Here is a 72,089-nt window from a genome sequence, read left to right on the forward strand (position 1 = left end):
CTAAGCATCTCATTCTCTCGATGAAGTGCCTCTCTAATCATCTCGTTCTCTCGATTAACTATTTCTCTTTGTCTCTCAGCCGCCGCATCATGAGCCTCAGTAACTGCTATTATTGCTGCCATAGCAGTAGCTTTTTCCTCATCTCTAGCCTTTTCCCATGCCATGTTCAGTTCACCTTGACGAGTAAGTTCCTCCATATATTTAGTGTAGTCATTTTTGGAAGAACTACCTTTTTTCTTTGATGCCTTTTTACCTTGAGGCCTGAGGGACTGACGAGTTGGTTGGGTCTCTGGCACTTGTTCAGGCGTCCCTTCCGTGTCTTCAAATGTGTTGGCTTCTTGTTCGGCTGTGTGTGCTTCTGGCGAACTGTATAGACCCATACCGTGCATGACAACTTCTGGACCGATTGCCACAATTTTGTATCTAGGGCAATCTTTGACAATTTGCCAACATTCCTATTTGTTGAATGATTTGTTATGGTTCTTTGCATTGTAGAATGCTTGTGCTTGTAGTGTCTTTAAAAATGTGGGATAAGATAGTATTAAAAAATATGGGTGTAACACAAATAAATAAATTAAAATATTGATGGACGTGGAATGCATATAAATTACATAAGAAATTACATAGAAATTACATAAAAGAAATTAAATAAATTAAAATATTGATGTGGGTGTAACACAAATAAATAAATTAAAATATTACATAAAAATTACATAAGAAATTAAATAAATTAAAATATTGATGTGGGTGGAATGCATATAAATAAATAAAAATATTGTTACCTCATCCGCTAAACTTGTCCCACTACGCAGATTACCAGAAGCATGAGAGGGCGTTTTTCCAACAAGTAAAGGATGCGTTGAGTTTTTTCCAACGACCTTGAAGACCTTGACTAGACCTGGCATCTTTTCCATGTACATCGCAAAACGATTTCGTAATTTTACTCCACATTTCTCGCTTATCCATCTCATTACCCGTAATCGGGTCATGAGTAGTGCGAACCCAACATTCACACAACGTAGCATCTTTACTGAGCTTCCACGAAGTCATTTTTTTCTCTCAAAGTGTACAAAATATTCAAATATAGAAAGTGTAGAACGTGTAGAAAATATTGAAATGTGGTGTAAAGGTGGAAGATGAGGGTTAGGTATTTATAGAAAAAAAAATTAATTTTTTAAAATTTTTCTGTATTTTTTAAAATTTTTTTGACAATTTTTAATTAATTTTTAATAAAATTTAATGTTGTAATTAATTTGGACCGTTGGATTTGAAAAATAATCAAATCCAACAGCCAACACGCTGCCAGGTGGCCAACGGTCAAATTTCTGATCGTTGGGCCTTTTTTTTTATTTATTTATTTTTGGTGAAAAAAACGTGGACCGTTGATCTGTGATCGGACGGTCCAATTTAAAAGTCAAATTTAAATTTTTTTTACTGTTGGAAATCCAACGGCCTACAAAAACTAGCCGTTGGAAATCCAACGACTCTGAGGAGGGCCACGTAACCCTCAGCTGGTCGAACGCAAGTTGCCCTGCACGCGGGCCCCACCGCCTGCAATTGTTGTCGGCTACTCGCGTACAGTCGCGCGTGTTGTGCACGCGCCAGCCTTTTGGACCGGCTTCTGGGTCTGTCCGAAATGGGCTGGGTGCCAGCCTGTTTTGCGGGCTGGAGGTGATGGACATGATGCCAGGCTATTTTTTTCACTTGGTGCCGGTCCATTCGGCTTGGGCTGGAACTACTCTTAGATTCAACTCCATGAGATGAATTCAATAATGTAGCTAAGATCCCGAAACCCTAGTGGTACACATGTACTCCCCTAGATTGAGACTGGAAGAGGATGAACATTGTTCATTTTCTTCCTCTAAAAAATCTGGAATTTTTATATTTTATATTTTCGCGAGACCTATTTGTAGAGGTCATAACTTTGTTAATATCCATTCGTTTGATGTGTATCAAATGCCGACATAAAGACCAGATTACCATATACTATTAAGTCTTCTTGGGCGGATCCCAAAAACTTGAAAAAAATATTTTTTTTACACAAATCCAAAGCTAGGGTTTCAACTATCGCTCAAACCACTTTGGTTTTTCTTTACCTTATTTTAAACATAGTCATAGGAATGTAAAGAACATAAACTAGGCATCAAAACCTAGTAAAAAACAAGCATGCCAAAAACAAATTTTTCAAAAGTGAGCAACTATGGTTTTTCAACATTTCTAACGTGGCATGTTCATAAATACATCATGTGATCGTGCGAGGAGTGTGTGAATGGCTATGATATCACTATTGGAAGACTAATAAATTAAGTAGAGGGATGTTTATGTTGGAGTTTTAAACACTGCATGCATAGAATCACATATACACGATGACATGCATACGTAAACACAATGAACAACTTACCTGGAGAAGTGCTCGACATCAGCGCAAGGGATATCAAGAGTCTTCTACACTCAGTAGCTATATCCAGCTAGAATAGGGTTTGCTCAGGAAAAGGGGTCGCGCTGTGAGTGCAGGGACGTCCCAATATATAGCCAACCATCCTAGGTATCAGGCCTATCAACTGATACCCGGATTGCTACATTGATTAGGGTTCAAAACAGTCCTATTCCATTATGAACTCTTGTAAAAACATGATAAGGTTATCTGATTAGTTTGCATGTATGTTAGGACTCTCAATCCCAGCCAATTAAGTCCGAAACCTTCTCAACTTGATAACTTAAAACTAAGGTACAAGTTTGACGAGAACTAGAAGTCATTCTCCTTGACACTCACATCTTACATTCTCCCACTTGAGTGTCCAAGAAGAATGATATTACATGGGCTAAGATTGAGGTGATCACAAGTCCCCGAAAGCTGCAATTACACCTTTAACAACCTGTCACTTATGGCTTCGAGTATAGAATCATAAACGCAATATGTAATTTCTTCTACATGTGCGCGTTATGATTACCAATACCTATACCATAAGCACTGTGTTGTTTGACAGAATTCGAAATTTTCAGGTTGATAACCAAAATTCAACTCCTGAACTGAGCCTCATACAAAAAGTATGGCTCATATCATTATTATAGCATAATATGAGAATCAAAACATTATGGAAGCATTCAGTTTAAACGAAAGGGAAACATACATAACACAATGGGTTTACTACTCCCACTCATTAACAGAATCAAAATCCTCTCGCATTCCCATGTTGTGAACATGTTTCTTGAACACTCCCACTGGTAAGCCTTTAGTCATTGGATCAGCTACCATAAGATCCGTTCCAATATGTACTATGTTGATCAGCCCTTTTCTGACTTCATCCCTTACGCGCAAGTACTTGATATCCATTAACCTGCATGCAATGGACCTCTTGTTGTTTTTAGAGAAGAAAACTGCAGCCTTGTTATCACAGTAAATAGTTATCGGTTTTTCAACTGAGTCTACCACCTTCAGTCCCATAATGAGGTTTTTTCAACCAGATTGCTTGTTTGGTGGCAGTGTAGCAACCAATAAACTCAGCCTCCATAGTTGAAGAAGCAATCACCTTTTGCTTGGAGCTTTTCCACGAAATTGCACCATCAGCAAGAAGAAAAACGTATCCACTCGTAGACTTTCTGTCATCAATACAGCCTGCCAGGTCTGAGTCGGAATAAGCCACCATTTCCAACTTCTCTACCTCCTGGTACACCAGTGCAAGGTTCCTTGTTCTTTTTAAGTACCTTAGTACTTTCTTTGCTGCAGTCCAGTGAGAAGTACCAGGATTAGACTGGAAACGACCTAGAACACTAACTGCAAACCCTAGATCAGGCCTTGTGCATACTTGAGCATACATGATGCTGCCAACAAGTGATGTGTAAGGCTTGTCGTTCATTCCATTTTTCTCGAGATCATTTTTAGGGCATTGATCCAGACTAAGCTTATCACCCTTTGCTATGGGAAGCTCGCCACCTGCGCACTTTTCCATGTTAAACCTCTTCATGATTCTGTCAATATAAGATTTTTGAGACAGCCTCAGCATCCTTTTGGATCTGTCTCTCTCAATTTCAATGCCAAGGACGAAATGCGCCTCACCAAGATCTTTCATTTCAAAGCTCTTGGTTAACATGGTCTTAGTGGTGTGCAGAAGACTCAAATCTGAGCTTGCTAAGAGAATATCATCTACGTACAAGACCAAAAATATGAATTTCGTGCCACTGACCTTGAGATATATGCAGTCATCAATCTTGTTTTCTTCAAAACCAAAAGCAGAAACCACTTGATCGAATTTGATGTACCACTGTCTGGATGATTGCTTTAAACCATAGATTGATTTGTTGAGTTTGCAAACCATAGTCTCTTTCCCTTTCTCCTCAAAACCTGGTGGTTGAGCCATCAGGATTTCTTCATCTAAAACACCATTAAGGAAGGCCGACTTTACATCCATTTGATGTAATTCCAAGTTGAAATGGGCTGTTAATGCCATGATCACCCTCAAGGAGTCTTTGGATGATACTGGTGAGAAGGTTTCATTATAATCGATTCCTTCCCTTTGTGTGAAACCCTTAGCTACGAGTCTAGCTTTATGTCTTTCAACCTTTCCCCTTGCATTTCTTTTGGTTTTGAACACCCATTTACAACCAATGGGCTTAGCATTGCCTGAAAATGGCACCAAGGTCTAAACCTGGTTTTTCTCCATAGCTGCAAGTTCTTCAACCATAGTTGCATGCCATAGATCTGCTTGTGAGCTATTTATAGCTTGATTGAATGTTAAAGGATCATCATCATCTCCTATGTCATATTCAGTCTCTTGTAAATACACAAAATCAGGTCGAATCACCGGTTTTCTTTGCCTGTTTGACTGCCTAAGAGGCAATTGCACTTGTTGCAATGGTGGAGCTCATGCCTCAGGAATTTGGCTTTCGGGGACTTGAGGTTCAGGACCATAAGCATGTTTCAGAAAAGGACATAATGTTAACGGATGAAGAAGTTGGTAAAACAATTGGGAGAGTGATCAAGTTTGCTTGAGTGCCAAGTAACGATGCATCAGATTGTGTAGGGAGCTGACCATCTTCATTTTCAATTTCTTCGAATTCAGAAGTGCTATGATGTACTGCCTCTTCTTCCAAATCTTCAATAAACTTGGCATTGTTTGTCTCCTGAATTCTAGTGTAGGAATCAGGACAGTAGAACTTAAAACCCTTGGACTTGTCTGCATACCCTATAAACCTGCAAGTAACAGTTCTCGGGTCCAACTTCCTTTCGTGAGGATTATAAAAACGTGCTTCAGCTCTACAACCCCATACATGGAAATGATTAAAGCTTGGCTTCCTTCCTGTCCAAGCTTCAAAAGGTATAGTGTTGACAGACTTACTTGGAACCCTATTGAGTGTGTAATTGGCTGTTCTTAGTGCTTCTTCCCACAGGAAAATGGGAAGTGTAGACCTCGAAAACATGGATCGAATCATGTCCTTGAGGGTTCTGTTCTTCCTTTCTGCCACTCCATTTTGATGTGGAGTCCCTGGAGTGGTGTACTGAGCAATGATCCCCGAGCTTTCAAGATAATATGCAAAAGCTCCCTTGTGTTGTCCAGTTTTTGTAAACCTGCCAAAATACTCACCACCCCTATCCGATCTCACTATTTTGATATTTTTCTCTAGTTGATTCTCTACCTTAGTTTTATATGTTTTAAAACAATCAAGAACAAAAGATTTTTCAGATATTAGATAGACATAGCAATATCTGGAGAAGTCGTCAATGAATGTAACAAAATAGGAGTTCCCACAAATTGTTTTATTTGGAAAAGGGCCACACACATCTGTATGAATTATTTCTAAGAGCTGGTTGCTTCTTGTGGATCCTAATTTCCTGGTGTTGGTCATTTTACCCTTAAAATAATCAATGCAGTTTGGCAGACTTAGAAAATCGAGATTTGGAATGAGATTTTGTTTAGTTAAAATCACAAGTCTTTCTTTGGATATATGTCCGAGCCTTTTGTGCCAAAGTATAGGAGAGTTTTCAGTTGAAGATAATCTTTTGGAACCAATGTGACAAACTGTGAAACATTCATGTAAATAGTCACACTGCAGTTGCCACATATCACTGTGAAGTAAAGCATAACCAAGCAAGGTGTCTAATTTATTCGAATGAAAAAGTTTTACACTCTCGTTGTCTCCACTAAAAGTATAACCTGATTTAACTAACTTAGAAGCTGAAATCAAATTCCTTCTCATAGAAGGTACATAGAGTACTGGACTTAGAAACAAAATAAAACCAGAAGAAAGCTTTAAAGAGACACTGCCAACAGACTCGACTGCAACCTTGCTCCCATTCCCAACAAAAACATTGTAAACTTCATTTTTTCTCTCCTTTAGGTTTGTGAGTCCCTGCAAAGTATTTGTAATATGAATTGAGCAACCAGTATCAAACCACCAACTAAAAGGAGGAACATAAATCAAATTTGACTCGAAACAAACATAAACATTGATTTCATTACCTTTCTTAACAAGCCAATTTTTAAAACCAGTGCAATCTTTCCTTAGATAACCAACTTCTTTGCAGAAATAACAAGGCTTTGGTTCTTCAGAATTAGCTTTAAACTTTTGAGATCGATTAAGGGGGTTAGCATTTTTAAAAGAAGAAAAATGTAACATTTTCTTCTGCTTACCAGCAGGCATAGAAAACTGATCAATTGCAACACGTTTGCCCTTTGTAGTAGTGTGAACAAGATTCACAGTCTCCACCTTGTCAGTTGATAATCTCAACTCCTCTTGAGCACACATGGAAATCAGATCATCAATGTCCCAGGTTGCTTTCTGAGTATTATATGACACTTTCAGCTGACCATACTGTGCAGGTAATGAATTCAACGCCATATGCACTAGAAACTGATCTGTAATTGGATGCTCAAGTTCCTTCAGCTTTTGTGCGATGTCTGACATCTTCAGTATGTGTTCTCTTACGTTACCAACACCATCAAACTTCATGGATGTCAGTTTTGTGAGAAAATTCCCCGTTTCAGCTTTCTCGGACTCCTTAAATTTGTTTCCCACTGCATCAAAAAATTGTTTTGCACTATCACTCTTTGGTATGCCACCTTTCACACTGCTTGTCATGGCCCTCCTCATAATCATAAGAGCCATTCTGTTTGCCTTCTCCCATTGAGCAAACTTTAGTTTTTCATCTGTTGTACTTGTAGCTGTTATTACTGCAGGTTTGTCCTCCCTTAAGGCCAAATCGAAATTCATCATACCAAGGGCTATCTCCATGTCATCCTTCCATCTTTTGTAGTTGGATCCAGTTAGCGTTTCAATATTGGAGAAGTTAAGAGAAGTCATAGCTGGAGAAGTAACATAAGCTTTAGTATTTGTTCTCATAAGTTCTTCATTAAGAGTTCACGATATGAACAATTAATGGCATTAAAACATATAATACCAGTTGCATCTTTGGATCGCAAAACTGATTATATTAGATTTTGCATAACCAAAATACAAAATTCTCTTTAGCGATACAATTTTAACACTTTTGAGCAAATAAAATTGCATCAATTTTAATTTTGTATCTCACTTATACACCAATTAAACATGACTGAATATTAGAATTCTTTGGAATTATCTTAAAACATATTCATCATCTGTTTAATCGTTCTGTTCAATTTTGAACTGATAATTTGAATCATGATACAAACACTTTTGAGTTGAAATTGGTCATGATCCAAAATTCAACTGTCATATCATGTATTGACAGTAGTTTGATTCTTCGAAATCTGATGACATAGCTTGTGCTCCTGGAGAAGAATTTGCAAAACATGTACACATATATACATATGTAATTCTAAACGTGATGTCTGTCATTGAATAGTTGATCACTGTATTAGCTTTATGTGCGGAAGTCTTATGTCAGGATTGTGCAATTAATCAATGTTTACTCGTGCTTGAAAGGATTCTAAACACGACAGTGTGTGCTCTGATACCACATGTTAGAGTTTTAAACACTGCATGCATAGAATCACATATACACGATGACATGCATACGTAAACACAAGGAACAACTTACCTGGAGAAGTGCTCGACATCAGCGCAAGGGATATCGGGAGTCTTCTACACTCAGCAGCTATATCCAGCTAGAATAGGGTTTGCTCAGGAAAAGGGGTCGCGCTGTGAGTGCAGGGACGTCCCAATATATAGCCAACCATCCTAGGTATCAGGCCTATCAACTGATACCCGGATTGCTACATTGATTACGGTTCAAAACAGTCCTATTCCATTATGAACTCTTGTCAAAACATGATAAGGTTATCTGATTAGTTTGCATGTATGTTAGGACTCTCAATCCCAGCCAATTAAGTCCGAAACCTTCTCAACTTGATAACTTAAAACTAAGGTACAAGTTTGACGAGAACTAGAAGTCATTCTCCTTGACACTCACATCTTACAGTTTATACCTCTTGTGCGGAAGCTTGGATCTCGACACGCTCCTACGAACACGAGTGAAAGTTTTGAACCACGTTGCACGCCTAGAACCTTAAAGGTCGTCGGGTTGGCTATGATATGTCGAGTTGCCCCTTTGGATTTCTCCTCCCAAGATCTAGGGTTGTGGTGGTCACCCTAAAGACCTAATTAGAATATTATGAACTATGAAAATGCTTGCATTTTTTTGTGTGTTTCTCTCTTTCCCAAAACCTCCTTATAGTCGTTGGGAGGAGAGGACAATGATCAAAATGCCCATAATAGTCCCAAGCACATTCCAATATGAATATCTCGACTTTCCTCTAATTATCACATATATAATTAGGAGATATTATATCAATCCATCACCCTAATTTGAGTGGATTAATATTTGATTTAAATTTTCGAAAAATTATATGTTAATTACAAAAATGAAGCTCATTGGTTCTTAAATTATACAGCTTTCTAAGTAAAGTGAGGAAAGCTAGCCGTTTCTTTTTAGGGGTGTGTTATCCACACATCCCATTTTACTTCTCACACATCCCTTGATAATTTATGTCCGTTGATCTTCTTTAATTCATCTGATCTGACAGCCAAAAATTAAAAAGATGTGTGAGAAGTAAAATGGGGTGTGTGGATATCACACCCCTCTTTTTATTCCATTTAAAGAAGAGGAAGAAGATGCAGGGAGTTTGTAGTTTATTTAGCCATAAACCTTTACTCATGTTCCTGAAATTTTAAGTTCGATTCATTTTTCTCTTATATAAAAAAAGAATAAGAGGTAGACAATGATCGAATTTTTGTTGTGGACCGATATTGGGATTAACTTTCTACCATTGAAAGCTATAAAGCACCCACACAAACACTGGCCTTTGTAAACATGTCGAAATGAACTTTTTACATTTTCCGCAACTGAAATTTCTATCTGCAGGACTGGCAATCTTATTGCCTGCATCCCTTGGAAATAATCAATACTTTTTCAGATTTTCTTTTACAAAATGCTCACAGGTCATGCTAGAATTCTGCCGTTCCTTATAGTACGGTGAAGAGATTCGGGAATACTAATATGCAACCTCCCTGCAAAAAATTAGCAGGTTAGCAAGGGTGACTGGCTTTTGGTGGTAATTGGTCAACCAGCTAGATCATATGTAAATTTAATCAATAATTCCAGAATATGATAACTCATCAATTTTGTTTCTTCTTTTGTAATTGGTCATTTAACACTTAAAGTTCTTGCAAGGGTTTTTAAGCATTTACCATATACTTGAGGTATATATTGTGTTTGATTCCCCCTCCCCATATCAATTGAAGGTAAAGTGAAAAAGAAGCTGTAACTAAAATGATTAAGAATATTTACTTTTGTGTCCGTAATCATTGGAAACCTCATCGCCCAGTATTGCCTTCATGAAAAAAGAAAAAGCAAATTTGCAATGATGCTAATCAGATCTACAATGACATTGATATGACCCTTTTTCCTTGGTCTCCCTTACTAGAAATACCCTTTTTTTTTTTGCTGTGGAGCCACCTTTCTCTTCTTACTTTCACCAACATAACAAAAACTATAACATATGCACATGCATATATAGAAATAATTTCCAAAACATATGAAAGATTTCAAAGATGATAACCCAGACCTTCAAACCAAGATTTTAAACAAAAGTGGGGCACCTAAATGTAGGATGTCCTTCAACCCCATCAAAACTAATTTCATTGTATAGTTTAATAAAATTAAAAATATTGCAAAGAACAGTAACTTATGAATTGTGGTTTATGATCCAAAAGAAACAAACAACCACCAATCAAATCCTTGTTTCTCAAGTACCAAACAATGAACAATTTCCTCCATTGGAGGTCACCAGACTTCCAGTTGGGAAACAACTCATTGAAGCACTAACAAAGGCCCCTACAGCTACTCGTGTCCCTCTGTGCATGTAGCAACATTTCTTTGTTCCCCTATCATATCAAGTTTTTATTTATCATATCACATAAAAATGTATCTAACCAACACAGCATGTGGCCTGCCCATACCATCATAATCATCATCCTAATTAGGCATATTTTCCACACATTGGATTCAATATTTTGTTGTTTATGATGTTAGGTTTTCTTTGCTTGATTGATTTAGTGTGACTAAATGGCTTTTGTAGGCCACCCAACCCATACGATTCTTTTATTTCAACCACACAAACTCATCATTGAGTTGAAGTTTCTAGTGGGAATGTGTATGTTTGGACATGTACTCTGACTCAAATTGGAATTTCTGAGGCAGGTGGAGAAAAAGTCGGTCTTTCTGTCATGTTAATGTGACTAAAGAATGCTATTTCTGTTTGATCTAGAAGAAGATAATGCCCTACAATCGGGAGAATATCCTATTGTATCTCATAGTGAATATTGTAAATACGATTGATATACCTCCAATAGCACATCAGATTTTCCCATCTAAAGTCATAAAAATTGGAATGCTTATAGTGTCCTTTCCAAATATGTTTCCGTAAATAGTAATGTTCTCTTGCCAAACTATTTTATGTGTGTGTTTTGGTGAATATAGAAACAAATTAGGTAAGATTAGCTAATCTTCATCAATAATTATGTGTGAGACACCTATCCTAAACCCTAAACCCTTATCATACTATCTTATTCTTACCTGTCCTGTGTTCAAGTTCAACTCCGTAAGTAGATATATCATAAAATTTTGCTTTCTTAGTTAAAATTGAAAGTACCGAACATCTGTAGATAGGAATTTCAGTTCCATTAACAGATGTAGAATGTAGTACGAAAAGTACCCAAAAAATAAAAAAATAAAAAAGAAGATATGTGGTACCAGACATAATTCCAATATTTGTTACTCAGCAGCAGCAGCAGTAGAGTCTTTTTTAATTTTTTTTTGCCTGCTAACAACCAAAAGAACAGTATTCCAGATAGGAATCTATGACACATTATTGAAAAAATATATATATTTTTACTATTTGGATTTTATTGCATTATTATTCTTTTGCATAGAACGTCATGAAAATTTTCTTGAAAAATTCAAATTATGGGAGACATCAGTACAATTACAAACAGATCGCAAATAATTGACCCAAAAGAATTTTGACTCATTATAAATGCATAATAAACAGAGTAATTTTAACTCATTATAAATGCATACAATATCTCTTAATTTCCGCCGTAAGATTCATTTTCAAGCGCAAAAGAATTTTGTGAGCTCTATCAAAATATCTCTCATTTGTTGCACCAGACTTACTATAAATCTGACAGCAAGTAGCTTGATGCAGAATTCACTGCAATCTTAGGCCTTAAGTAAGGACTTACTTACCGACTAAGTTTTCCATGGTAAGGTGGCAGGTGATACGTGGGGTGGGTGATTGGAAATTCCACCTATCAAAATCATAAACACGCAAATACTGGGTACTTTAATTTTGTAAATGAGTATATACGTCAATAAATCCCATACACATCGTCGAGCATTATTTGGACAGTAAATTTACAAATATTTAGAGTGGGAGAATCTTCAATTTCACCTAAAAGGCAAGTTGAGAAAACTCAGCAATGTTGATGCATTGTGCTTGATGGCCCATAATGTGTCTCAAGAAGGAGAAAAATTTGTGTGGGTCTTGGTTTGTCACTGGATTTCGTTGAGTGACACTACAATCCACTCAAAACTCGCCACGTGGCAAGTCTTAAATATATTCTTTTATTATTCTTTTATATAAAATATCATTCTTTTATATTTAAAATTTTTATAATTATTTTTTTAACTAATTAATATATTATATATATTAATGTTATGTTTCCTTTTTTATTTCTTTCCCCCCTATATTTTTTCTTCCCAAATCCACCCCACACCCCCCCGGGCAACTTTGTTTTGCCGTAGATCTTAGGTTTCAGTACTCTCACCCCTTTCTTTCTTTCCCAGTTTCATTTCTTTCTTTCTTTAAAAAAAAAAAAAAAAAAAAAAAAAAAAGTTCTACACCCAGTCCAATTTTATCATGGAAAGCAACTAAGAATCTGTAAGTTTTTTTTTCTTTCTTTATACAATAGTTGCTTTGATCATGTGACATGAATAACCCACGTATATAGATGTAGTAGGGTTATTTTCTTTTCTTTTAATTGGGGTTTTTTGGGTTCGGGTGAGGTTTTTTGGATTTTTTATATTTATAATATGAATTAGGGTATCTTCTATGTTTGCTACCTTCTTTATTATGAGTCTTTAATTAATATATTAGTCTAATCTTTGATTTATTTTTTTTTCAATTGATAGGTTGCTGCTGAGGCAATGGAGTTTGAAGAAGATCTGAAAATCGGAATGATGGTGCATTCAGACGCTGTAGCTTACAGATACTTGGTTGCTTTCCATGATAAACTTGGAGTGGGTGCATAACTTTATTTTATTTTATTTTATTTTATTTAAAGAAATAAATAAATGAAACTGGGAAAGAAAGAAAGGGGAGGGAGTCCTATGACTTACGGCAAAACAAAGTGTGGTGGGGGGGGGGGATTTGGGAAGAAAAAAAAATAAGGGGAAAGAAATAAAAAAAGGAAACATAACATTAATATATATAATATATTAATTAGTTAAAAAAATAATTATAAAAATTTTAAATATAAAAGAATGATAAAAAAATATATTTAAGACTTGCCATGTGGAGGGGATTTGGGAAGAAAAAAAAATAGGGGGAAAGAAATAAAAAAGGAAACATAACATTAATATATATAATATATTAATTAGTTAAAAAAATAATTATAAAAATTTTAAATATAAAAGAATGATAAAAGACTTCAACATTATTGGATGCCCCGTATCAACCTCGACTAGCGTCAAAGGATGTGGCGCTTGAAAATCCTAAACACGAAGAAGAAATCCCATTAAAGAGGAGAAAAGTCATCTTGCTACTACGATTTCTAAGACATTTGCCCCATTGCTTTCTATAAGTGAGGCCTCGGTCCCTTCCTTTTTTACTTCTAGAACCAGCATCACAGTAACTACCCAAGCCCAAGCTCGAGCCTTCGTCTTTACAATAATAAACAATTACACCACCATAACCAAGCCAAGTTCCAATCTTTGAACCTTCCTACTCTTTAATACCGATTTTTCCACCTCCAAGAAGTTTTCCTAAATCTATTGAGGCATCCTCCAAGGTCAACACCCTTCTCCTGACAGCTTCAACTAGATTTGAAGGTAGGTTGTAGCCTCCATTCGTAATCAGACCTTCAATAAACCATATTGCTCTTTCGGTAGACACTAGTGGTCTCCAGAATGCAAACTTTGCTCGGGCTTTTTTTGGCACCTTTATTTCCCCCAACAGACTAAAAAAAGGTTTGCACATCTTTTGAGACACCCTGATACGGTGTCATACAAGTTGATATGAGGTATTTCTTCATCCTCATATTTCAAAATGATTACAATGATTTTTGCCTTCTTCTTTTTCTTACTTATGTTGGTCAGGCTAATGTTTAGATAGACGCGGCCCCCTTTTGCCAAGTAGAGCAGATTCGTGATCTTAAGTAGGCTTCTTTATATGAATTGGAAGCTAAGTTCCAACTAGAGCAACGACTGCAGTCTTAGTTGGTGGAACTCAAGACGGTGTAGGTAGAGCAATTAGCCATGAAGGAAACTCACAAGAAAGAGATAGAAAGGTATATTTCTTTTTCTTTTTTGTCGAAAGAAATAGAGGTATATTGACAAGCTAATTTTGAGGAGATTAAAGCGAAAAAATACTAGGCGGATCTTGCAAAGGCATATGAAGATTTTAGGCTAGAGCTAGTGCTAGGCTAAAGTTAAGACAGTTAAAGCCTTGGCATGTCACAAACCTGAATCGAAGCGGGTGATATCTTCATAGTGAAATGCTTGGGAGGTGGAACAGACTGTCTTTTAATCGGAGGTAAAAAAGCTTCAACAAGAGATCGAGCATGAAGATAGCAGCTCACGTAACAGACCTTTAGCAGCTTACGGACGTGATTAAGTCAGAATGGACCTTACGGATCACACCGCGTAAAGGTAATGACTGAAGGATATAAAGATGAGTAAGAACAATGAAGTAGTTTAATAGTATATGGCAAGGATTAATTAAAAGTTCATTAATCAAAGACGAAAGGTTAGTTTTGGGCCTTAAGTTAGTTTCGAGTTTCGGGAACCAAAAGGGTTTTGGTCCATAAGGCACATAAGGTTTAAATTGCGTAACAACTAAAACAAAATGAGCAATTACCCTAACCAAATCAAGCATGGCCCGCCATAGAGAGAAGGTTAGTGATGGTTCACTTATGACAAGTTTGCCACTCATTTAGAAAGATGTATAAAGGCAACTTTATAGCCTTAACCTCATTAGGGTTTCTTTGAGAAAAGATGAGAGAACAAAAGCTCTCTCCTTCTAGAGAGGCTGGCCATATGAGAGAAGGAACCTAGCATTATACTATATACTTCACCCTAATCTTAGTATTAATTTATTGGTATTTTGTGAGAATTTTGATACTTCGAAGTATGTTTCCAATGTAGGACATTCTAATTCCTCTTGAGAAAAAAATATCCAAACAAATGAATTTTGGGTTGATTACAATTAGAGGATGTTTGCTAGCCTCTCAACTTGTTCATATCAAAGTTTCAAGTTTTTCTACCAAGCTATTTATTTGTGGCGATGAAATAAAGTTCCAGTGCGCAGTGCTGTCAAAGTGACATTTTGGGCTTATTTTTTTTGGGCATCCAAGATGATGTCTTTTGGGTTCGCGGCCCTCTACAATTATGTTCGGGACATCTCAAGCTTTAAATCGAGTCATTTTGGGCCTATTTTGGAGCCCTGAAGATCCAGAAACGTGGCTGCTTTGTGGCTAGGTAGATTTCCCAAAGTTAGACCATCTTCAACCCTTGGGTTAAAACCTAAAATTTTTAACCTAGAAAATTTAGGTTTTAATCCAGGAATAGTTTTTCTCCTCCAATCATTTTGGGTTAAATTTTTAGCCCAAGATTATTAAAGAATGAATTTAGGATAATCTTTTTCTTAAAGTAACTTTAAAAAACAAATAATAATGTAGACTATTCTAATTTAATTTTATGAACATTTTAACCTAAAAATATTTAGATTCTGGTAAATATTAAAAAATCACTAAACTAATACCATGAAACTCGTGGAACACTATGAAAGAATATGACACACAGATAAGATTTTTTTTTTTTTAAATTACTTTAGCCATTGGGTTTAAATTTGGACCTAGATTTTTTTTTTCTTTTACTTTTGGATTTGATCATATTAGATTTTAGCCGTTAGATTCAATGAATTTATAAATATAAAACTAAAAAGAATACACATATATGGTGGATCAGCCCCACTAATCTAGGGGAAATCCTGGCCTAAATTTCCCCCAAAAATGAGTATTGGGTTAAAACTCATATTTGCCCTAAGGGTTGGAGCAAGTTGGGGTGAGTTTAAAACCTAAAATTTGAGTTTTACTCCAAGGGTTGTAGTAGTATAAATAAGGCTATTTAGCCATTAGGGTGAGGAACGCATCAATTTGGAGAACTTGGCTAGGCTTTGATGATTTGTGTTTCTAGGTGTTTTCTATCCTTTTTATATTTCAATAAAATTCTTTTTGTTTTATGATTGTTCGTAAACTAATTTTCGTTTGCTAGGGTGAGACCACAAGCCTTAGCATGAATGTGTAGTCTTTTATTTAATTGTTTATGATGTTATGCATGCATACTTTGAATTATTAATCAATGTGTTTAAACTGTCTCTATGTCTTAATGCTTAGCTACCATTAGGATGTTTAGATAAGTAATCGGATGCAATTCGGTTGGAATATCACCAGAGGAATGAGTATTGCTTCGTGTGGTTGATAATTGAAAATTCACTTAAGGAGAATCTCACACTCTTAGGGGTTGCATGGTTTTTCAAAAGGTTTTCACAAAACTTAATGAGTCTTGCATGTTTACATTTGATCTGAATATCATAGATAGATTGCATGTTAGATATACGTTCTTACTTGAATATCACGAGAAGAATTTGCATTAGGAATATCACGAGAAGAATTTGCATTAGGAAAACCTAACCTTCAAAGTTGCATGTTTAATTCATAAGTAATTGGCAAAATTACATAGGATTGTTAAGTTGACGGTATAACTCTAGTGCTTTCACAGCTTTAATTTTTAAAACTTTTTTCTTTTGTTTTCTTTATTTTGCTAATTTCTTTAATTGTTTTAATTTAAATTTTGTTTTTAATTTTAGGTCATAAAATCAAAATTTTCTAAACTTTGTTTTAAATAATTAATTAAGAGTTGGTTTTGAATACAAATTATTCATTCAATCCCTGTGGAAAACGACCTTACTTAAGCTACTATACTACGATAACCTTGTACTCTTGCAAGTATTTTTAGGTGATTTTAACCCTATTTGCACAGGTACTAAAAATCCTATCAAGAAATTGGTGTTGCTACCGGAGATTGTTTTAAATAATTTGTGTTTATCTTATTATTAGTTAGTTATTTTTTTACATAACTTTTCATTTACTTGATTTTATTTTATTTTTTAGGTTATAATTTGTTGATTTTGAGAGCAGTTCAACGATGGAATTTGCACCTCCTCCTAGATTCAATATACAACCAGGAAGACCGCCTTTATGGGTCACATCTGCAGAATGAGGTTTTTATGGATTTAAACCTACAATTTGTGCACTTTGCTGTTTGCAGACCCATGATATTTTGTAATGCCCTGAAAGGGAATATTTTCCTGAGTTTGTCTAGAAACATATCAATATGAGAATTGACTCAAAAAGGCATTGGAACAATCCCTTCGGAGCTCTACACTCCAAGTTTGAAAAGGCATCTTGAGCAATATTTTGAGCAACCTAACGTGCCACAAGAGCTTTTGGCGGAGGACAAACTTTCTAAATTGTTAGAACCAATCGAGTTGTACATTAAAATAACCAATCAAGGATTTCATATTCAAGCATTAAACTGTAGGAAAAGCTATAATGATAAAGATGATATTGGTGCAGAAACTAAGAAGCAATTTGCAAGCTATTCACGCCTAAGGGAGGAAACAGCACATGTTGATCCTAAAATCCTCCCACAACCTTTGGCCACCCAAGTTTATTCGCAATCACAACCCATTCCAGAAAGGCTGCAAGAATGTAAGGAAATTGACATGTTGGAAGGAGTTGTTCATGCAAAGTTAAAGTTTGATACACCACATGATCAACTTTTTACCAATCTGACAGATTTGGATACAGGACAGACAACTATCAATGAAAAAGTTCTGGTTGCTGAATTGGACATGGCAACGGCACAGCCTATCAAACTTGAGAAAATTCATAAGGAGTCCTACAAGAAGGCTAAAATCTATAAGGAAAGGCATTTGGCCTTGGAATCGCCGGAAATGCAACAGTAGGTGTGGGGGTTCCACGACAGCGATCCGTGAATTCCTAAGGTAATTGCCTCGATTACCACCACCAAAATACTTCCCTCCACCTCAGCAACAAAGCCCAAGAAGTGGTTGAGAAGTCGGAGTTCGTTTTAAGAACAAATCGAAGCACACCCAATTCTAGGGTTCAGGCAGTTCGTGGGCAAGTTCAGGTGTTTCCCGGCTGAATTGGACTTCGGCCCAAGTATAAAAGTTGTACCCCTCATTGAACTCTGCTTTCTTGTAAAATTTGGTAATTTTTAGAGTTAGTCGAAAAATTAGGTTTCCGTTCGTCAGAAACCGCCACCTGCAGCGAAGGGTGGCCAGTGATTCGATTATGAAAGTTAATGTTAAATGTTTCCATTTCTAGAATATTTTTGAAAATGGATAAATGAATGAATGGTGAACTACGAAAGGCTTGATCCCGCATCAAGGGTACGTAGGCAGTCTAATAAGGGTTAGATACAGCCTTAAATAATTGAGATTAATCTTTTGTTGAAAATTTGTCTAAACAAAGGAATTGGGTGATTAATTTAAAATTTTAATCTTATGTTTTTGGTAAGTAAATTCTATTTATAGATTTTGTGAGTGTTTAAGAAACTTAAATAAAGAATTCTGATTAATAGTAGTTAGTTAAACAAGAGTTTAATTTTGGCCTATCACCGAAATTTGTTTCCAAAATAAAATTTTTGGGTCGAGGCGTTACAAAATGGTATCAGAGCAAATGATCCTACCTTACAATGTGAGTTATTATTGATAGTTGTGGATGTGAATTGTGAATTGTGAATTGCATTGATATTGCACTATTTCATAAGTTCTTTGACTAATGGTGAATTTATGTGAAATGCCTATATTGTGAATCACTATGAAGTGAATTGAATTATGTAGGAGTAGAAAATTTTAAAATGTCATATTTTATGTGTAGCTTTAAGAATGAGTGTTTGATTTAAAGTTTCGGATTAATCTTAAATTGAGTTGATATTATGATATGCACTATGAAAATGTTGAACATTAAGATGGTTGTGAAATTCTGACAAGTAGATGGAAAAGTCTTATTATAATTGTGCAATTGAGAAATGTTGAATTGGGCAAAAAGGGCCCATGGATGTTGATTTGGGCGAAAAGGCCCGTGGATGTCGATTTGGGCGTGATGGCCCATGGAATGGGAGGAATATTGTTTGGGCAAAATGGCCCGTGGATGTTTGATTGGGCAAAGTGGCCCCGTGAATGTTGATTTGGGCAAAATGACCCGTGAAATGTGGAGAAATACTTGAATGGGCACAAAGACCCGGTGTTTCTTGGAGAAAAGCTCCATGTGTGGGTTGTAAGAATGAGTTATCAATGTAATGTGTATCGACCAGATATATTACGATCTTTTCCAGTTGCTAGTCACTTATCGGGATAAAAGAAAAAGGTGATGAAATTGTTGTTTTGCCAATGATATTTATGGCTAGAAATTTTAAAATTTTATGGCCAATGATATTTATGGCTGAAAATTTTAATATTTATGAAAATCAAGATGAAATTTATCGAACGGGAAAGAAATCATAAATTGAAGTTATGAATTGTTCATTATAATTGGAATTGTGGAAAAACCATGGAGATTTCTTCATTTATTGAATTATTGGTGGACATGAATAATAGAATGAGAATTTGAGTTCGTTTAATATAAACGAAAATTGCGGGATGGTTTTAAATTCCTCATTTTTATACAGTGATTGTGATTAGAAATTCCAAAGACTTTCAATGGAATTTCTGACAATTGGGTTGCCAATTCTGTTGGTTTGACTTGAAATTGTAATATTTACTTAGCCACTGATGATTATGGCTTGAAATTCTGATATTTATTTGGTCGATAATGGCTACGATGGAATATATGATAATTGTTTTGAAAAAAAAAAAAAAGAATATGGCAAAAAATTTCTGATGTTTGGTATCACTAGTGATTGTGGCCAAAAATTTTGAGAAAGAATCAAGGTGACGGCTATGTGTAGCCAATGATGGTAAGTAGTTTTACCTATGATTGTGGTTCTTATGCTCGCATTTATCTAGCCAATGGTAGATATGGTTGGATAATCTTGTATTTATTTAGCCAACGAGGATTGCGGCTTGATGTTTGATATTTATTTTGTCAATGTCTATGGCTAGAATTTCTGATATTTATTCTACCAATTAATGTGGCTGGGAATTTGAGTATATGTGTGAAAATCATGATAATTAATTCGTTGAATTATTTATTTTGAGCTTGAATAAAATCGTAGATTGAGGTTATGATTTTATTCACTATAAATGGAACGGTTGGATTTGTTCTAAATCTCGAGGACGAGATTTATTTTAATGGGGGTCAAATGTGAGATTTATTTTAATGGGAGATTTATTTTCAACCAGGGACGAGATTTAGTTTTCCTTCAAAATTTATGGATAAGTGGAAATGAGGAAAATGTCCCTGGTTGGTTTAATGTAATTATACGAGGACGTCTTTTGTCCTCACATATTTTATCATATTTCTTGATATATTTGGATAGAGGACAATCCTACGGGTGTGTAGGCAAAAATCGTTCGTGAAACAGAGTTATAACGATGAAGTTATTAACGTTTAAAGTTAAGGACATTTTGGTAATTTTCCTTCTATATAGAAGGTTCCAGATTTTCTGGAGCAATGAGATGTGCCACGTGTGTGGCTGGGATGAAAGGAAAAGAAGAGAAAGGAGATAGATGGACGGATGTGATGGATAAGAAAGGAAAGAAAAGGGAGGGACATGGACCAATCAAGGAGGAAGGAAAGGAGGGAAATGAGAGAAGGAAAAGAAGAAGGGAAAAAAAATGGGAAAAACAGGTGTTCTTTCCGACCCGACCTGTGGCAAAACTCGACGCCATTCGTGACATTTCACTGCACATCACCACCATTCATCACTTGGGAAACAACTCCTTAGCCTTCCCTCTACCAATTCCACCCAAAAATTCATACGATTTGGCTTTGGAATCAAGGGAAATGCATTGGTGGGTGTGGGGGTTCCACGATAGCGATCCGTGAATTCTGAACATAACTCCCTCGATTATCACCACCAAAATACTTCCCTCCACCTTAGGAGCAAAGCCCAAGCAATGGTTGAGACGTTGGAGTTCGTTTTGAGAACAAATTGAAGCGTACCCAATTCTAGGGTTCCGGCGGTTCGTGGGCAATGTCAGGTGTTTTTCGACCGAATTGGACTTCAGCCCAGGTATGAAAGTTATTCCTCTCATTGAACTCTACTTGCCTGTAAAACTTGGTAATTTTTAGAGTTAAGAAAGGCAGAAATAAGAAAGAGATTATTGCCTGAGAGCTTGTCCAGTACCAGAAATGCATCTCATTCGCCCGCACGTGAGACTTCTAGTCGGAAAATTAGGTTTCTGTTTGCCGGAAACCGCCACCTGCGACAGCGTGTGGCCAGTGGGCTAACCCTGACTTTTCATGCAAATTTTGATATTTAAAATTCGTAATTGGTACCCATTTGAGGTGATTTGATTATGAAAGTTAATGTTGAACATTTCCATTTCTAGAATATTTTTGGAAATGGATAAATGAATGAATGGTGAACTACAAAAGGCTTGATCCCGCATCAAGGGTACGTAGGTAGTCTAATAGGGGTTAGATGCAGCCTTAAATAATTGAGATTAATCTTTTGTTGAAAATTTGTCTAAGAGAATGAATTGGGTGATTAATTTAAAATTTTAATCTTATGTTTTTGGTAAGTAAATTCTATTTATAGATTTTGTGAGTGTTTAAGAAACTTCAATAGAGAATTCTAATTAATAGTAGTTAGTTAAACAAGATTTTAATTTTGGCCTATCACCGAAATTTGTTTCCGAAATAAAATTTTCGAGTCGGGGTGTTACAGCTATACTACGATAATCTTGTACTCTTACAAGTATTTTTAAGTGATTTTAACCATATTTGTGCAGGTACTAAAAATCCTATCACATTTCCTTCCTCGCATTCAGTCTTCTTACTTCAACCATCCTTGGTATAGGAACTTAGAGGCCCTCTCCTTTGGGGCTTTTGGAGAATCCCTTCTTCCATTCAAATCCAAGAAGATGAGGAGCCAAGAAGCAAAGTTCATTCATCCATATCATGGAGCCAAGGAGCAAGGATGCAAAGGAATGAAGGCCCTCTCGTGGATGATTAACCTTTGCTAAGCAAAAAGGTGCTTCAAGGGTATAAAGTTTCTCAACTCTCTTTATGATTTGAGTTGAGTCTTGGTTCACCACCATTACTAGGCTTTGAATTTCATGTTTTGTTTTAGAGTGCATACAAGGATGCTTCCGCCATTGAATTGTTAAATGCATGTATTATGTTGCTCAATGAACTTAATTTATAAAAAAATTTCCTTCACAAATCACCATAACAATTTCAAGAGTCCTACATCGAAGAGGGACAATAATGGGGAACTCCCTCACAAGCAAAAAAATACCAGTCCTCCCCTTGGGAAGGGTTTGAACTAATGGCTATTATGCTTAAACCAATCCATTATATTATGAAACACTGATTACCTTAATGAGAATTACAAACACTATAGATGTAGCGCAAATTTGAATGAACCACATAAATCGTGTGTCTATTTTTTTAATCTTTTATTTCACTTTGTCGGCTCTCTTTGGTCCAACTTTTGGCATCAAAATAAGTAATTTACATTAGCTATTCTATCCCACAAATTAATGTCATGTTTCTCAATTTGATTGGCATGACCTATTTGCATTGCCTGAACAGAAGCAATCCATCAACCAGAAATCGGAGCTGATAATTACTTACTGAGAAAGGCACGTTGATCATGAACAGTTAATTGTGCGTTTGCTCGTAAAAGAGCTTCAAACCTTATCGTTAGACAGAAAACTACACAACCAATTAAATGCCAATACCCTTTTGTGAGAGCTAGGCTGGGTAAAAAATGAGAGATTTTTTAGTATGATCGGTACATCACGTGTCATTAAACAAATAATGAGATATGTATGCTAAAAAGTTAGTAACTTAAAAAATAAAATTTACCGCTATTTCTATTAAAACACATAATGTATTACTTGTGTTCCTGTCACAATTAAAAATTTCTCCTAAAAAAGAAAGGCCAAAAGGTAAAATCAAGGAGCTAAATACAAAATGTTTCTGTTGGTGGATTAAAGGACAAAAACTACAATGACTTTGTACTGTCTCCATCTCTACAGCTGCGTTCCAATATATGGATGAATCCCTCTCTCTCTCTGGGCCTCTCCCGCTCAAGGACCGACTGACAGACACTGGTCATACAGAAATTCATGTAAAAGAAATCTATCTGCTCTGATCCTGATCAGGTTTTTTTTTTTGAGCTCAGTGATCCTTTTTGTATCTTCTATAAAGAAAGAAACCAAAATTTGAGCTCATGAACATGTGGCCAAATCAGTTCAATGATAGCATGCATGCCAGGGCCTCCAAAATTACTTATTTCTGCAGAAAAATCAGATAGCCCTCACATGTTTGTTTACATACATCACTATATATATATGCGGACTATAAATAATATATATATATATATATATCTATGTATGTATGTATTATATAATATATACCAATATATGAATATATATATATATATGGACTACTTCAGCTTGTGAACTTTGAGAACATCATCATCGTTCATCATTTATATTCTACAGCAGAGAAGGTATTTTCTCAGCCAGATATTTGTATCCTAAGTTGGGTCGTTTTCAATTGAAGTTGACTATTCCACGTTTCAGAAGATGATCAGGATATCTGAGGAAGGTTGGTCCAAAGGTCCATGGTAGTAGATTAGATACATAGATCATAGAAGCACCCTATGGATCTGACACCCATAACACGGCCATGACAACCAACTATACGCTTAAATTTGGTTAATAATTTCAAAGCAGAGATAGAAATATTGAAGAAACTGATCAACTTACAAATTTGAACTGATCTAAATATTCAAAGAATGACAACGTAATTGATCAAACATTGATGAGGAGATTTTGTAAATAAGAAAAGTGATAATTTCAGCTGTTAAGATTTGTAAATCCATCATTTTGACCAATTTCTCAACCCAACAAATTAAATTAGATGGTGAAGAAATTTTGTCGTTACTTTAAATTTCATGGACAACAATTGTTGGTAGAAAAAACAAAAAAAAAAAAGAAAAGAGATTTTGGATCTCTCGTTTGGATTGTTGAACGACTTAAAACAATTAAAGTGAAATTATAAGAAAACCTTTGCAGTTACCATGACAGAGAGATTAAAAAAAAAAAGGAAGTTCTGTCATACAAACCCATATGATAAATGAACAATGCCTTCTATTCATCTAATGGTTCAGACAGGGCCTGTTTACCAAGAAAATAACAAATTCTAGGTTCAAATCTTACACTGAGTTTTCTTTAGAAAAAGGAAAACACTTTAGGCCTCTTTTGGTATAGAAAATTGGCTTAGAATGGATATCATAATATTTTCAAGTTATGTTGAATGAATAAAGGAAAAAATCGTGACTAACTTGAAGGTAAGAGATTGATTACTTAAAAAAAAAAAACTTATTCATTTCAATCATCTTTAAAATTGTACGATTAGGAAGAAGAAGTTTTTTTCATGTCTAATTCTTTTCTGATCCCCACAAAATGGAAAAATCATTCTTTAATGTCTGATTATCTATTGCAATCCAATCTTTTATGCCCAACGAGGCCTAGAGGTTAGGCAGACCTAATTATCATTTCTAAATCGAGAGTGGTGAGAATTACACAGCCTTCTTATTCATGGACATTGACAATGACCTCAGAAAAATTGCAGTTTCGACCATGATGGGGTTGATGACAGATAACCCACTAAAGTTTTCAAGTTCTATCAATGATACGACAAGCGATGGGTAAATTTGAAGCCAATAATGTTTGACTAAGTTATTCAATGTAAAAGTAACGGAGTAGGATTCTCTTCCTTTTTATTTGAATGATTACGGTTAAGCCACGTCAACATTTTATATTAATTTCTTATAAAAGGAAAAAAATAAAATAAAGAATGTAAGAAAAAATGATAAAAGGGGATGGAAAAATAAAGAGAGAGCACATCTTTCAACTTATTTCTCATCTTCCAATTTTCAGTGTCCACTTGAAGCTAATTCCTTCACATGCTTCATCCCCACAATGCAAGCTTCATCCTCACAATGCATCATTGATATCAATTAAGAAGATGCTCTTCCTCTTTGGACCACTTTTTTTCACAGAAAACTTTCGGTTAGTTTTTATTAGGAGTGGGCCTAAAAACTGAGAAATTGTGAAACCGAACCAAATCGAATGAAAAAGTTTATAAAAAATCAGGTTGACCAAAACTGTTCAAACTTGGACCAGAACCGAACCAAACTGATTTAAAATGGTTCCGGTTTCGGTTTCTAATTCTCAAGCGTGATAACCGCACCGGACCATCTATATTAATTTTTTTTAAATCTAATTCTTTAACCCTTGTTTTATTTAAATACTAAGCCCTAACTAAAAATCTATATAAAAAGTTTTCAAGCCCAAAAGCCAAACTCTTGGTGTAACATCCTACATCGCCTAGGGGAGTGGATCATCTATGCCTTATATGTATATTCCTATCTCTACCTAGCACGAGGCCTTTTGGGAGCTCACTGGCTTCGGGTTCCGTAGGAACTCTGAAGTTAATCGAGTGGCGCGCAAGAGCAATCCCATGATAGGTGACCCACTGGGAAGTTCTCATGTGAGTTCCCAAAAATAAAACCGTGAAGGCATGGTCGGGGCCCAAAGTGAACAATATCATGCTACGGTGGAGTCAAGGCCAAGCTGTGGTGGGGCCCAGGCCGAGATGTGACAATTTGGTATCAGAGCCAATCCCTGGCCAGAAGTGTGCCGACGAGAATGTCGGGCCCCTAAGGGGGGTGGATTGTAACATCCCACATCGCCCAGGGGAGTGGATCATATATGCCTTATATGTACATTCCCATCTCTACCTAGCACGAGACCTTTTGGGAGCTCATTGGCTTCGGGTTCCGTAGGAACTCCGAAGTTAAGCGAGTGGCACGCGAGAGCAATCCCATAATGGGTGATCCACTGGGAAGTTCTCATGTGAGTTCCCACAAACAAAACCGTGAGGGCGTGGTCGGGGCCCAAAACAGACAATATCGTGCTACTGTGGAGTCGAGCCCAGGATGAGGTAGGGGCCCAGGCCAGGATGTGACACTTGGTAATTACCTCACCTCATCCATTAAACTATAGCTGTCATTTCACATACCAATTTCCATCCCTCCCTCTCCTCTCTTCTTTTCCTCATTCATCTTTATGCATTATGTACACTATAATTTCATTTTGGTATGTACACTTTGGTCTTAATTTGAAGCTTTCTATCTTTTGATTTATATTTACTAGTAGATGCCCACGCACAAAATGTGTGTGAAATTTTTCATTTTTGTTTTTAAAATTGAAGGATAGAGGAAGAGAGAGATAGAACGTGGGAGAGGGGAGAGATACAGTGAAGTTTATTTTTATTTTTTTCATTTTTTGAAAATTAGAGATGATAAAATCGCATGTAGGTGAGACTTAAATAAAAAACAGCAAAGTTCTATTTTGTAAAGTTATGTTACTGTCCTTAACTTTTTTTTATTGTGATAGAAAATAAAAATGTATTTTCACCTCTTTTAGTTGACAAAGAGGGTTTCATTAATATGTAGTTCAGATATGTAAACTTTCAATCTTCCAGTCACAAATATTGTATATCTAGTAGTGGGAACTCAAATTTATTTGAATTTGTGGTTGATATATGTATTCGGTATTGGAAGTAGAAGATTGAAAAATTATATATATATATAATTTTGGTTAGAACCATAAATCTGCATAAACTGAACCGGAACTGGTGTAAATCAAACCGTACGATTTTAGTAATAAATTTAAGTGAAACTGCATCGCACCGAACCGTTGATTTTTTCATTTTCAATTTCGATTTGAGAGTGGAACAAGGCCGAACTGGATCGTGTCAACCCCTAGTTTTTATCACAAATTATAAAATTACAAAAGAAAAGAAAAAAAAGAAAGCCGTTGTGTTTGGATTCAAACAACAATCATGGAAAAGGAAACACGAAATGAACACATGCAGCAAGTGACCCACAAACTGAAAAGATCCAACCACATTTCCACTTTGTACACAGAACAATCTGATGATCTCTTAGGAAAAAGCCCTTGATTTCAATGATTAATATCAAATGCTAGGACCCACCCCCCCCCCCCCCCCCCCCCCCCCCCCCCCCCCCCTCCTCCTCTCAAGTGGTGCCCAAAATCAGTTCAATCAACTAGGCATTTAGGACAAGGGGCCCTCCAACTCTAGGGAGGGACGTAAAACAAAAGCATAGGACAATCATCAATTGAATGCCATCTTCAACAAGCATCTGCTCTTTTACAACACTAAGGAAGTAGACCAACAAAAAAGGGTTTTGTGCCCCTTCAAATACGACATCCTTCCAAATCAACAAAAATTGGTGGAGTATTCAAACACTTGTTGTACAGATGTTTTCCACCATTTCCATGCTGATGCATACAGCTGCAATTATTCATTCACCAAGGTATGACAATAATAATCGACAAATACTTGGTGGTCTTAGACATAAAGAGTCACTTCTCAATCTTCTCTCTACTGACAATCACTGTTTAACACTCAATTTTCTTTTTGTACTTATAACAAGCTATATCTTAAGTATAAAACTATAGTTTACAGGTAATAGAGATTCAGGGAGCCAAGTAGTATTCATATTGTCAGTAGTATTGATAATACAATTGCAATGATGGAATCACCAATTATGACATAATAGTTAAAAAAATACTTGGCTCTAGACGCAAAGAGGAACTTCTCCAAACGGACAAATCATCACTCAGATTAAGTGTTGGAACTTTTTTATTTTTTTATTTTTTTACTTATAACGAGTTATGCATGAAGCTATGACTTTCATGTAATATGGATTGAGGAATGAGTCTTTACGAGTAAGAACCCAAACAGTGTTAATAGTATTCAACACCTATTTCTCAAGTTTCTATGTCTTGCTCAAAGAAACGAATAGCAGTCAGCCAATCAATCGAACCGTTGATCGAAAACCACAACCATCACCATTGTCTCACCATCATCGTCACCACCACCACCATCTTTGACACCACCACCTCTCACCCCCATTGTCGCCACTACCATATTCTTCATCGTCATCACCCTTGCCACCATGGCCACCTCCATCTCCGCCATCTCACCATGACCACCACCACTACCACCTACACCTCCACCACCACCACCACCACCACAACCACCATCACCCCTACCACCATGACCTTCGCCACCTCCCACCACCATCACCACATTCTCCACCCCATTACCCTCACCATGGCCGCCATCATCCCCACCTCACAACCACCATTTTCACAACTATTGTTAATTAGCACCACCTATATCCCACCACTACTAACACCTCTATTGTCATCACTACTCCAACCACTGTTGCTACCAACACCACACACACACACACACACACACACACACACATATATATATATATATTACATTTGGTACCAAACGCGTTTTTCTTGGCAAAAATCATTCTCAAATAAACTACCTGATGCATTCTCAAATCCTAAAAATGCTAAATCCAATTTTTTATTTTCGTTTTACAAAACAATTCTTCAAAAATCGTTTGTAAAACGTTCCTAGACGGATCCAAATGTTTTGTAAATGATTGAGCAAACTATTATTTTTCCTTGGACCATACTTTTTTATAAAGAGACTCTGAATTCCAATGTAGTTGCATCACAAAAATATACAGATCTTAGTACATTTGGAGAAACACACTACTCAATAAATCAAGTGAAAGAATAAATGGGAGCTAGTGGAGCATGGAAGGTACCACTGAAGAAGCACAGAATTTTCCAGCATCTCTTTCACCAGCTGAATTCAATAAAATTCTCATTAAATCTGGATGCTACTTCCCCTTGAGAGTTTCTCTATACTTCGCAAGGATATCTTTACTTTCATCTGCTTCCCATAATCAAAACGATGTTATATGGAAGAACAATCTAGCCATGCAGCATAGAAAATAATCAGTTCCATATTCAACAGGGGTCATCAGAAATGAAAAGAAGTATCCCAGACCTTGAGAAAGTTATTTTCACCACGTGTTCGACCCAGAACCACCGTTAGAGAAAAGAGACTTTCCGACAGCGGCAGGTTGCTCCAGTCAGGAACCATCCTTCAATTTACAGTCGGAAGCTATCCTCCAGTCAGAAGTCATCTCCATCAGACATTGGATGATAAAGACCCTACTTTAAATATAACATGTAAAGTCCTAACGTTGTGGAACAAATACTCATTTTCAGCCAGAGAAAGAGAGATAACTCATTGGCACCTGGTACGACCGTACAAATCAGTATAAAGCATGCCCACTACTACAAAACACTTGGCAAGACTGATGCAGTTCAAAGATGGAATACCAGCTGGTAGTAGTATGAAACTAAATTTGTTTGGTGATCTAAATAACAACTGTTTAAGCGACTGTTTAAGCATAAGAAAACCACATTTTGTAATTGCCTTTTGCAAGTTTTGCAGTCCAATCACTACGACCTGAACATTCCTACGTACTTTTTTCCACCTTTAAATGTTTACCTTTCACATCCTATGGACTGGGCAACTGCTGTCCAGAATTCCTAAATCATTTTTTCCACTATATCACATTATGAATCGGCTACAGACGCTAATTTTCCCCTCATTCCATCAATTCATATTTATCAAGTATTCCATTCATAATCATTAAGTATTAGCTCTCGATCTTTATTGAACAGAGGCTGTTTATAGCTCTTCAGATTAATGCTTGTCCAACAACAAAGACAGAACTCCAAATCCACCAACTTGCTCTTGTTCTAGTGGTATTTCTCTTCCCAAATGTTGGAAGGTCACAAGTTCCATTTCCCCCCTCCCCCATTGATCAAAATACAATTAAAATTTTGAAATCGTTTGATGACCATTCCGTTTCCACTTTTTTGAAAACTAAAAACTGAAACCTTATTTGGTAACTACGCTTAGTTTTAAAAATAAAAAATAACTGAAAACCAAAAGTTGAGTTTTCAGTTTCATTTTTTATGAAAGCTGAAAACTAATAGTAACAATGGACCTATGCTAGATAATTAAAAGACCATTAACCGTGAAATTCTTTATTGACCTAAATTACACTTTCCTATTTATATTATTTCTAAAGCACATTGAAGAGTATATTGGAGAAATGAATAAGGCAGTACACTATAGAAGTAGAAATGCTACATGATTTTATGTTAGTGAAGAAATTGAACTGGAGCAGCAGCTTGATAAATTTTGAAGCAATAATAGGATCTTGTTTTATTGCTGCTCAACCACGTGCGCCATATATCGAACTAGGATTGTACATGATTTTGTAGGTGAAGACACTAAAATTGAATCTATTCAAGTTTTTTCATTACAATTTCAATATTGTCTATTATCGATGCACATGGTACCGTGCCAATTCCAATGCCGTCGATACCAATGCCACCAAGCACCCCTACCCTCATACCACCATACTTGCAACTATCACCATTGTCAAGCACCCTAATTCTGTCCTTCCCACTAGTATTACCATTGCCCTCAAAATCACGCAGGAAGCCAACAAGCCATCACCCTCCCCGCCCTGATCATCATTAAGCAAACTGGACTTGTGATGAGATTGCCTCAAATAGCTATTAACCAAATTTTTGCTTAATTCCTAGTCTTATATCGTTATAAGTTTCCGCATTCGTAACGTTAGTGGTAATAATTCAACATTCGATTCCCCGATCATCGACACTGCCACAATTTTGGTCACTCCTAATAACACATTTCACTAAAATTCTCTGTGATTGTACCCAACATTGTTAACTTGTACCTCCAAAATTATAGTATGATCAACTCAGAAATCAATGCATAAACGATAATTAGCAGTTCAATTTTCAGTGCTAAGCAATTCATACCTTAGAACCTCAGCAAGGAAACGAAACCAGAGCCTCAAGCACGCCCAAACACGCCCCGGTGAAAACGTCGTTGACGAAATGCCTACCCAGCAAACCCTAGAGACGGAGGTGCCGACGGCCCAGGCCCAAGCAACCGAGATCAAAATCCTCACGGCATTGACCTCGTCCGCGCCGATCCAACGATCAACGAAGGGAGACGCTGACCGTAGGTTGGCGAGGGTATCGGTGAGGGCGGCGGCGGAGAGGTGCAAGACGGAGGCGACGAAGCAAACCCGAGAGGAGTGTCCGCTGGGGAAGGAGAAGTGGTCTACCGAAACGGCGACGCTCATCTTCTTGTTGTAGAGAGGGCGGGAGCGGCGAAAGAGGAGTTTGATTAGGCCGACGTCGGCGAGGTCCAGAAGGAGGCCGAAGATGAGTGGGGAGAGGAGTGGGCGGAGGATTTGGGTTGGGCTTGGGTCTGGGATCGGGGCAAGGAGGAGGGAGAGGGAGAGAGGGAAGAAGAAGCGGAAGTCGGCGGAGAGTTCGAGGAGGAGGAGGAGGGAGTGGGGGAGGAAGGGTTTGGCGAGGACGTGGAGATGTTGGGAGACGGTCGTATCTAGAGCTACTAAGCTGCCGAGCATTGGTGGCTGTGGAGGTGGCGCTGCGGTCGTGGTGGTGCTGCCTCCATGGTTGAATGTCAGTGTGTGTGTGTGTGTGTGTGTGTGTGTGTGTGAGATGGTTAGGCCGTTGGGTTGGACAGTTGGGATTTGGGAACCAACCAAAGAGGTAGTTAAGGAATATTTGGACTGGACTAGAATCTAGTGAATTTTAGTTTGGAGGCCCAAATACAGATTGAAGGAAGTTTCTTTTCTCAATTCATGGCCCAAAAAGGGATTCAAATTACTCTTCGGATGACTTGATATTGTTGTTTTTTCTGTTTATTTTTTTTTTTTATTTTTTTTTTTTTTGACAAACGATATTATGGACATTAAAGAGATGAGGGAGTGGGCTAATTACCTTGCTCAATTGCTACGAGTCTTGAACGACAAGGATAGAGCCAATAATTTTTCACTGAGTGAGCTAAAGATTTAAATCTTTATAAACAAAAAACCTTAATATTATATTTTATATCATTAAATAAATACATGTAATTCAAACAAAGTCAAACTTGTATCAAATATGTACAAGATGCAATGAGAATAAAGGTGTAAGAACTAAGAAAAAGAGATGGTTTATAAATTGAAATATACTACTGTATAATTGAACTTAGACAATTAGACTTATTGGCCAAGTATTGTTGAAATACCGATGCCTTTTGTGAAAAAATCCTGACGTATTGCGCATGTGGTATTAGCAAATTAGGGCCAATATTGATTTTGTTAAAAGTGGGGCCTTGACCCGTCTTGCCACATAGTGGACCACATTCGAAAATCAATGAAATAACATATAAACTTTTATTTTTTCAGCGACTGCTACCCCTACACCTGGGCTTTAGCCCATGGCGGCCTTTAACCTGGCTTCTCGCCCTTGTTGGCAATCTTGGCAAATGCGGAGAAGAAGCGGACAAAAAAAATGCCAATTGGGAAAGTCCCATGTGGGTTCTTGCCCAACAACATGGGAAGGTCTATGGGCCCGCACGTTATTTAAATCTCAACCGTTCACTCGGACAGACAAAGCTATTGTGTAGAGAGTAGAGTTGCTTGGCTCATGGCTAATCGCTAGTAAGTTGGGATCAGTAATCCAGGCAATATCAAATACTGTAATAAGAAATTCATACAGGAAATATGTTGTTTTTGCATCGTGAAGAAGAAACCAATTTAAATAATGTGTTGTTTAAGATATTAATTATTGAGCTTTAACCATGTGCAATGCCTCTTAATTCTTGATTTAAATAAATAAACCCATGCTATGATATGCTACTGCTACGGCTATGGTCTTTCTCATTGGACTTGAATCCTTAAAAACAATTATAGCTGGATGGAATAACTTTATGACCAATTCCTGTTTGATTTTACTTAATATCCGTCACTTTTAAGACCGCCACTAATGAATAGTTACGTAGTAGTGTTACCCTCATTAAGGTTTTGATTTTACTAGTAATTATATAACCAAAGTTTGTGCACTTTATGTACATTATTGTTCATATTTTTACCAATTACTAGCTCTCAATTTCGTGCTACTACTTCTGTTCCTAATATGGAAAAAGATCTCAAGTTCAAATAATCCTTCTCTCAAACGCTTAAACCTAAACCTAGAGCCCTCCCACTTCTGGTAGAGTACGTCGTATTTTATTTCATTTTTTTTTATAAATGGAAGATGTTACAAATTCAAATCTCTCCACTATTAAACAAAAATTGAAAACCTAAACTGAGAAAACAAGCATTAATCCTTTTGGAGTTTGCTCTCATGCACTCCAACATATATTTGAGTGCAAATAACATTGTCATATATTTAAATTGTTATGTCGAAAATTCCATCTCATAAATAAAAACGAAAAACCCTAGTTTGGAAGGAGTGCTGTAAGAGGTGCTTGGGGAGCGAAAATAACACTCCTCAAAACTCTTTTCTTTCTAAACATAGTGATATTGGGGGAGTTGGAATTCAAACACAAGACTTCGGGTGCATGAATAAACGCTCCTAACCAGTTGAGCTATAAACTCATCACAACACTCTAAACCTAGAAGTTAAAACTAGTGAAAGAATACTACAATTAAACTCGAAGGCCAAGTCCTGGTCCTATTCTGCAGACAACGATCGAGATTGCAAAGCTGAGGCCATTTTCAAGGCTCACGGGCTAGTAAGTTTTTGTCTGGAGTTTTTATTTTTCGAACCAGAAAACGCCAACAAATTGAATCTTTGACATCGGAGGACCACCACATTCTGGGTCCAACTTCTGCCGTCCTTAAATTATATACCAACAATGTTATATTTATATATGATCATCCATCCAATTAGGCGTGTTGTCAATGGGGCAGTCGAAGCCAAATGTTATATTTGTTTGGATTCAATAATGATCCGAGAATCACTCTCCAACTGACTGAGGACTTGTGATCTTGAATCATCATGATCATGACCTTTCCCCACCCACTTTGCATCTCCTAATTTTTCTCATTTTGTAATTTGCACTACGACTAATATAAAACATAACATATAATGATTGAAGCCACTTCGTATTACGGTTTAATATATTCTTTTTCACTTGTAAGTAGAGGTCTTAGGTTCGATTCTCGTCACTGGGGAATTTGAACCACATTATGGGCTGGTTTGGTATTGCTGTGCTTTGAAAAAAAAATTGTTTCTGCTGCGCTGTGAGAATAAGCAGTTGTAAAGTAAAGCAGCAGAGTATTTGGTAAACTTTTTTGTAAAAGTACTTTTGAAAAAAAAAAAAAAAAAAGCAGTATTATATTGTTTGATAAACTTTTATGTAAAACAGATGTGAAAAAAAAAAACTGGTTTTTCGAAGCTAGTTTTGCAGCTTTGTGTTTTTAGCTTTTTTTATAGCCATTTTTTTTTTCATAATCACCTCAATACCAAACTAGGGCTATAACTAGTCCATTGTGAGGCTTAGGGCTGATTTGGTATTACTATGCTTTGAATAAAACTGTTTCTGCTGTGCTGTGAGAATAAACAGCTGTGAAATAAAGCAACAGAGTGTTTGGTAAACTTTTGTGTAAAAGTGCTTTTGAAAAAAAAAACAGTATTATAGTGTTTGGTAAATTTTTATGTAAAACAGATGTGAAAAAAAGTCGGTTTTTCAAAGCTGGGTTTTGCAACTTCTTGTTTTTGGCTTTTTTTATCCAAAACTGTGAAAAAAAACTAAAGCTGAATGTTTACCAAACACAAAAACAGCTCCCAGCTTTTTTTTATACCACTTTTTTCAGAATCACCTCAGTACCAAACCAGACCTTAGCCACTCCTCCACCCTCTTAATGTAGATAATATCATTTGTATAAAAAAATATATACATATATATAATAATGATTGAAAAGATCAAAAGATTGTGAATGCATGGGATGAGTCATATGCTACGACTGTATTGTTATCGATTTGGATATTATTAAGCATTTAGAAGGATCCATTTGTTCACAATCAGGGCTACATTTGTTGAAAGAATCACAAAAATAATACGTGAAATGTGTTTTGAAATTAGACTATTTAAATGATTAACCATAACAAAAAGTTGCTAAATTCATAATTATATTTGCACTTTCATTTCAACTTTATATCACGAGTAACTTTTATTTTTTTTATTTATTTATTTATCATTTTAAACAACTAAAAGACTTTGGGTTCGAATGATTAATTGTAGGAAAGAGTACTGATTGAATACCTAAAATATAAACAGTTGCACTATGAGGTAGCCTTAGGAATGATGTTCAAAGCTTAAGAAAGTGATGGACATACTTATGACATAGAAAGCTTGTCCAACATGATACCTTGAATTTGTAATTATTGTTTAAATTGAGTCCCAAATAAATAAATAAATATAAAGAGATAAGATGATGCCATGCGCCGCAGATTAGTCGTGGTATTTGATAATTGCTGATGAGTGACAAACCAAACCAGTTACTAAATGAATTAGTTTGATTGGGTTAAGCTAAATAGTACGTATTAATCTGAGACTAACACCAATCTAATGTCGTGATATTATATTAGTTGGATTACTGTGCGGTTTGAAATTGAACAAAACCGAACCTCGCCGACCCTGAAATATAATAAATCCAGAATCCATGCATATGAAAATCTTGCGTATTTGAAAATGAACCCTAAATCATTTATCATGAGCATATATCTGATTTTAATATATCAAGGATATAAGAGTAGAAATTAGTCATATATAGGAGACAACAGAATGGGATCAAGATCCTTTCCGGATTCTCTTTGTGAGGACTCTAAGGATTCTCACATCCATCTATTTATGGTACATCGTGGAATCAGCTTTCGTTAAGTACTATTTGTATTTAATGTTCAATAAAAATTCAAAATAATTTTTGACCATACGATGTACGATTAATAGATAGAATATAAAAGTCCTCCTTAGAATCCTCACAAAGAATCCAGATGGGATCGAAATTCAACAGAATAGGCTACATGGGAACTACATTCTTAAACATCGCCAACCAAACACATGGAAATGGCAACCCACAAAGCTATCACCAAAACGAAAATTTTATGGTGCTTTGGAGTATACTTTGAAATTTTAAATCATTAGATCTTGATTATTATATCTTTAATCAAGATTTAAAAGCATCTCTACCAAGAGAAGGAACATACCTTGAAATAAGAATTTTTCATTTTTTTCTTGGGCCGGAGAGCTCTTCAATGGCGCATGCAAATTGTCCATATTCGTCGAAATATGTAAATAAAATGTATATTTACATTTTTTGTTTTACATTTTTAGGAGGTGAATTCTGGCCTTGAAAGAGAGAAAATAAATGAAATTCTAATTTATTTCTTCCAATTAAAAAAGAACTCATATTTAGTAAAATGTAAATACAATTTTTATATCTTAAATGTAAAATGTAAAAAGAACTCATTTTTGGAAATGTAGGAATATCGCGGTCTTTGAGAAGACTATAGTGGAGCCTGGCACAGTATTGGATCTTTTGTATCGTCAATGGAGTGAGCTTGAGGGAGAAGGTGGGAGGGGAGGAGTAGAGACACGCTAGTGGGCAGCAGTGTGGGGTAGGGGGGATGTTCCAGGAGAGATGGGTGAAGCCTCCATTTCAAACTATTAGGGTTAATTGTGATGGGGCTTGGTGTTCTCACATGGGGATGGGTGCATTTGGGTGGGTGGCTAGAGACTTTGTAGGGATTTTCCGGCGGGGTGGGGGGGGCGGAGGTGTGGGGGGTATCTTGTGTGGGTCTAGTTTGATGGTTGAAGTGGAAGCGGTGAGGGGGGCGTTGGTGGCTTGTACAGAGAGAGGTTATGGGAGGGTTCAGATTGAAACTGACTCGAAAATGCTTGTGGAGATGTTAAATGGTCTTCTACTGCCGGAGGCTAGCATTGAAGGCTTATTATGGGACATTGAGCATAGCAAACGGCAATTGGGTTATGTGGAATTTCTTCATGCTTCTCGGCTCTGTAATGTGACTGCGCATTTGGTGGCGAAGTATGTCACGCGTATGGGGGGGGTTCTCACTTATGAGATTTTTTTAAGCCGGAGTGGTTATTTAATACCCTAGCTATTGATGTAAACATTTATGTCCGTATCTAATAATATTCTTCTTTGGAAAAGAAAAGAAAAAAAAAAAAAAAAAAAGAGGGGTAAAATGTAAATACAACTTTCATATCCTAAATTTACATTTCTTTATTATAAATTTTTAAATAATTCAAAACTTGAAATATAAATTCTGGAGCATCATTAAAAATTTGCTACAAAAATATAAGGTCCCATTCCCTAGCTGCACGTTGACGTCAGATTTAAATGATGAAGGTGTATAAGAATTTGTGCATGTATTAAAGAAAGCATAGGGAGAGATTGAGGAGGAGAGTTGAATTCTTTACCCATCATCTGAACTCAAACCAACGTAGCATTAATGTTTCCATTCCAAACCATATGATGATGGAGATCAAGCAGAGATTAAAATATTTATGTGAGTCTTTTTAATTCTTAAAAAAAGTAGATTATCATAACGAAAACAACAACTAATTCCTTTTAAAAAATGATTAAAAGATATGCCATTAAACACCACGGCCCGGCCCCTTAATTATGGAGAGAGAGAAGAAAATACAAACGTCTTTGTTTTTCCTTCCTTTTCTTTTATTCCCGTCATTGTTTTCTTTATTTTCTTTTCTGTACAAGCTCTCTATCTTGCATGCTCACTGTCAACTACCTCACTACCTTGCTTAGTTATAACTTAGTTACCTTGCATTTAAATAAGGTCTAATTGGATTATTAGTTCTCGTTGTCATAAGGTAGTTGGAAGATAGCGTTTATACTATAAAAAAAAAATTAGGATTTAAGCCCATGTTGTGAATGTTAGGATTTAGACTCAAAATTTAAAATTTCGTCAACTCTGTTAATTATTAGCACATGAGGCTCACATGTGAAGCTAAAACGGAACTCTATGTTAATTGTTAGCACATGAGACTTTACCTATGAGGCTAGAAGAAATGATTCATCGAAATAATGAGTCATCATTGATATCGACACATCTGAGATCACCAAATGTTCGGGAGTTCCTCTATTCAATCATTTTCCTTCTTCTTGTTATCTTTTTTAGCCTCACACATAAGCCATGTGCTAACAACTAACGGAGAAATTGACAAAATTTTCAATTTTGAGCCTAAATCCTATCAGACTTCATCACAGGGCTTAAATCCTAATTTTTTTATCCACGTAGGCTATCTTCCAATTACCATATCACCGCGATGACTATTAATCCAATTAAGCCTATAAATAATAACACTCAACCATACTATATATGTGCAATTCATATAAATAGACAACTTAACCAAGACAATGTGTATGTCTCCGTGCACTTGAGTTTGAATCTCTTTTTTCATAAAATAGAGTAACTTTGACGCAACATTATAAATTAAACAGAAAAATCGAAATAAAATCCTAAGCCAAAATCCATTAGCAATCTGGAATCCAATAGAGTTTGAAAAATCAAAGCTCAAGTTTATTGATTGAATAATAATTATAAGATAGCAAACCCTAGCTCCTTTAAGAGGTATCTCAACCCTAGACTTGCTTGGAAACCTAAAACTAAAAAATATGGTGAAATCTTAGAATTCTACTTTTGATAATAAACGAAGGAATTCAGTTAAAATTCCAACTAGTCACAACATCGTAGAAGTTAATCATGATAGTGACACTGTTTTCTTTTAGAACGACTAGTCATGACCCAAATCAGACATTAGTGTCCAAATCAGCAAGTTGTTCTACATCCAATATGGTGGTGTAAAAATAAAAAACAATATATGTACATAATTTGAAAGATAGGAGAAGAGTAAAGTTGAAATTTTGGACCCATTACAGGGTGATTCAGTGATTGAGACGAATTTCAGGCCCATATTCCACTCAACATGTCTTGAGTTTAATTTCTAACGCTAGTAAATCGCACAATGGTAACCAAGGAGAAGCTGAAATGTCTCTGTAGGTCTATCCGGCCTTCGAAATGATGGACTGCCGTGGCAAAGAAAAGCATAAATTTTCGAGGTCCAAACCAAGTATAGCACGCTTTGCGTAACGCAGTTCCCAGCAAGCGTGAGAGCAAAGGCTGTCAAAACTCCACCAGCCACTACAAACGTGGTTGCTGCTTTTTGGACTCCCTAAACCCTAATACAAAATGCAATGCACTTCTTTTTAACTAAACCCCCATACAGAATCTCATAATTACCACATTAACACTCTTTTAATTTGAATTAATTTGAATTTTGCCCATTTTTTCTCAAGGTTTGAGGTTTGGACCATTTTTGGTGTTTGGTAAGCCATAGTTTAATCATGTTTTTGTTGATTACGTTTTGATTATCTCGGTAAAATTGTCCCCTTGTGTAACTACAGAGAATGCGTTGTCCCAGTGAGCATCAAACTTTGTGCTAATTAAACCCACTTAATTAGTGCCTAATTAAGTTTAGCTGGCTGTAGTACAAAAAGGATAAAACTAGTAGTAGAGTGCTTGTCGTTTTACTAGCTTTTTATTTGGCCAGATTGTCGTTTTACTAGCATAGTTTGAATTTCAGAGCATTTTTTAGATGTCATGCACTCTCAGTCTGCCAGTTTCTATTCTTCTATTCTATTCCTACTTCAAACTCCTATAAAAGATTCCTTCTCATTCTATTCCCTTAATATTTACTTTCTATAATATTTATTATTATTATTATTATTATTATTATTATTATTATGGAATTTAGAAAAAATAAAATATAAAAACCCATATGCAAATATTAATGTTGAATAAAAATGTTATCAGCACTTGGCACTATACGATTCTGACCATTTAAAGTCTATGTTCAATTATTTGCAAAAACAAAAGTATGAAATGATTGTTGTAGGGAAAATAATTTGAGAGAGAATGAAAGAATTTTATTAGAGAATTTCATGGTATGTTATAATGTGAGGCATAGCCACATTTAAATAATGGTGTGGCTATCCTAGAAAATTACAAAAATACCCCTAATTCTATAGGGAGAATCAATTGCATAATCAATTGAGGAATGAATGGCCTAGCGGCTACAGCAATCAAATGAGGAATGAATGACCTATTCATTTGTGGAATCAATGGTCTATTCATACCAATTAGTGGACGGTCATAAATGTCTTGCAACACTTCCCCTTAGATGTTCATGACTTTAGGCATGACTTAAGTGACATATAACCGTTATTGTCTGGTCGGAAGACCAGAATTGGTACCTTATTAAAAACCTATCTAAGTAAAAATCAATGGGATAAAAACTTAGCAAAGGAAAAAAAGAGTCTTCGGGATGCCTTCCCATTAGCACATGATTGGGTGTTTCCCTGAACATTAGCATCGACAAGATGCCTTGTGCTAGCTCTGAAAGCCTGCGTATCCTAGTGCCTCTAACGTGCTTCAAAAATGGGCTCTTAGGTAGAGATTTGTTAAATAGGTCAGCATGGTTATTCTGGGAACCAATATAACGCCCCTCAATTTTCTTTTCTTGCAACTGTTTGTGTGAGAAGAAGAACTTGGATGCTATGTGTTTGGTGGTATCACCCTTGATAAAACCTAACTTTAACTGGTTGATACATGCAGTGTTGCCCTCATAGATGATTGGTATGTGATCGGTAGCAGAGGTTAACTTACATGTGCTTCAAAATGCTACATCATAGCTCATAGTCAACTACACTCCCGGGTAGCTTCATAAAAGTCTATGAGTTCAACATGGTTAGTCGATGTAGCAAGCAAAGTCTGTTTTGTAGATATCTAGGATATAACAGTGTTTCCGTCAGTAAAGACATAGCATGTCTAGGAAAGTGCCTTGTGCGGGTCTGATAGGTGCTTAATTAACATTGGCAAACCCAACATGCAGTGCATCAGACTTATGAGATGTGTAGGTATATAATAGGCTCATATCCGTAGTAACTTTAAGGTATCAAAATACGTCTTTGATGCCATACCAGTGGCAACGTGTTGGCGCGAAACTGTAATTGCCAGGAGATTCATAGCACATGAGATGTCTGGTTTAGTATATTGGGCTAAATATAATAAAGCTCCAATAACACTAAGATAAAGGAATTCTGGTCCCAGGATCTCATATTCATCTTCCTTATGATGAAAAAAAAAAATTTCTTAGGATCTAAAGATCAAACGACCATAGGAGTACTAGATGACTTTTCTTCTAGGACGTTAAATCGATGCAACACTTTTGAGTGTAGTTCGATTGGTGGAGTAAGATCCCTTTTTCACAGTGCTTGATCTACAGGCTGATACAATACATAGTTTTACTAAGATTCTTAATCTCAAATTCCTTCTTCAGGTGTGTAGCAATCATTTAGATCTCTTCAGTTTCATGTCATCGACATATATTGCAGTTATCGTAAAACCAGAATTGGTGGTCTTAATGAACATATGCCCACAATTATTTACATATCACCACTGGTCAAGTGCTTGCTTAGGCGTTTGTACCACATTCATCTGGATTATTTCAAACCATATAGCGAACATTTCAACCTAATGGAAAGTGTATTCCATGGTCGGGAACGCATTGATTCGGGTGTTACTAGTCCTACAGGGACTTTCAGATAAATCTCTATACTTAGATCCCATATAGATACGCGGTGATTACGTTCATAAGCTGCATACTCAGTTTTTCAGAAACTACTAAACTGATTAAGTAGCGGAACATAATAACGTCCATCATGGGAGAGTATGTCTTCTCGTAATCAATCCCAAGGCGTTGTGAAAAACATTGCGCCAAAAGTGGGCCTTATATCTAGGGGTGGTTTGGTATGGGATCGCAAACGGAAAATGGGATCCCAAATCCCAAACTGAAAATGTTCGGGACGAAAATTTAAAGACTAATCCATAACCAAAATTTCGGTATTCCCAATTTTCGGGATTCATGAAATATTTTCTATATTTCGGGATGGTTAGGTATTCCCAAATTTCATACAAATTGAAATACCTATCATTCATACCAAGTCAAATTAACATGCAAGCAAAATAAAATAAGTAACAAACCCAAAAGCAAAAAAATAAGTTACAAACCTAATATGTTCAAAAACTAATAATACAATTTTTTTGATTTCATGTTGAAGAAATAGACACATTTGGTTAAGAAATAGCAGTGCAAGGTGAGTGTGTGTGGGAGGTTCATATCGGCAGATGTGATGATAAAGGGCTATGGTTAATGCATGTAGACCACACTAATTATATTGCTACTAGTAGTTAGCAAAATTCAAATGTATAATAATATATATATATAATATTTATTTTCGGTTCGGTATGGGTTACCAAAAAATTGAGGAGACAATACTGATTCCCGTATCAAAATTTCGGAATCGGTTCGGATATCATCCTGAAAATTTCGGGAATTTTGGTTTGGGATAGGGATTATCTTTTTGTTCGGGATTTTCGGGAATTTTTTCCAACACTACTTATATCGTACGACCTTATTATTCTCATTACCCTCCTTATGAATACCCATTTGAAACCTAGGGGTTTTACGTCTTAGGGTGTTGGAATGACTGATTTGAACATGTGACGATTCAATAAGGTGTTGATTAGGTGTTGTAGAGAAAAATAATTTGAGAGAGAATGAGATAATTCTATTAGAAACATGGTGTGTTACAATGTAAGGCATATCCAACTTTATATAGTGGTGTGGCGATCTTGATAAATTATAAAAAATACCCCTAATTCAATAGGGGAATCAATTGCCTAATCAATTTAGAAATGAATGGTCTAAACGGTTACAACAATTAATTGTGGAATTAACGAGCTATTCAGTTGAGGAATCAATGACCTATTCTATTCATCATCAATTGGTGGACGGACAAAAATATCTTTCACCAATAAACATTTTTTATTTTTTACTTCATGATGATCCATTTTTTTTGGGTAAAACTATGAAAGAGAAAACTCAAGGGAGGGAGAAATGTTTTAAAATTTTGTGCAAACAATAAGATACTTAGAAACATACTTGAGTTTTTTTACTAAATGATCTCATTTTACCATTTTAACTCTCTGTTGCTGAAATATCAGTGTTTAGTATGTCGTCAACATATCATCATTATATCGTCAATAATTAATTGATATGTAGTCGATATTTGATTTTGAACAGTTAAGCAATTGAGATTTAATTTATACTTTTACAACAGATTGTTAATTCACTCGTAACAACTTAGTATCAAACTTACTAAAGCATACATATCATGCTAGCTACCATCCATGTGAGTTGAACTTAAGTCGTTTCCTAACTAAATACTAGGTGTTGCTAGACTAACTCATCATGTGGAAGGAGAAATGAAATAGGTACTGTGGAGCCAAAAATAATCACAAGGTGACACGTGGATTTTTGGATAAAAAATGATAAAATTACCCTTGAGGAACACCGGGATTTCTACGAGCGAGCAGCGAGCAATCATCCCTCAACCAAGTCAAAAGTGCTCAAAATAGGTAACAATTCAAAACCTATTTCATCTATCCTCATCAAATCCTTTCCACAAGGTAACTCCCAAAATCTTTCCCCTTTTATTATATTAATTAGCTAATCAATTAGGCAATTATTCTATTAATTGGCTAATTAATTAGTTAATTATTTAATTATTCCCAATTGAACACAAATCAAGAACCTAGCCCACAAAAGGAGCCAAATGGCCGGTTCTCTCTCACCCAAGGAGGCCGGCCACACCCCTATAAATATTACCTTATTCTCTCCAAAACTGAAGTCGAACTCTCTTGCTAAACTCTCTAAATTCTCTAAACACTTTTCTCTCAAAATTCTTAACTTTGGTATTAAAGGTTCTTCGCCCAAAGCCCTCCCATTCATCATGGGTGTGTGGGGCTCTTACCCTTGATCTAAAATGTTATTTGTTTTGTAGGTATAATTTTATCCTAGAATAAGAAGAAAGAAATTTACATCCACAGGTAAGGAGGAGGATTATCTCTCCTCCTAATCTCTCATTCCCAATAGGGTGTGGATAGTTTTGTTGTGTTTGGTTGGAATTAAACGACCACACCAAGAAATGTAAAAAGAAGTTACTGGTTTTGTTACACTTGAAGGTGAAACAAAGTCAGAAATTAAGCACTGATCAGGGCTAGATGTCAGAGAGAGAGGAAGCCTTTATTAGATGATAACTTGACATGACTAGGTATTAATACCAACTGAAATGTCTACTTTCAAATGAATGCAAATAAAGTTGATGACCTTTGCAACTTATTACTATCAGCCACTTTCGGAGTGACCATTTTAATATATATGTATAAATATATATATATATATATATATATATATATATTTTATAGTTATGTATATGGGAATTAATTATCTACATCAAACTTTAACAATCATAACTATCTATTTTGTAATTATCGATTCATAAATTATTCTTACAAAAATTCAATTTGAAATTATTTGCTTATTTAATTATCATATTTGCTTATTTAATTATCATGATAAAATTTCATTGTTTTTTATATTACAAAATGCCCGTCAACTTCTTTGAACTCAGATATCTCAAATATTTCCAATTTGGCTAATATTTTGCAAGAATGATTTATTAAGTGAAACATGAAAAATAAATTGTTCGCATCGTTGAAATTCGATGTGGTATGAGCCCCACAACTAATCCACATTAAAATAAAAAGGAATTTCTTCCCTTAAGGGTCTCATATATATATATCGGATTATAATCTGGAGACATACGCTTTTGACACACATTTTGACACACAATTGTGTAGGGTCCACTCCATAACTGCCTTTCTTTATATCTTGCCATAGAGACTATGTCCACAAAAAAATAAAAAAAAAATAAAATAATAAAATAATCACCCAAATCTGAAATAATATAACCGTTTAGATTAAATTGAGTATTTCTTTGTAGAACCGTCCATTTTCTTCACTAAAAATTAATGTCCTAATCGTTTTGCGTTTGATCTAAGTATTTGCAAGGATGATCTATGAACGGTTCGAATGATTGAAATACATTACAAAGTGAGTCGTACAAATGAGTGTCAAAACACATGTTAAAAGCGTGTGTGATCGAATCTTAACCTTTACACACACACATATATATATATATATGTATATGTATAAGTATAAGTATATATACACACACATATATATATACATACATACATACATACATACATATATATGTATATATACACATATATACATACATACATACATACATATATATATATATATATATATATAGGGTTAAATTGTAATACATAGTTAGGGCTAGGCACGGGCCGGGTTGGCCCCAAATTTGGAAGAACCAGACCGTACCCGTTTTAAAATGTAATGGGGCAGGCTGGGCTGGGTAGAAGGATTTTGAGTTTGGGAACCAGACCTAACCTGGCTCGTTTAAAACGACCTGGTTCGGGACAGGTCCAGGGGTCTAATTACTTTTTTTTTTTTTTGGGTTTTGGGCATAATGAGATTGAAGCAGGAGATTGAAAGCCACTATTAACATGTCGATAACTTCAGTCCACCATAAGCATGTCGATAACATGATCCATGGTTGTTGAATCTAGAAGTTCCTCCTTAAGGCTTGAATCGACAATCTGATCAATTTGTTCCGTGGTGCTCCAAACTGACTTAGCCTATCCTGCAATGTCAATTTGCTCCATAAATGATGGATCCAATTCCTTTTTTCTAGTTATCAGCTCAAGTAAAACAATCCCATAAATGTACCCATCAGATTCCATGCCCCTTGCTGTTCTAAATGCATTTTCTGTCAAAAGCCATGAAAAAATAACAACTCAGTTCATTGATTAAATGAATCTGGAAGCTTTAGACCAGCCGGGATTTCTTTAGTGTTCACTTGGTTTAGAACCTTGTAAAAGTCTCTAACCAGTCTCTATTGTGTTGTCACCACAACCACAAAGATTCATATTATATAATCATACATTAAACTTACTGACTGAAATCAAAACTTAAATACAGATGCTCACAACCACAAAGAGTCATATGCTCTAAGGTCTAAACTCCAAAACAAATTCAGAAAAAAGAAAGAAAAAAAAAAAAAAACCATCTCAGATTTCCCACCATACCTACAGATTAATGAAAACCCAGATGGGCCAAATACCAAATCTTGTAGAAAATTAAGATTTGAGAGGAGACACTGGAAGACTAAGAACATAGGGCACGGTGGTCGATTTCGATTCGCATGGCGCTGACGATGGTGGTGTTTGACAATCTTGAGGTGCTGATGATGGGGGTGGTGGATGAGATGATTGACGAAGAGTGGTGGTCACCAGGACATAGGTGAGAGACATGGGAGATTCGACGAAATCCAAATCGCAAAATTGAGAAGATGGATGGTGTGGGTGCCTAGGTTCTGGGATGTCGCCGAGGACTTGCGACGGTGGTGATGTCGAGATGGTGGAGGAGATGACCGACGGAGAGTGACAGAGTGTGGGTGGAAACGTGGAGGGGAGGAGGTTGTGTACTAGGACAAGCAAACCGTTTCGGAGGTGAACTTGGCGGATCCTAAATCGGAAACTGAGTCGAACTCGAAGATTACGAAGCAGATTTAGAGGACAAAATCAGAGAAGTTTGGGAGGGAGCGAAAACCAGTGAAGCTGCGCATATCAAAGACAGAGGCATCTGAAGAGAGAAAGAGAGAGAGATTGTGGGAAAGAGAGATCGAGAGCGAGGAGATTAAGAATCGACAGATCCGAAAGGGAGGACTGAGGAGATGAGAGTCTTTGAGAAGGTGTGAGAAAATAGGAAAGAAATGGGAAAATGTTAAAAACGGGTCGGTCTGGGTACTCGTTTTTCTATACTTTTGGACCCGGCCAGCCCGGTTCTGTTTTTTTTTTTTTTTTTTTTTAAAAAAAAAAAAAAATTAGGAATGGACCCGTACCAGTCCCGAACCTTGATTACCCGCCTCGACCTGCGGTTTATATAGCCGTTTGCCCACCCCTATATATAGTTCAAATTATGCTTTATAAGATGTTTTTGGCATTGAGTGGCGGTTTTTTTTTTTTCTTGGTAGGACATGATTGTAGAGTAGCAATGTAGTGCAGTGCATTTAAATTTTCAAAATAATGGAGAGGAGCGAACAGTTGAAGAAAGAAAATAGAGACTAAAAGTAGGTGATGGTAACGAGTTGTACCGCCTAACCATATGCCGGGTAATTGTAGGTACCTATAATTAATCATAACTTCCGCTTCTGTTTATATATATTTTTGGCTTATTAGTCAAAATGTCCCTTGAAACTGCTGTTGAGTCTCAGTTATCTTCTGAAATTGGTTTTGTCTTACTTTGCCCTAGAAACTGACATTTTCAACTCTTTTATCTCACTTTACCCACTTCCGTTAAGGGATTGTTAAATTTAAAGGTATTTTAGATATTTCAATTTTTACACATTTATTTATCTCTATCCTACACATTAAACAAGTCTCAATTTTATTTTTGACAACTCTAATTCAAACGTATAAATTTTGGTCATTTTTACAAATAAATTATTCAATCAATAGAAAAATTATGAGCAACAAAATCATTGTATCAACCAAAATAAGGGTTACATTTGTTCATAGAGCATCACTTGCAAGACATCCATGTATTGGCTCAAAACTTAGCCATTGAAAAATATTCATTACAACAAAATCATTATACCATTAAGCTATCCTATCCAAAATACTTCCCAAACAAAATAAATTATTTAAAGAAAATGTGCACAGTTTGAAACAAAAAATTTCACATTATTGAGCAATGATTCCACTAGACATGAGCTTGTTCAGGAGCAAAGTGAGACAACACCAGTTTCAGGAATAAGCTGAGACTGAATGGCAGTTTTAGGGGGCATTTCAAATAATAAGCCTATTTTTTTTTTAAACAAACGGTTGTATCTTCACTAAAGAAATGAGGGAGTAGGCTAAGTTTCACAATGAATTAGCCATAATAATATTGTTTAAATTCATTTTTGTCGATAATTGAATCTAAAACATCTTACTTACAAGTGAAAAAAAATACTAATAGACCGCAGTACTAAGTGATTATTTCTGTTTATATATTTAAGAGTGTAATTTGCATAATCCTTAGAAAGAACACATTTCATGATTAGAATAGAACGGTTTTGAATGATTTTGTTGACCTCACATGTTTCGTCCTTTTTATTTATTTATTTAATTTAATTGATGTGGGATGTTTGGATTTGGATCTTTTTCTGAGCTAATGAAGAGGATCCTCCTGACCAATCATTATGAGTCGTTGGATTTTTATCCAACGGCTACAAATAGGAGCGTCCATTTAAAGTTATAATAATTATAACTGTTGGATAAAAGTCCAACGACCCACGATAATTGGTCAAGAAGATCCTCTCCATTAGCCCATGAGAGGATCTGAATCCGGATGTTTTGGCCTCACTTTCTGTATTTATCGGTCATTAGATTTTCTGGGCCCTTACTTGTGATACCTATTCATCTAAATTGGCCATAACAATGCTCATAATGTTACCAATCCACCTAAATTGTAATACACCACAATAATATTTTAAGATATAGTATAAGTAAATTAGTAATACTTTAGGAGTTCAAAGATCCTCTCATTAATATTCCTCGGAAAAATGAATAAAAAGAATTCCTCCTAAAAACAAGTTTAATACATGATGAACAAATTAAATTCCTTACAATTGCAAATTCGACCGTTAACCAGGTTTTAAACCTCTCAATGCATAACTCCCTCAAAAGCGGATGACAAAGAGTTCATGTTTTTCACACAATTTTATAATGTTGATACAAAAATTAACATTAAATTACGATATGGCATAGAATTTATGAAAAGTCTTAATTTAAAAGAATCTTCTTACTGTGTCTCTAAAACTAAATAAGATCATAAAACCATGAATAAAATTGAAATTATGATAAACAAAAACAACTATCAAACATGACGAACGAATTTTATCTCCAACAAAATTAAAATAATTAAGTATTAATATATAAGACTATTGAAACATATTTTGAGTTCAAATTTCAGTAACAACAATATTATTGAACAAAAAAAAAAAAACAATATTTAACTCCATCAATTTCAACTGCAATTCCATGTAAAATCCCAATACCACAACCAGACATGGGGCAAATTAACCAGACACACACTCTCTCTCTCTCTCTCTCTCGATCCTTCTCTCTCTCTTGTCCCAACAAATTAAAACCCAAATTAATGATGAAATTTGTTTCTTTTGTATCAACGTGCCTCCCCCTCCTCTCCCCCCTTCCCATGAAAAGAAAGAGACAGAAATCCACGTGGGTAATTCCAAATTCCTCAGAAGGGTATTTCCGTAATTCCGTACCCCTCAAAGTTGGAAACCCCCCATTTAATAAACGCGCCATCTCTCTTTCTCTCTCTCTCTCTGCAAAATTCTTTCTTTTATTTTCTCCCCAAAAAAACCCGCTCGGAGAGAAGTAGAAGGTGTGGAGAGATAGGGTTTCGTATTGAGAGGTCCGTAATGGCGAGTGGGTGGGTGAAGTCGCTGCAATGCAAGTCGAGAGCGTTCGAAGACGTTTACCATCCGAACCCGAAAAATCTGATGAACAGCGCGAGTTGCAGAAAGAGCGTTCAAAACATCAAGGACGTCATGGACACTACAAAACCAAGAAAGCCGAAGCCGTCGCCTCCGCCGGGTCCGCCGCCCAAGCGGTCCAAACCGAAACACCTGGGTCGACCCACAAAACCCGAGCCCAGTTCGAGCCCGACCCAACCAGTCCGAACTCGTCAGCCGCGACCCCACTACCCGTTCTTGCCGTCATTGACGGAGCTCCCGGATGACCACCCCTCGCGCAATGTCGTCGAGATTATCTTCCACACCAGCTGGGGACCGAAGGCCTTTTCGGGTCGGATCGAGATGATTTTTAAGGTCCAGAACGGGTCCAAATCCGTTGCCCGGTTCGAGGAGTACAGGGAGGTTGTAAAGGCGCGGTCCCGGGTCGGGTCCAAAGGCGGGGCCCAGTGCGAGGAAGAGAATGCGCGGTGCGTCGCGGACGGAAACGAGGTCATGCGGTTCCACTGCCTCGGTCCCGCCAGCTCCGGCGTCGGGGTGTACGACGCATGCAGCGGAATGTGGGGGTTTCACGGCGGAAAGGGAAAAGCGATTTGCACGTTTTCCGATAGCGGCGTGGCCCACGAGAGAGCAGGTGCTGGTGGGGCCAGGGGACGGAGGGCGATGCTGGTTTGCCGGGTCGTTGCGGGTCGGGTTTCGAAGCAGTTAGAGTTGGAGTCGTTGTTGGATGGCCGGGTCGAGTTCGACTCGGTGAGCGGAGACAGCGGCGAGTTGCTGGTGTTTGATTCACGCGCCGTGTTGCCGTGCTTTCTTATCATCTATAAACTGTAAAAATACAATGTCCTTTTTTAAAGAATTTGTCCCTTTTTCTATTTATTTTTGTGTTGTTTTTTTATCACACCTTGTTCTTGCATTTATCAATTCAATTTTTTCTCTTTTTTTCGTTTTGGGTTTTTGATATTTTGGGTGTGATTTATGGAAAAATTGAGTTGATAAATGCCTAATTAACCAGTTTTCGGTTTTAATTCATCTGTGATTACTGTCATGTTCATATTTTTTACTGTTTTACTAATGTAAATAATGAGCTTTTATTGCATGATTTTGTTAAATTATTTTGCTCGTGAGATAACAACATTACTATTCTCTTTTATATAAATGGTGAAGGTAGCTTCGAATTTAGAACTCTTTCAACACGGTTGCATCAGTTGGGATTATAAAACTTGAAATCTATTTTTTTATAGTAATTAGCATTAATCTGTCGTTATTATGGGCAGGAGTTCATATTTTTCATGAGCACGATATGGAATTTTAACTCGTAATATAACCGTCACCAACAAACATAATGATGACAATTGTGGGATAATTGTAACACACACACACACACACAAATGATTACAACTTCAGAACTAAGTATTAATTCTGAGCAATTATAATTTCGGATATTGGTTCAACAGCTAAATTAAGTCGCCACCAACTAAATTCATTAGTCGGTTATAATATATAGATACGTAATTTCAGATATAACATGTTACAAGCATTGTTCTAAAAATTCTCATTTAACGTCGTCTAGGCCCTTCTTAGGCGCTAGGAAGCTAGTTAACGCCTTGATTAATTCCTAGGAGTTTCAAAATTAAGAGAGGACGCCCAACTAGGCATCCAATTAAGTCGCGACTCTCACATAAACAGAAAATAGATAACCTTTTTTTTTTTAATAAATTATAAGAGACTTGTTGAATACTCAGATGAATACTCATTATATTATGGTTCCCCATGTTTTCAATATGTTTTAATACTTTCTAATCTGTCATTCAATTTTTGAATGTATGTATTCCAAGTGAATTATGTATTTTTTAAGTATAAACAAATACTTATTTATACGATATATAATACATTTATTTTTAAATCCGTCTAATTCACTTAGACCCTCGCGTAGGCCCTACTTAGGCGCTAGAACCTGCCTAGGTGCTAGGCCCCACTCTGCCCCAATGGCGCCTAACATCTTTTAAAACCTTGGTTACAAAACTCGAAATGTGTATGAATAGTAAACTTGAGCACCACCCACGCATTGCCCATGCGTAATATTCATGTTACACAAGAAGGATTTCTTTATGCTGATGAAGGAATTACTTGTGTAACACAAAAGTACAATCTTTAAAAAAGAAAGACTGAACTTTTCCAGATTTTGTTAAAGGGATAGAAAATGAAGAGACGAGGAATGAAAAGCATAGATGTTGTTTTTCCAATAGAAGTATGGTTAGTTGGTGTTGTTATTTAGGTTTTTAGCATTCTGCTTTCTGGTAAAAAGGCTTTACATCTTCCCTTCTTGTTGAAGATGAAAGGGATACCGTCACGGTTTAATAATGCAACAGCCATTCCGATTAGTATTACGCTCTAGTGATATTCCTTTTTAAATGAGAGATTTTAGGTTTGATTCTCGTCAAATGCAAATTTGAACCACATTATTATGGTTGCCCATAATGAGACTTAGCCTAATCTCTCACCACCACCAGGGCCGGTTTAGAGATTTTTGAGGCCCGGGACGACGCCAAAAAATGTGCTCTCATTTTATATAAGAAAATTATTTGTTTTCACACTTAAGACATCGATAAAATTATACTTAGAAAAACACTTCAAACTTAATAATTTAGAAATACAGAAAAACTAATTTATTTTGTATCATGAGAAGAAAACAAAAAAAAACTCCGGGTTTACAAGTAGATAGATATCAGTTTTGTTTTCCATCTGAACTTTTAAATTGTTTTTGTATAAATCGTGAGGTGTTTTTTCTTATTTACCAACTTTGTCAATATGGGACTAAAAAAATAATGACGTTTTTGAGTATTTAATTGATATGTATAAGTAATAAAGGGGTACTAACTTAAACTTTTTGATGACACGTCATATGATTTGCAAATTTGGTCTAAACATGTGGTCAACGCAGTACTCTTTGTTGAAGATTATACTTGAATTGGAACAAATGTTTAAAAATAACAACTCACATATCTACTAGCTACTAATTAAAAATAAACTAATAACCAAACAAAAATTCGTAAAAATTGAAAAGAATAAACATGCACTTAGCATTTCGAACTTAGGATCTCTCATTAATTTTAAACAACAAAAACCATTGATTCTAATTAAACTTCCTGATCATTTAGCCAAATTTTATATATTTATACTCTTATGAAAAGAAATTTGTAAAAATTGAAAAGTAAACAAGCACACACATGGTGTTTTGAACCCAAGACCTCCTCATTGGCCTGGGCCGGCCCTGCTCACCACTTAATGTAGATAATATCATGTGTTAAAAAAAAAAAATGCAACAGTCTCATGTGGCCATATCCCACTATTTTCGAATAACATATTTTTATTGTGTAAATTTTAAAATTGGGATTTGAAGCATTTCATGACACACCCCGACCGAGATCGGAGCGTGCTGGCCGTCACACTAAGGTGACGTAGCCATGTGCACGTGCGGAAGCTAATAAAGTAGTAATATAAAGTACGAGTAAATAAAAAAAACCAACTAGCATACAATGTACTAATACAAGTGCTAGCGTGTGAGTCACAAATTCAGAGCCAGACAACAGCAGTCCAAAAGAAAAATATGCGACAATAGTTCACCCGAAGGTGACCCTACAATGATAGGTGTCTGTCAGAAGTGCCGAACAAGCCCTCTGGGAAACCACCGGAACTGCTACTCAACTAGAACCTGGAGGGGCGCAAAACAAAAGTGTGAGTGGGCAAAAACAAAGCTTTCAAAAACCATTTATAAAATACTTTCTAACCCCTCGCCGTAAAACCTGTATACTTCCCAGAAAATATATACACATAATACATATGCCAAACATGCTCAAATAATATGCCATGCCAAAATCTCATAATGATATGCAAGTGCCCAGGTATAAACATATCAATATCATGTAATCTGGCAGCCGGAGTCACCTAACGTGATCTGTACGGCTCCATCTAGAGCTCAAATCTCAATCTCAATATCTAAACCTGCCCACGAGTCGGAACCACCTAAAGTGGTCTGTACGACAGGCCTGAGTGTAAACAAGTGCTACGATCACGTGAAGACTGGGCGAATAATCGCGGGTCACCTACGAGTCAGAACCACCTAAAGTGGTCTGTACGACAGGACTGTGCACCTACCTTGAATCCAAGGTGAGCATAAGGTGCGGGAGGTGAACATCACGTGAAGGACTGTGCCCTGGCCACGGGCAGGAGCACTAACACCGGGGGTGCAGGTTATGAGCTCTCTAACTATCTCAAACCATTACTGAAACATAAACGTGAATAACGCTTACCTGGCACTTACCTGTGCGTCCACAGCACCCAATATGCATATGTATAAATATATGCAACTAATAACGTACCCAACGATGCACGAAAAACGATAATGTAATGCATGGCATAATGAATAAACATTTATTCAAGTTCTGGGAAAATATAGTATATAGGTATATACGGAAAACCAAAAGCCCACTCACTGGTATGTAGAAGGGTCGTAGCCCCCCTGCCTCGCGTGTGCACGCTCGTCCTCGGGGTACGTGTCACCTGTCTCAAAACTCAAAACTCGGCCAACTTCGAACCAAGCTTCCCCGACGTCAAAACACTTCCAACGAAACACTCCTGGGCACCTCGTGACACCACCAAGCTACCTACGAGCTGAAAATGGTATATTCGTGCTCCCCTCGACCTCACGATCACGACTGCACCCTTGGTTTCCTCGATCTGCTACGGTATAATGGTTCTTGGTGTGTGTCCGTACGTTTGAAGGAAGAAGAAGAAGAAAGAAGGGAGCTCGAGGAAGAGAGAGAGAGAAATAGGGAAAAAGAGACAGAGAGAAAGGGAGTACGTGTATGGTTCCAAACATGCCAACCAGGCTCCAAATAACGATTAAACGTAAAAGAGACGGGCTAGGGGTAAAAGTGTCATTTCACGTGTGCGTTTTAAAAATCCCGGGACGGGATGTCACATTTCAACTTATTGATCTTCATTCAAAGATTATGTCCAAAAAATCATTTGAATAAAAAACCAATTAGTGATCGAAATGTATCAAGCAACTCGACGATGCAAGTACTAGTAACATAGTTATGATGAACCGTTCATTTATTTGATATATTTGGATGACAAAATGATTTACGATTTGAATGGCTACTCACAAAATAGTCATGATTAACCATTCATTTATTTGATACATTCGGATGACAAAACGATTTACGATTTGAATGACTTTTTGTATGGATGATCTTCAAATGAGAATTAAGAAATTGAACAATTTTCATATAAAATATAACAATTAAGATACGCTATTTACAAAAAATGAGATATGTACATTTCACGTGACAGTAAAATCGTTCTAGAGTCAAACTTGTGAGGTAGGCGTCCGTTTCATTTTCATGTGTTTGTCTTGGTCCATTGCTATCCCTCACAGTGAGTCACCTCAGCAGATTTGATGCGGCTGAATAAGCCTAATTTGGTTGACTGGCAAAGTACAGCGCGAGTCACGCAACGGTTTTGCTGCCAAAACTATTACTTGGCTTAGGAGAAAATGAAAGGTACGGCCACAAATCACAATCTTTGATGTGCACCTTGTGCCCAATAAAATTTAATTCCACTTACCAAAAGTCTCTAACCATTTCCAATTTCATGCATGTTTTTCAAGTCAAGCAAAAATAAAATATTGTTCCGTCTGCTAAATGTATTCATTCTACACCTAAAATTTTTGGAATGCCTCATTTTCTAAGATCAACCGAAAGAGCTTACCAGATGCACCATTGACCTCAGACAAGTCGATCGGACGGGAGAAGAGCTAAAAAGAAAAAAAGAAAAAAGCATAGTGGGTAAGCAAAAAGCAAATACCAATGAAGACCGGACGTGGAATTTCAAACAAGAAAACATAGACCTGGTTTGGTACTGAGGTGATTTTAAAAAAAACTGGTATAAAAAAAGTTGGGAGCTGTTTTTGTGTTTGGTAAACATTCAGCTTCAGCTTTTTTTCACTGTTTTGGGTGAAAAAAAGCCAAAAACAAGAAGCTGCAAAACCCAGCTTTGAAAAATCGGTTTTTTTTCACATCTGTTTTACATAAAAGTTTACCAAACACTATAATACTGTTTTTTTTTTTTTTTTTCAAAAGCACTTTTACAAAAAAGTTTACCAAACACTCTGCTGCTTTATTTCACAGCCGCTTATTCTCACAGCACAGCAGAATCAGTTTTTTTTCAAAGTACATCAATACCAAACCAGCCCATAGTAGCCTAGCCGGGGAGGGAGATTCTCCAGCTCGAGTCCTTGTTGTATACATAGTTGAAAATAGAGTGGAAAGTACAGTTCAAAACCAAGGCCAAAAAGCGATCCTTACAAGAGCTTTTCTTGTTTGATATTTGTTTTCATTTAATTGAAGCGTGTAATAGTCCGTGAGCCATCTTTTAAAGATTACAAGTCAATTGTATTAACCATCATAATCCTCTGGGTGTAGTCGCCCTTGGTCGAGGATAGCCTTTTGTAATGGCTATGGGCATACTGCTCAACCTCGGTGAATCGTAACGGTGCTTATTTGTTGACTCTTGCAATTGTCAAAGAATGTTGTGACATTTTCCTCATGGTGTCTTTATGGTAGTTATCCAACTCTCAAGGTTTAGCCATCACGAGTGCCATCTTCCTTTTTGGTTGAGTGTAGGTTTTCCATTCTTGAGAATTGTTTTACGTTTCTATTGAATTTGCCATTGTGCATTGTGGTGTTTATTTTGGCACCTCTAGGGCCTTGTTCATGCTCTCGGAATTTCCTATGTGATTTTTTCCTGAGTAAGGTTTGCTTTGAGGATCACGTTTTTGTCCATTGTAAGTTAATGATTATTTTTAACAAAAATAAAATTTAAGTTTGTTTTTGAGAATTTTTAAATCATAGGAACCAAATTGAGAATGTGATTAACCCTTTTACAAATAGTGGAGAACATAAATTACAGGACACCTAGTGAGTCAATCAGCATCAGTTCACCTAATCAATATAAAATACAAGTTACATTAGGACATGAAACTTTAGAACTTAGTTACGGTATATGTATTTACTAAATACTTAGAAGTCAAACTGGGACATGTCCTGTAGCCACTTTCAAGGGTTTGATATTTGGGTTAGAAATTCAGAATTAACATTAAATCATGACTAAGACATTTCATTGTTTTTATTTTTTATTTTTTATTTTTTATTTTTATTTTTATTTTTTTTAAATAAAATAAAAAAGAGAATCAGCTGGTGACTTTACCATGACAGTCCACCATTCCAAGAGCTAGAAAGATTCACCGAGCTATTTCAACCTCTTCCTAACGACCATAGTGTAATCTACCAGCACAAGAAATCAAACTCAGAACGTACCGTATGAAATACGGGCTTGGAATTTATCCTAACCATTGGACCATCCCGTGGTGGATGACATCTCACCGTTTTCTCCCAACTGATATCTAAACTCAAAGCCCAAACTCTCTAGTTTTTTTTTTTTTTTGGCTGGCAAATAACCGAACTCCCTCTACTGGTAGTGGTTAACAGCGGAACTCCGTTTAAGTACCAGAATAATAAGAACCCATGCCTATACATACAGCTCTGAACTGCGAGAATCATAGGGCAAGGGTAACATCAATTCGGTTTGAGGAAAAACAAAGAAACAGAGTCCTACAGCAGTGCACAAAAGAAACGCTTTCCCTAAATCGATGCCCTCATGCTACTAGTACTAGCTAAAACAACGAGTCTCAATAACCGAAGTTTTTATCAAAATTCATTAGTCGTTGAAACTGGGAAAAAGGGGATGGATGGGGTGAATCAAATCAGATTCCGGAGATGGGAGAGCCCGCAATGTGCCTCTAATGTACATGTTTGTCATGCAGCACCGATGCAGATGAATTATAGTCTCGCCACGGTCATTGGTACTCAACTAGGACATACAATGGCTTTCCATTCAACCTCTCACGTCCCTGCAACATCCAAACATGAAGTCACTGAATGGACAATGGTGGCTCAAAAAATAGCAATGCAAACTGAGGAAAGCCAGGAGTCAAACCAACTCACTTGTAAATCTGGTAATTCAATTAAGCATGCACATTCGACCACTTCTGCTCCAACGCGTTCTGAGATAAACATTTCATTTAAAATCAAACATACAGAATCACCGCAAAGGTCTGCGAGCATCCACAAATCCAAATAATGTATTTCAAGAAAGTCAAGCAGAGATAATAAATTGATACTTAGAACACAACTGGAACGTGGATTGAAATACGAAAGTTAGACGCAGATCACCAACGGATGCACCAGTCATTAGTCCCATATAAACTATCAGTTGTTCCAATAATTTAACCAACATCTTGTTTATATTATCAAAAGAGTGATTACCCAACAAATTCATTGCAGCACAGAGTGTGCCTCCTGTGGCTATTAAATCATCTACCACCAGAGCACGCTCACCAAGTTCTACTGCTCCAACATGCATCTCAAGACAGTCCCTTCCATATTCCAAAGTGTATTCTTCAAAAATAACGTCACCTGCCCCAACAGAAAAGTTTTACAACAATCCTAATGTTAGCCACAACTTCATCTCAAGGGGAAAAGGAGATGCAAAACTATATGTAACTGATGCCAGATGACCATAATAGAATGTTAGAATTTGAAATATATATGCTCCTAATTGTCAAGAGCATCATGAACAATCTAGGTAGAGTATATAACAAACAAATAAGCCCTATAGTTCACGGAAACAAGAAAGCAAAGATAATCCTCGACCTTTTAAGAACAAAATTAATCCGAGAGATTCTATCTAACGTTATAACCATGGCATAGTGAAAGACATGCAAGAACTGGAGAGGACAGAAACAGATATATTTTATGCAAGATTAGACAACAAAACCACAACAGAACACAGAGCATCTTAAATTATCAAGGACTATGAATTGCTCCAAATGAAGGCAATTCCGAGCAGTGTGTTCGAAGGACCAACTGGACAAACCCAAATTGTGCCTTTGAATGCGGGTCTATAATCTGCCAACCAAGCAGACAATTTAGCACTTGATCTTAAAATGTGAAGACATATATCGGTCACTGTACTAAGAGACTTAGCAAACTTTGCTGTATCGACAAACTGAAAAATTGCTTATTATAAAACATGTCAAAATACAGTCACTTATACCAAGAGATGTACACAAAATATCTAATAGAATCAAATTTACCGGGCAGCTTTTTTGGTTTTCTCAGGGGAACGAACTTTGCTCCTATTGCCAATGCAATTGGAGGACCAAAGATAAAACCTCGCGCCTCAATTCCTGGAATAAACAAAAGCAGAAACATCATATTTCAGAAGATCACAGGGTATGGCAAATTGTCATTCTAATAGACAGCTTGAGACTTGAAAGAACACAACATTAACACCACTAACTTAGAAAGGCCCCAAAAAACACAAATTCTGTGTCGACAATAATTAGCTTTGTTAACGGAGTAATAGACGTACACCAGCACAAATAATCACAATGTACCGCAGAATGTAAGAAACGAGACAAATGATTTCTCAATTGTCCAACTATATCCAGGTCCCTGGCTTGACAGAAACAGTAGTCAAGGATATAGAAAGATGTCAAACGAAAAAAGAAGGTATTTTGAACAGAATTCCTGAATGCAAAACATGGAATTAACATGTCTCTGATACAATTACGAACTCGTAAACAGGAGAAGACTACTAAATAGATAAAAAGGCTTTCACACAACAAGAGAGCCTAAGTCCACATAAGCGCACAAATAGAGAAATCCTAGTGTACATAAATCATGACAAAACATAAACAACTTTGGACCAAATCATTTGGGAAATGAATATAATAACTGAGAATCAAGCCCCATCAATAATGAGATGACATTAGATTTTCAACTCTGTAGGACCTAAAGTAGTACATTAGCTATGATCAATTAGTACTGAAGTCAATCACGATGGATTCCTCGAGACATCAATGCGACTTTACAATCTCCATATACGCAAAGTGTAATTTTCTTCATAATCTTCCACAATGTAATATTTACCAAAATTTGTAGGGCCAAACAAAAGTAACTCCAATCCATAAAGTGAACCCTCAATACTTCCTCTATCAATTTTTGAAGGGCCAAAACAAAAGCTATCTACAGAAACAAGCCAAGACAGCAAATCATTCATACCTTATTACAGTGAACTATTCACATCATGATAATAAACTCCAACAATGCACGACGCAAAGATTAGTATGTATGGCTGAAATAGTCAGTATAGTACGACATACCAAACACAACCTTAAGGAAATAAACAAAGGCAACATGAAGAGAGAGTAAATTAAGGTCATCCAACGGTAAAGTTGGGCAAACCCACATTATAATGAAGCCAAAAAATTCGGCCCAATTGAGATGGGGGGGGTCCACTTTTAACAAGGTGGGCAGCATCACCAACCACCATCCACGCAAATTGAACCCGACCACATGCCAGGGGGAGAGAGAGAGAGAGAGAGAGAGAGAGCAAATGTGAAGAAATTTACAAAGAAGAATAAAGAAACGAGCTTGAGGGAGAGCTATCATCAGTGGCACAGCCCACTAACAAGGCTTAGAGTCAAACAAAAAATCACTCCCAAAACCCATTGTGACTTCCATTTCCATAATGTCTCTTAGAAGCATTCTAAAGGACAAGGAGAAACTTATGCAAATATAACAGTAGACAGCATTTCTTCATCACTCACACCTACTTTTTCTTCTAACCATGGACCCCACCACCTTCAAATTAATCACTGTTATCAAAAGTTCATCAAAAGCTTAGGCCTTTGGCACATTTATTACAAAAGACATCACTACTCTAATTTGCACTAAGAGAAGGTAGCGAGTTTGAACCCAGAATGCAGCAAGATGAAGAAGAAGGGCAAGGGCAATCCACCAATTGCGTTTATACTTCTTACAAACAAATTGCTACTGAAAAAAACTAGTCTTTATGTTTTTTACCTGCAACCACTGAAATATTTTTGCCTTTGTATCTCTCAACGAACAAATCGATGGTGTCCTTGAAGGCTTTTGGGTCCAATAATAAAGTTGTGATATCTTGGAACATAATTCCTGCACAGTATATGCCAGTCCCAGTAAATCAACCAAACCAAACCCATAGTTAAACAACCCTTTGATTATTTGGTAAGAAAAATAGATGAAGGTCATCACTTTCTGCACTAAAAAGAAAACCCACTTCAGCTTATCAAAGTTTTAAACAGCTTGATGAGCCAAAAATATAAAAAAAAAAAAAAAAAAAAAAAAATTACAGCAAAATGTTTAAACGGGATGAAAAATATATAGAGAGGAAGCGAAGAACAAACCAGGTTTGGGAAAATTTGGGACGACCCGAATCTTGGTTTTAATGCCGTGGATGCGAGGATCTTCGTCCTTCAAAATCGACATTGTTGTTTATGCAGGAGACCCAGAAGAACTTGGTTTCTGTTTATGCAAGTTTCCTTCGCAAAAACTCAGTTTCTTCTGAAACCCCTGCGTGCGAGAGGGTATTTCTTCAACAGACAGAGTGAGAGAGAAGGGGCGCAAGGCACACAGAGATAAGAGAGAGAACTGTATTTATAGAGAGAGAAGCCAAAGTGTGCAGCGTGCTTTCAGTTTTAACTTTGAGAGAGAGAGAGAGAGAGAGAGAGAGAGAGAGAGGGAGAGAGAGAGAGTGATTTAAAAGAGGAGGGATGAGAAGGTAAAAGGTGAAAAACCAAAACAAAAACAGAGGAATCACGAGGGCATTGTGCGCGCGGGGCTTGCTTTAGGCCGATTTCGCGCGTTCTTTGAGTAACTGACTTCTGATGTAAATATTCCAAGATTTTTCGCGCATTGTTTATAGTTTCTAGTTAATTTGTATTTAACTGAGCTAAATTGGTAGTATATCGACTGAGCTAAATTGGTAGTATATCTGAAGTCGAATCATTTTTCTCATAATTAGACTAGTTTAGAGTAGGCTATTGTTTTTATAAAGAAAGGGGATTGAAATCTTCCCCAGGCAATACAAATACTTCTTTTGAATAACGTATATTTACTGCATAAATTGGAACCATTCAATTTCTTAAACTTCATTTGAAAATCATCTAGATAAAAAAGATTCTTAAACAGAAAAAGGATGTTGTGGAGCAAAAATTAATCAAGGGTTGGTACGTGGATTTTTGGACAGAAAAGATAAAATTACCCTTGAGTAGCACCAGAATTCCTACGCGCGAGTAGCGGACAATCATCCTACAATCAAGTCAAAAGTGCCCAAAATAGGTATTTATTCAAAACCTATTTCATCCATCTTCTCCACAAGGTAACCCCCAAAACATTCCTTTTAAATTATGTTAATTAGCTAATTAATAGATTTATTACCTAATTAATCCATTAATGGCTATTTAAATTACCCATTAACTATAAAATACACTCAAAAACACCATTTCTCCCCCCATGCCCTATATATACTACCCTATTTTCTCTAAAAACCTAGGTCTACACTCTTGCTAAATACTCAAAATTCTCCAAACACTTTTTCTCTCTAAATTCTAACTTTGGCATCGGAGGTTCTTCGGCCAAAGGCCCCCCACCCCCCAAAATTCATCGTGGGCGCGTGAGGTTCTTGGCCTTGACCTAAGGTGTTATTTGTTTTGTAGGTGCAATTTTGTCCAAGAACAATGAGGAAGAAATTTGCATCCACAGATGTAACATATTCTAACAACTTTCAAAGGCTTTGGTTGTGGAGATTCTTTTAAGGGTAGTGTCCATCAAAACCTTCCTAAATTACAAGTGCGTTTCCAAAGAGTTAAATGGTTTACAATTCAGAATCAAGAAATAGACATAGCATTGCAGTGTTTGAATCTAAATCTAAAAGGAGTCGTGTGAGGTATGAAGCGTAGGAGGCGCGTGAGTGATGGAAAAAACAAAACCAAGAAATGGACACTACATTGCAGTGTTTGAATTCAAATGTAAAACTAATATAAAAATAGAACCAGTAAATGGACTCTGTGTTGCAGTGTTTGAATCCAAATGCAAAATCAGACGCGTGGGTGTGAAGCGTAGGAGGCGTGTGAGTAATGGGAAAAAAAATATGCCTTTTTATTTTCTTTACCGTTTGCTTTCGTTTTTGAAATATTGCCTTTCACTTGTTTTTGTTTCCCTTTAGCTGTTTTTGGGGACATGTTTTAACTGTAAAAGAAAAAGAATATGAAGTTTGTGCTGGTGATATGAATATTGTATGTTTTTGTTTTTTCATCTAATAAAGTCAGAAGCTCAATCCATATAACTATAAAAACAGATGCTACATTGCAGATTTTGAATTCAAATATAAAAGCAAAAGCAGGTGGAAACTAATTAAAATATAGAGCCTAAGTCCAAATGTAAAAGATAAACCAGAAACAGACATTGCAACACAACATCTGAATCGCAATGTAAAAAATAAACCAAGAAATAGACACAGCAACGCAATGTCTAAATCGACATATACTAACACAATGTGTTTTTTATATGTTTTTTGATATGCCCAAACCAATTTTAGCATCCAAACAACTCAATTCTCCAAACTCAATTTGTGGTGTGTGTTTTTGCTCATATTTATTGATATGTCCAAGCCAATTTTAACATCTAAACTACTCATACTCCTAAAAACACAAATAATTGCCAGTTAGTACTATGGTCTAGTGGTATTCCTCTTCAGTTGTAAGTGAGAGGTCTTAGGTTTGATTCTCGCCAAAGGTAAATGTAGACATCAAAATTTCGTGTTTACAGTAAATTTGAACCACATTATTGCTAGTCCATTGTGAAGTTAAGCCCATCTCCCTCCCCTTTAGCATAGATAATATCGATTATTAAAAAAAAACACACATGTAATTCAAATGAATTTTGTGGTGTAGTGTGTTTTACATATGTTTGTTGATATTCCAAGCCAGTTTTAGCATCCAAATAAACCGAAATTCTTAAAAACACAATGAACCCATACAAACACACAAGGAATTCAAAGCAAATATAGGGTCTAGTGTGCTTTCCATATGTTTTTTGATGTGTCCAAACCATAACATCCAAGCAAGCTCAAATTCTCAAAAAACACAATGAATCCATAAAAAAAACACAAGGAATTCGAACTAAATTTGTGGCCTAGTGTGCTTTGCATATGCTTTTTGGTATACCCAAACTAATTTTAACATTCAAACAAGTTCAAATTCTCAAAAACACAATGAACTCAAGCAAAACCACAAGGAATTCAAACTAAATATGTGGTGTAGTGTGCTTTGCATATGTTTTTTGATATTCCAAACCAATTTTAGTATCCAACAAACTCAAATTCAAAATCAAAAGATGTAGTGTGCAAAATTACCCCAAATCTCTCAAAAACGCGACTCAAACAACCAAAATGTAAAAATTCAAGAACAAGAAGAAAATAGGAAGAAAAAAAAAAACCTTGATCGTGATTTCTCAGGCAGAAGTGCGAATTTCTTGAGATCGTTTCATTCTTCAAAACCAGGCCCGAGCAGCTAGTCACTGTCGATGCAAATTTTGCCATTTCTAGCTCGTTTTCGAGAGGAAGAGTTTGCTTTTCGGTTCCTGCTAAAATGCACCTGCAAAACAATCAACACCTTTGATCAAAGACCTAAGCCTCATGGACCCATGATGTAAAAGGGGGGGGGGGGGAGGGGGGTTAGGCCAATGGATCTCTGATGCCTAAGTTAGTTTCGCTGAGAAGAGTAAGTATTTAGGGCTTTTTTAGGGTTGTAAAAGCTTACTGAAATTTGGTAGAATTTGGGATATATATATATATATATATATATGGGAGTGGTCGTCCATGGTGTTAGGGTTTTACCGTACACATGGTGGCATCCTATTGGCCAAGGTTTTATGGAGAAATATTCTCAAGATATTAAATATGAGATAATATCTTGAGATAGTGGAGTAAATATCCCTAATTGACTTAAATAAGGATTATTTACTTGAATGAAGTCAATCTTCAATTGAGAATGTATTAAAGATAGGATGTGGCTAATTAATCCTTATCATTAATGCTTTGACTTTTCCTTGTCAAGGGCAGGTGAACTGTGTGTGAGGTATTCAGCTGCAGGGACTTTCAGGGGTGTGAGCTGATGCCCCCATACCTGTTGGGTTGCACGTAGGAAAAAAGTGGTAGGTGTAAAAATCCCAAGCTGCATGGGCTTGTAGAGTTGTTTCCTAATTTGAACTAGATCTCTTTCCTTGTTTTGGAGATAGACTTCTTCTAGGAAAAGGAAACCAATTACCCCCAATACCTATTTAATTCTACCTTAAGTAGTGGATTAAATAAATTTGGAGAACAATCATTATTCCAACAAGGAACAGAGAAGCCATAGGAAATTTGTTCCCCTTTCCTTAGCTTTTTTCTTCTCTTGCCCTTGTAAAGAGTTATCTCTCGTTGTTGTTCTTCTTCTCTGTGCTGCACCAATGTAAGAAAATTTTGAATTTTCTTCTTCTTAATTTTTTTGGAGCCTTATGGCTTGAAAAATTGGCTTGGTAAGGCCGAGGTGGTGTGAGGGACGTGGCAAGGGTGCCACATGGCTGTTATATGTGCATAGGGTGCAGTGGTGGAGCTCGGCTGGGCTGGGCCGAGGGGACGGGTGGTAGAAGCCACGGCTTGGAACGTAGGGGCGTGGAGTTGGGCGAGTCGAAAGACTCTAGCCTATCTGGGTTCGAGCTTGGCATGGGCCAAGCATGGATGAGTAGGCTCAGGCCTGCTATGGAGGTCGGAAAGGAAAGAGAGACTGACATGGGTCAGGTCTCTCCTGCTGGCAGGTTGGGCTGAGAGGCCTTGGGCCCTATTGGGCGTGCTAGGAGTGAGAGAGAGGTGGAAGGGGTCCGGGCTCTTTGTGTCCTCGCCATATGGGTGAGCTGGGCTGTGGGGCCTGGCGCGGAGGTATTAGGCTCTGCGGTCATTTATATATATATATATATATTTTTTTTTCGCGAGCTGTCTTCTAATTCTTACTTTCTTATAGAAATTTTGAGATGACTTTCTCCGATTGCAAAAATGCCGAATATCCTCCACCCTTGTACCATCAAGGTGGTTCTTTCGGCAAGGTGGGCTACTTCAAGGTTGCATATGCCAAGATCAATTTTGATGAGCTGTTTCGGGATTTTCTTGAGACGTACAAGCATGCGATTTCGTTAGGGGTTCGCGTTAAGCAAGTGAAGGATGATAGCGACTATGAACCATGTGGCGAAGACGCCACTGCTAGGAAGAGGGTTATCAAACTTCATTCCTATTGCTTTATGTTGGGATTTAATTTTCCTATGCCATGTCTTTTCTAGGAGGTGATATGCTCCATGAAATGCATGCCTGCTCACTGCTCCCTGAATGCAGTTTTTGCGATGGTGGGGTTTTCGAACTTGAGTAGGTTCTTTGATCTTGGCTTGACCATAAATGAATTCTGGTACTTCTTTGAAATTGGCCACAAGGAAGGCATGGGGCAGCTGAGGTTTCACCATAGGTTGCTCGATGTTCCTGGAAAGGTGATCATGAGTGGGCGAAAGATACCTTGGAGATGAGTGGAGAGTGGGAGTCTGACTCCTCCCCTGAGTTGCATGTTTCGACAATCTTTATAAGTGGTAAGTGAATTGCTTCATTCCTAGCCTGCTTAAATTTTTGTTGAGCTGCTCCATGACTTCAATTTATTGATTGTCCTTCTTTCTTTGTGTAGATTCGAATTTTGGCTCAACTCCAAGAACTTCGGCCGATATGAAGAAAGTGCACATCGCCATGGGCATTCCTGCTGAGTACTGTGAGTGGCGCTGGCTGCTCAATCCTTTTCGTTGGGAGAAAGGTGGGCTGCCTTCGAAAGAAGAAATAATGTGGATCAAAGAGGAGGCGTTTGCTAGTTCGATCGCTACTGTAGAGGCTGCTGCTAATGAAGGTGGAAAAAAGAGATATTTCTTACCTGCTAGTAAGCCTTCGGCTAAGAAGAAGCCAATGACTTCCTTTGCTGCTTGCGGAGGCTCATCTGTTGCTAAAAAGCTTGTCATTGATCTGACTTTCTCCAGGGGGAAGAAAAAGATTGTTGAGTCTAAGCCTGTGAAACCTGTTGTTTCGAAGGTGGCCACGACCATTGCTAAGAGGATTGCCTAGCAGAAAGGTCTGATGGTGCCCCCGGTGTCTGGGTTTGTGTTGAAGCACGCGTCAGGAGCTAAGTCTAGTTCAGCTTCTGAGAGGCTCGCCTCTATGAAGAGCGGGAATGTGGATTCTGTTACTAAAGTGGTGCCTGGGCCTATTCTTCCTTTTGCTATGACTGATTCGTCTGCTGAGAAGACGAAGTCTACTCGTATAGGCAATTGTGAGAGATCCATTGAGTCTAGAGCCAGGGAGTTTTCTTAGGTTTATGCGCTGCTAAAGGCTGACCGCTTGAGGACATCGATCCATGCGCCAAGTTTGTTGATATCGTTAGGAAAGTTTTCGTCCGCTCAAACTCTTTTGCGAAGCATCTTACTTACTTGAGGAGGTCCTCCCTGTTTGCTACAATGCATAAGACTTTGATCCTGCCAGCTGAGTCTATACGCGTTGATCAGGATGTTGTCAAGTGTGCTAAGAAGGCCGAAATGGCGTTGACGGCTCAGCTTTGCTTAGTTGCTGAAAAGATCAAGAGGCTTAGATCTGAATTAGCCATTTTGAAAGGGTATGATGTCTTTACGTCTACTTCTATGCAGCTGGAGACCATTCATCAGGAGGTCGTCGATTTGAAGGCTAAGCTTAGTGTGACTCAAGCGATGTTAGAAGCTGTAGAGGATAAGTCAGTCTCATTGCACCAGTGGTTAAGGACCTTGAGCGTGTGAATTTGGAGCTACGATTTGCTTATTTCACCAAGGTCGAGTAGCTTGTCTTCATGCATGCTGAAGTGTCTCGTCTCAAGAATGTTGCCAGTAAGCTTGAGTCCAAGGAAATGGATTTGCAAGGTGCGTGGTCTAATAGTGAGAACCTTAAAAAGGAACTGGATGAGCTGCATGAAGCTCAGAATAAACTTGTTGAGGAGAATGTGCAGCTGAAGAATGAGAAGGTCGGTTCCGAAGTGGTGTTTGCTTATTGTCAGGTTAATTTCTACAAGCTAAGCTATGTAGACCATCTCCAAGGTAGGCCGTCGGATTATGAGTTTTTTGAGAAGGACTTCGAGAATTTCTTCATTTCTCCAGTTGATCTGCTTGACATTTCGTCTGATAATGCCTTTGGTTGAGCAACTAAGGATCAGGCAGTTTAGGCAGGGGCGGCTGAAGATGAGCTGATGGAAGCATTGGCTGCTGAGAGCGGTGTGGCTACTGAGGCGTGGCAGTCGAGGAACCAGTGGTTGTGTAAGTTGCTAATGAGTAGTTTTTTTGCTTAGACTCGAGAATTTTCTTCTTTTCCTTTTCGTTCTGCCTTATTTGAACTTCGTTGGCTTTCGAGCCAATTGATTAATTTGCTAGAAATTTAATAAACAACTTTCCTTACTTTGCTTCATCCTTGCTATTTCGTCATGTTTTTTTTTTTCAAAACTTTACCGTTGGACTAGCAGCTAGGCGAGCTTCGAGGAAGCAGTTGATGCCATGTCGTCACTTAGGTTGTAGTTTTGCCTTCGGGGCCTCAGGAGCCTTGCTTGCTTGATGCAACTTCCAAAACTTTGTCATAGGATGGGCGGCTGGGTTGACTACTTTGATGAAGCGATCGATCCCACGTCGTCACTTTAGGCTTTAGTCTTGGTTTTGATGCTCAAGGAGCTTTACCTGCATGAGGAAAAAAATGCAAAATTTCTAACTTATAGAGCTAGCGGCCGAACTCATAGCCTCTGTAGGAAGTATGTGAGTTTGTGTAGCTGCTATAGTTATGAATCTTAGCTTTAGCGGCTTCACGAGCCTTGGCCTTCCTAGGGCATGTTGCGAAATTTCTAACTCATAGAGTCAGCGATCGGACACGTGTTTCTCGTAGAAAGTAGAGGAGTCGGCGTAGTTGTTATAGTTGTGTATTTCAGTTTAGCTCTTGCAAAACTTAAATTGTAGACCATTGGCCAAAAGGCTGCTTTTGAATAAGCAGATGGGTCCGCGTAGTGGGTCGTCGGCCGGGCGTTTTACTTACAGAAGCAGACTACATCCGTGACCACTTTAGGCATTGGCTTGGCTCCCGAAAGTGTTTTAGGCTTAAGTTTTATGCGAAATCCCAGCTTGATACGGATCTCTTGGGCAACAATTGTAATTGATTTCGCAGATCGCTTAACTAGTATTGCAACACTTTAGAGTTGAATTACGTTTATGAAGATTGCACGTCGAGGACGGACCATCTAGTCCCGCGAATTCTTTCATGGGCAGGGATCCTGCACTTAACGTTTTTTCTGGTTAGAGACTCAGGCTTTCGCAGAATTGAATCCTTTAATTGGCTAAGACTTTTTAGGAAAAAGTCTATTGTGGTTAATTCTGGGAGCTGTCCAGCGTAGGTAGTCGATGCATTCAAGGGAACTGAGTAGTCGAACAACCCATCCATGTCCAGATATCCCGGATTAGTTTACTCTCTCCTGATAGGAGAGCACACACCATGTCTGTAAGGGCAGGGACGTCTTTTGCTTTGGCGAGGGGGTCAGTTAGGATGCATTTGGCCCATGCTTGTGAATAATTTCTTCTATCTTCATTGAAAATAGAGAAATGTATTAACTTTGCTTGTAGGCAGACATAACCTAACAAATGATAATCCTTGGCATGCAAGGTCTTGTTCGTCAAGCTGCTTGAGTCTTTGAATTTTATTGGAATGGTGAGAGGTTACACATAAGTACTTTCTCAAGTTGTAGGCATTCCACTGCTTTTCAATATCTTTGTCACATATAGTAGTGAGGGTGTAGTTGACCTTTCTACTTACTTGGCTGATTTTGTATAGACTTTCCCACATATGAGCCATCTTTTTGGAGCCTTCCTAGTGGGCTGTTATGAAGGGTTTTCTAAGGACTAAGTCTCCTGGCTAGAACTGCTGGATCTTTACCCTCTTGTTGTAGTTGGAGATGCTGTTGATAGGCGTTAATGCGGTGATAACCTTTTTGTGATCTTCCTCTACCAAGTCTAAGTTTTGGCCATTTCCTTCTTGTTTTGCTCGGAATTCGGCAGTACAGTGTTGGTGTTGAACACCACGATGTTGGAATGAATGATTGCTTCATAACCAAACGCCAAGGAGAATGGAGTTTCGCCGATTGCTTGTCTCTTCGTGGTGCGGTACACCCATAGAACACCAGGGAGCTTATTGGCTACTTGCCCTTCTTGTTTAAGAGGGATTTCTTGAGGCATTCGAGAATGGTCTTGTTGGACGCATTGGCTAGCCCATTGCCCTACGGATATTGGAGCATGGACATATGTTGCTTGATGCCATATTTTTCAAAGAACATGGCTAAGTCTTTGCCCACGAACTAGGAACCATTGTTTCTGATGCCAAAGTGACAGATGATGTTTTTCCATATGAAGCGTTCTATGTCCGTTTGGGTAGTTGTTGTCATGGGTTCAGCTTCGACCCATTTCGTGAAGTAGTCAGTCGCCATGATCATCATGCCTTTGCCCTCAGTGGCATGCGACTTTGGTCAGGTTAATCGCCCACTGCATAAAAGCTAAGGGCTCATTTACTGGTAGAGTTTGCTGGCAGGTAGGGCGGGCATGGGCTTAAAGCGCTGGCAAACTATCCCACCTTTGTACATACTTATTGGCATCTTGATGCATGGTTGGTCAGTAATAGCATGCGTTATGAGCTTTATGCGCTAAGGAGCGACCTCTAGAGTGATTTCCACATACACCTTCATGGATTAAACTAAGAACTTTCAGGTTGTCGGGATGCGATAGGCAGCGGAGATGTGGTCTTGAGAATGTTCTATGAATGAGTATACCGTTCCACATATAGTAACGTGTTGTATATGTCTGGAGCTTCCTAGACTCTAGTTTGTCTGCGGGGAACGTTTCATTGAATATGTAGTTGATGATATGATCCTGCCAACTCAGAGTTATGTTAATCTGCACCACCTCGACTGCTTGTTTTGCATCTATGCTCGGCTTTTCCGAGTACTTGACTGGGATGGAACGTTTGAGTTAATGGTCTAGGGCATAGCCTATGCTTGCTAGTGCGTCTGCATGGGTATTTTCTGCTTGTGGAACTTGAATGAGTGTGTATGCCTAGAACGTCACTAGCTGCTCTCGTACATTCTTTAGGTATCGAGCCATCCTTGGATGCTTCGCTGTGTACTCCTTTGGGGTTTGGTTGGTGATCAGCTATGAATCGAAATAGATCACGAGCTTTTTCACCGCTAGCAGGGTTGAGGTTTGGTCAGAGACCTGTTAGTAGGGCTTCATACTCTTCTTCGTTGTTTGACGCTTTGAAGCTTAGAGTGATCACTTGCTCGAGCATAGAATCGTCTAGGGTAGTGAAAACTAGTCCTATTCCTGATCCTTGTAGTTGGATGATCCGTCGACATGTAAGTGCCATAAATCTCTTGCAAGTGGGGTTGGTACACGGTGTGCTCGGGTGCCTTTGGGGCATTTCAAGGCTGAGTTGCTGCGTCATTCAGGCTCAGGGTGAACTCTGCTATGAAGTTCGCAAATGCCCGGGCCTTTATCGCCGTGCAGGGTTGGTATGCTAATCTGTATTAGCCAAGTTCTAACACCCACTTCATTATTTGTTGAGAAACTTCTGGACTATGGAAAACTGATCACAGTGGGTACTGGGTGTCCCCGAAAGTAAGGTCTGAGCTTCCAAGCTGCAACAACTAGTGCCAAAATTAGCTTTTCAATCTTCGGGTATCTAGTTTTTGTAAAGAGGAGAGCTTTGGATGTGTAGAATACAAGCAGCTAGACCTCCAGCTCTTCTTGTATGAGGTCAAAGCTCACTACTACATCCGATACGTCCAGATAGATGTATAGATTCTCTGTTGCTTTTGACTTGGATAATATTGGAGGTGATGTCAAGTTGCTCCAGGTTCTAAAATGTTTTCTCGTACTCATTGTCCCATTTGTCTTTTTGTAGGCTTGCATCGGTCGGTGGATCGTGAAAGGAAACGATTGAGTGTAACTGCTCGTCCGGTCAAACTGTGGATCTCATTCAAAGTTGTGGAAAACTTCATGTCCAGGATTGCTCTAATTTACCTTAGATGAGCTTCGATTCCTCGTTAGGTTACAAGGCACCCTAAGAACCGGCCTGAGGAGACTCTGAATGTGCACTTGATTGGGTTGAGCTTCATTTTGTATTATTGGAGAATGTTAAAAGTCTCTGCCAAGTTGCCAAAGTGGTATGTCCATTGTTTGCCTTTCACCATGATATCGTCGACGTAGACCTCCATGGTTACTCTAATTTGTTTCTTGACATCGTGTTGACAAGTTGTTGGCAGGTAGCTCTTGCGTTCTTAAGGCTAAAGGGCATCACCTTGTAGCAGTATGTGCCTTGCTCGATCATGAATGTGGTTTTCTCTTTGTCAGGCTCGTGCATGGCAATCCGATTGTAGCTTGAGTATGCGTCCAAGATGTTGGGCAGCTGGTTCTCGAATGTTGAGTCAACGAGCATATTGATTCGGGGAACTTGATAGTTGTTTTTAGGGCACGTTTTGTTGAGATCGGTGCAATCCACTCATACTCTCAATTTGCCCTTCTTTTGTTTCATCACTAGTATGACATTGGCTAGCCATGCT

The 72,089-nt window shown here is 37.3% G+C and overlaps 2 protein-coding genes and 1 pseudogene across 2 annotated transcripts; 1 reads left to right on the top strand and 2 right to left on the bottom strand.

Moving 5' to 3' along the window:
- Positions 1-28,537: 28,537 nt before the first annotated feature.
- On the bottom strand, positions 28,538-31,485 carry LOC137711414 (probable lipid phosphate phosphatase beta; annotated as a pseudogene).
- Positions 31,486-49,279: 17,794 nt separating this feature from the next.
- LOC137711726 (uncharacterized) lies at positions 49,280-50,386 on the top strand. Its single transcript, XM_068450984.1, has one exon. The coding sequence runs from the start codon at positions 49,370-49,372 to the stop codon at positions 50,249-50,251; it is 882 nt and encodes a 293-aa protein (XP_068307085.1). The 5' UTR covers positions 49,280-49,369; the 3' UTR covers positions 50,252-50,386.
- A 6,608-nt stretch (positions 50,387-56,994) lies between these two features.
- LOC137711493 (adenine phosphoribosyltransferase 3-like) lies at positions 56,995-60,984 on the bottom strand. The gene is made up of 6 exons (XM_068450736.1): positions 60,774-60,984; positions 60,412-60,522; positions 58,638-58,730; positions 57,808-57,957; positions 57,487-57,545; positions 56,995-57,392 (listed from the first exon to the last, which is right to left on the bottom strand). Exons 1-6 carry the CDS (start codon positions 60,853-60,855, stop codon positions 57,339-57,341), a joined length of 549 nt encoding a protein of 182 aa, XP_068306837.1. The 5' UTR covers positions 60,856-60,984; the 3' UTR covers positions 56,995-57,338.
- Between the last annotated feature and the right edge of the window lie 11,105 nt (positions 60,985-72,089).

The sequence above is a fragment of the Pyrus communis genome, chromosome 12 (genome assembly GCF_963583255.1).
Source record: "Pyrus communis chromosome 12, drPyrComm1.1, whole genome shotgun sequence".
NCBI lineage: Eukaryota > Viridiplantae > Streptophyta > Magnoliopsida > Rosales > Rosaceae > Pyrus > Pyrus communis.

Bases quoted from the DNA above. Each gene is read 5' to 3' on its own strand.
- LOC137711726 (XM_068450984.1), top strand. From the start codon at position 49,370: ATGGCGAGTGGGTGGGTGAAGTCGCTGCAATGCAAGTCGAGAGCGTTC.
- LOC137711493 (XM_068450736.1), bottom strand. From the start codon at position 60,855: ATGTCGATTTTGAAGGACGAAGATCCTCGCATCCACGGCATTAAAACC. The intron at 57,958-58,637 runs GTAAATTTGATT...CTGTTGGGGCAG, and splicing joins AAAACCAAAAAAGCTGCCCG to GTGACGTTATTTTTGAAGAA. The intron at 57,546-57,807 runs GTAATCACTCTT...TGTTTATCTCAG, and splicing joins TGCTGCAATGAATTTGTTGG to AACGCGTTGGAGCAGAAGTG.